This window comes from Triturus cristatus, chromosome 6 (genome assembly GCF_964204655.1).
Source record: "Triturus cristatus chromosome 6, aTriCri1.1, whole genome shotgun sequence".
Taxonomy (NCBI): Eukaryota; Metazoa; Chordata; class Amphibia; order Caudata; family Salamandridae; genus Triturus; species Triturus cristatus.
Genome location: NC_140589.1, coordinates 1,864,951,874 through 1,865,023,962, shown reverse-complemented (window position 1 = coordinate 1,865,023,962; position 72,089 = coordinate 1,864,951,874).

The window sequence follows — 72,089 nt, the reverse complement described above, 5'->3', positions numbered from 1 at the left end:
TGTTGGATGGTGTAGGGGTGCAATTTACTATTCTAACTCCAGGAAGGTGCATCAGTAGGGAATGTGTTGGATGGTGTAGGGGTGCAATTTACTATTCTAACTCCAGGAAGGTGCATCAGTAGGGAATGTGTTGGATGGTGTAGGGGTGCAATTTACTATTCTAACTCCAGCAAGGTGCAGCAGTAGGGAATGTGTTGGATGGTGTTGGGGTGCAATTTACTATTTTAACTCCAGGAAGGTGCAGCAGTAGGGAAAGTGTTGGATGGTGTAGGGGTGCAATTTACTATTCTAACTCCAGGAAGGTGCATCAGTAGGGAATGTGTTGGATGGTGTAGGGGTAACAATTTACTATTCTAACTCCGGTAAGGTGCAGCAGTAGGGAATGTGTTGGATGGTGTAGGGGTGCAATTTACTATTCTAACTCCAGGAAGGTGCAGCAGTTGGGAAAGTGTCGGATGGTGTAGGGGTAACAATTTACTATTCTAACTCCAGAAGGTGCATCAGTAGGGAATGTGTTGGATGGTGTAGGGGTGCAATTTACTATTCTAACTCCAGGAAGGTGCAGCAGTAGGGAAAGTGTTGGATGGTGTAGGGGTGCAATTTACTATTCTAACTCCAGGAAGGTGCATCAGTAGGGAATGTGTTTGATGGTGTTGGGGTTCAATTTACTATTCTAACTCCAGGAAGGTGCATCAGTAGGGAAAGTGTCGGATGGTGTAGGGGTAACAATTTACTATTCTAACTCCAGGAAGGTGCAGCAGTAGGGAAAGTGTTGGATGGTGTAGGGGTGCAATTTACTATTCTAACTCCAGGAAGGTGCATCAGTAGGGAATGTGTTTGATGGTGTTGGGGTGCAATTTACTATTCTAACTCCAGGAAGGTGCAGCAGTAGGGAAAGTGTTGGATGGTGTAGGGGTGCAATTTACTATTCTAACTCCAGGAAGGTGCATCAGTAGGGAATGTGTTGGATGGTGTAAATGTTATGTTTTAGCTAATTAATAAATTTATTCAGGCTAATTTTTTTGTGTTTTCTCCTCTTTTCAGATAATGTCTAGCCTGGGAGCTGCCAACTTTATTAAATCCAGGAAGGGCAAAAATTTATTAAACCATGGTGGATACATATATAGTAAGGAAAGAATAAGTTTAACTAGAAATCATTGGAGGTGTGTGCAATACTACACTACCCATTGCAGTGGCAGAGCGGTTACTGTTGATAATTTGGTTGTGAAAACCACAGAACATAACCACTCTGCCTCTGCAATGGATGTAGAAATTAGAGAAACAATAAACGAGATGAAAGCTATTGCAAGCACCTCCAATGATTCTACAGGATCAATTTTAAGAGAGGTTGCACAGCATGTCCCCAGTCATGTTGCTAGTAACATGCCTATAATACCTAATTTGAGAAGAATTATTCAGAGACAAAAGCAGGCAAGTAACATTCAATTATCTACACCACATACTTTCTCTGACATTAGAATTCCTCATGATCTTTCTATTTCTTTTTCTGATGAACCTTTCCTTCTGCATGACAACGAAAACCCTCAGAAACGTATTCTAATTTTTAGTACCCCACGTAACCTTGCTAAGTTAGAAAGTAGTGAAATTTGGATGATGGATGGGACGTTTAAAAGTACACCCCATCCTTTCACTCAAATTTACACTATACATGCTAAAATTAACAATAGTGTAATTCCCTTAGTTTATAGTTTGCTACCTGATAAGACTTCTGCAACATACACTGAACTTTTATCAGTGATTAAAAGTAAAACATCTTCAAGTCCTCGAAAAATAATTATTGATTTTGAATTGAGCATGATCAATGTGATCACTAAAACGTACACGGATACCCAAATTCAGGGATGTTTTTTCCATTTTTCGCAGGCATTTTGGCGTAAATTACAGAAAACATCCCTAGTTGCAGAATATTCTCGGGATAGCAAACTACAATTTGAACTAAAAAAATTAACTGCACTTTGTTTTGTTCCTCCCGATAGTGTGGACGAGTACTACACTGCAATTATAGAATCTGTTTATTATACGAGTAACGAAGAAAAATTGGCACCCATTCTAAATTATTTTGAGGACACATGGATTGGACACCTAAGCAGATCGGGTCGCAGGAGGAAGCCACGATTCCATGTGGAGTGGTGGAACTTCTACACGAGTTGTTTAGAGGGAGAAGCAAAAACAAACAATGCCATTGAGGGATGGCATAACTCCTTCAACCATACAATTGGTAAACCACATCCTAACTTCTACTCATTTTTGGAAACTTTGAAGAAGGAGCAAAGTTTCCAAGAAATGAGAATAGCACAAACACTCGCAGGTAGTCTAAACCCACGAGTAACAGTCAAAACAAGGGAAATGTCTGAGAGACTATTGGCAATTCTACAACAATTTTCGTTGTGTGTGGCTATAGACTACCTTGAAAATCTTTCTAACATTCTTTCTTTTTGAAATAATGTAATTACTTACTTTCCTGCTTTGCTTTAAATTTTACTAATTTTCAAATTACAATTGGCATACCAAGGTATTTTCTAAAAATGTTTTCCAACAAACAAGTCGGGTTCTTTTTTTTTAAAACAAATCTTCATTTCAAGCAAAAACTACCAATGTCTACAAATTTACTGTCCCATAGTATTTGAACTATTGTTCGACATCGGAACTCCATTAATTAAATTACCGAAAAATTCCAATTTAATTTCCGTCAAAACAAATCACCAAAACTCAAACATATGTAAATTCTACAATTCAAACCATATTCCGAAATGCACTTTGCAGCTTAATCATCATTTTTATAACAATCGTTATTTTTCAAAATTTCAAAGTACGCAACTTTTTTGCACTTAGAAATGAAGATCGACATTACTTTTTTTACTTCCTAAATAAACAAATCAACTTTCTGAACAGTAACTTTTAATTTTTTAACAGTTACATACTTTTTTTAACTAAATAAATAACTTTTAGCGACCCGACATAGGCATACATTAATGACATTAATGTGGACATGTTTAAAAACAATTAAGTAATCAATTAGTTTTCCCGCAACCTCCCCTTATTCTTTCCTCACTATATATGTATCCCTTTTAAAGGTTTATTCTACAATTACAAATGAAAATATTTCCTACCTGGCCGCAGATCAGCTTCCTGCTGCTTCCTCCTCCGATGCTCTGCAAAATGGCGTATTACGTCGACGCTCACGTCATTACGTCATCGCGTGCATCTAAATTTATAGCGGACTACTTTTTTTAACTAATCTGTAAATAAATGTTTATAAATGTTAATAAAATATTTATATTTTGTTTTAAAAATGTTACTTACATTGCAAAATTCATTAAAAATATGGTTTATTTTTTCATGATTTTTCTATAAATAAAAAATGTGAAAACAAAAATTGTTTGCTGTCATTATTTTTTAAATAGTTATTTAAACTTCAAAATTGTAACTAATTAAATGTTAATTTACTAAATATGTTCCTTACCTCGACTCTATTGTCTTTTCCCTTCAAAACTTTCTCTTTCTTCACTTTCTGATCCTTCTTTTCTTGTTCCGCGGGTTGTATATTCTGATGCTGCCAAAATAAATAAAGGACAAAGACGCTCATCGACTTCAATGGAAAAGCGTGGGAATTTTTTTTTAAAAGTAAGTAATTATTTTCTTTTTTTTTTTTATAAACTATTATTGTTTTTAAAATGCATTTTTTATTACTCTTTTAATATTTCAACTATTATTATATATATTTTTTTTTTTATACATTTTTCTAATTTTTATAATAAATAATCCAAAAGTACTCTTCCTTTTTTTAAAAAAAATGTTCTCTATTTTTGGAACTTATAAATACTCTAGTATTTACATATCTGATTACTTAAATTTTTGATAGATACTGTAGTATTAATATTTTTAAAAAGTACTCACAAACTTTAAATAAATTAAATTAAAAATATGCTGTTTCTTAATTTGAAAAAACCAATGAACTGAATTAATTTAAGAAATACACTTTAATATTTTAAAAATACTCAAGTAATAAAATTTAGTTACTCACTCTTATTTATTTTAAATAAAATATTAAATACTCTTTCAATTTAGATTAATTCTCAATTATTTATTTAACTGTAAAAATACTCACTATTCAATGTAATATGTATAAAATTAAATATTAAAAAACTCATTCTATTTTGAAAAATACTCAAGTACTGAACAGATTGACACCATATATGCAAAAGGCACATGCCTGACCTGAGGACTACCACTTTGCCAAATTTCAAGTAATTCTGTTCAGCCGTTCGGGCTGTACCTTCGACTAAAGGTCCTATGGGAAAATGCATGGGGAAAACGCGTTTTGGGACCCCCCTTTTTTCTCAGCCCCCACTTGACGAATCACCCCGAGACTTTCAGGGTAGGAGCTGAGTGGAGCGCCCCATTAGTTTTGAAAATTTCACGAAGATAAGTCAACCGGCGCCAAAGTTATTCAAAATAGAATTTTCAGATTTCCTATGGGAACTCGGTCCTAACTATAACTATCTACTGGCGACCGCCAGTAGATAATGTTTATATTTGGGCAACATTTATTATCTACTGGCGGTTGCATCTGGACAACACAAATTAGTTGAAGAACCTCATGTTGGAAAAAAGAAAAAGTCTTCTGGTAAGCAGACTAAGGATTTTTTTAAAAATATTCTCAAACAAAGAAAAAATGTAAAAAATATATCCACTGCAAATAGTGCTTCAAGTAGAAAACAACAAGACCATAGAAAGAAAATAGTAAATGGTAATGTACAATCAGAAGCAATAAAGAATGACTTAAAAAGAAAAACAGAATTTCAAAACATTCGTAGAAAAATGTTTCAGAGAAGAGTGATGTTCAATTTGCTAAAGGATGTGAAAAAATATAGGAAGAAAGCAACATTTTATAAATAAAAGAAACATATTGAATCAATTGTTGCAAAGGCTTTGGAATTAAAAAGAAAACTATTCATTTTAATTTTGAACAGGATCCGTACATTAGATAAAATAGTCAATGTAATGAAGTCAAAAAGCAAAAGGAAAAGAGTAGTGAAAAAAAATAACTTTTGTAAAGTGTTCTTAGGAGAATGGAAGCATAGTTCAAGTACTGAACCATTTTTTAATGAAGAGAGTTATCTTCAAAGTAATAGTTTGCTGCATGCAGTTGACACCAGAGGTCGTGCTTATGAAGTTAAAGATGGTTGTGTAATGGAAATCAGAAAATGGTTCCAAGAAATGTGGAAGAAGTGTTAGCTGATGAGGTTATGGGGAAACGTCCTAAAGCCCCAGTGTACACTTGGAATTGTAGCAGTATTTGTACTGTACGACAAGAATCTATTGATAAATTACGTGACTTTCTAAGAAAATATAGTAAAAAAAGTGTTGAACAGAAGATTAAGGTGCTTCACAGACTAGATCCATGCAGAGTGAGAAAGAATACTGGTTTGCAAGGACATTCTCTGGCTTGTCTTTCTAGGAATGTTTGTCAAAGTGTTTTTCACCATTTTAGGATGCTGGCAGTACATCATACTGAAATGAAAAAGTTTGTGAGAAGATTGTATTTTGCTAAAAGTCCAGCACTAAAGTTAAATGAGTTGAATAGTGCTCTGTTCCGTGGATCTGTATCAGATGTAGAGAAGGTTATTGATGATATTCAGTTTTGTTACTTTGGCCCAGAGCAAGAAAGTGCAGGAAATGACACAGTTATTGGGGAAAATTTGGAAGAGAATGTAGAACTCACTGTTAGTAAAAATTTAAAAGATAAAATGACAAAATTGACTATCATCAGATAGTTTGGAAACTGAACCATTAGTTATTCTGGTTAATGGTGTACCTACAAAGAATAAGAAAATTTGGCAGGAGCTAGTAGATGTACGAAAAGTACAAAGAGCAAATTTATATTTGAAAAGAAATAATAAGTACTATGAATCAATTTATATGAATGAAGATGAAGAAGTTTTACTAGGAGACACAGGAATACCAACTGGGCAAATTGAAAAAGTGTACAAGCCAAAAGAAGAAGAAATTTAAGAACATTTCAGCATAGATCCTCTTCATTCTAAAGAAGTTATGGCAAACACTATTGATCTGTTTCAGATGAAAAAAGCAAAAGGAACTCCCGTGAGTGTATGTTTTCCCCAGCTGTTTCCTACAGGAAAAGGTGGACGATATGATGAACGTCCAGTACAGATTCCTGCTTCTGAGTATAGGACTACAAGATTATATGCAGAAGATCCAAGATTTCGTCAAAGTATTCCTTATTTGTTCCATCTTTTATTTGAAAGTGACTTGTCTGCACTATCTTATGCAGTAAATCACATTTTAAAATGTGGAGTACATCTACATAATGTGTCTGCAAAGGATTTTATGAACAAAGTGCAACAGCGAGATGATCATTTGGAATCTCAATTGATTAATCTGATGGCTTGTCAGCGTGGAACTAATGAATATTGGTACCGACGCCATGGAGAATTGAAATGTATGTTACGGAATTTAGGAACTCCTACATGGTTCCTTACCCTAAGCTGTGCTGAGTACGCTTGGGATGATTTACTGGATTTTCTTCGAGAGGCAAATTCAAATATTGAAAACGTCCAATACAAGACAGCAGGAGAATTGTGCTCATTGGATCCGGTTAATGTTTGCAGATATTTCAATCATAAATTTGAGGCTATGATGTCCTTCATCTGCAATAAAAAAAATCCACCTCTTGGAGAAGTTGTGGATTTCTTTTGGAAAAAAGTGTGCCAAGCAAGAGGTGCTCCTCATATTAATATGCTGTTGTGGATCAAGGATGCCCCAAAATTTGGAACAGATTCTGATGGTGCAGTTTTAACTTTCATTGAAGAATATGCAACATGTACTATATCTAAAAGCACAGAACAGAAAAACTTAAAAGAGCAAGTTTTACATTTCCAAAGTCATCGGTGTGGAAAATACTGTCGACGAAAGTACAAGATTAAAGATAAATTCTACACAAAATGTCGATTTGGATTTCCACGACCTGTTCTTTCAAAAGGAAGACTAAACAGTTTTATGTCAGCTGTGCGACATACCATTACAAGAAAATCTCCGAAAAATACTTACAACCTAAGAAGAAAAGAAGAGTCAAAATTTATAAATGACTACAACCCAGTCATTTCATCCATGTGGAATGCTAACGTGGATATTCAGTATGTAGCAGACAATTCTATTGCTGTTGCTCGGTATGTCACATCGTACATCACTAAATCTTAGAAAACGGAATTGAAAGAAATGTGGGAAGAGATTTCTCACGAGAAGACTGTCAGTAAAAAACTATACAGTTTCAGTTTAAAGATGTTATCGCATCGAGAAATTGGGTCATACGAATGCTCAGATAGATTATCATCTGCAAGTCTGTACTCCAAATCCAGAAGAATAATTTGGGTAAGTTTAGGCCTTGCAGGAATGCGAAATAGGGTACTGAAATCTGTTCGAGAAATTGAATATTTAGCAGAGAACGAACCAGAAAGTACAGACATTTTGAAAACAAATATGTTGGACACATATTACCCAAGCAGAAGTCATCATCTTGAGAACATGTGTCTCTATGAAGTGCTGCCGAACTACATTCGTACACGGAATGCCACAGAAGACATCAACAATGGAAAATATAAAGTCATTGGTGAGGAAGGATGTTTGGTGGAACAAACAAAAGGAAGTTTGATTAATCACAGGAAGCTGAGTTGTGACACTACTGACATAAAGGAATTTTACTACTTAGCTCTTTTACAGCTGTTTAAACCATGGCGTTCAGAGGATGAATTACTTGGAGATTTTCACAGCTATGAAGATTCCTTTAATGCATGTAAAGATAGCATAGAATGCAGTACTTTCACAAATTATGTACAAATGTTAAATGAAGAAATTGAACAAGAAGCTACAATTGCAGCTGAAGTAGCTAGAGACAGTTCTCAAGACAGTCAAAGTTCTGGTACGCTCAGTCAAGATCCCCTAGGACAACCAATCGTAGAAAATGAAGCTGCAATAGCCATGACTGAAGTGGAAACAGCTATGAATCGAGCTCAGGAGGATTTTATAGACTTACCAAATTTGGAACAACAACTGAATGATGAACAACAACAAATTTATGAAGAAGTCACAAAACAAATTGATCATGGATTACTACATGAAAATAAAGAGTGCTCATGCATATCATTTGAACCAATCAGAATGTATGTGAGTGGACAAGCTGGAACTGGAAAAAGTTTCTTAATTAAAGTAATTAGAAGCTACCTACAGAAAAAAACTGATTTAACTTTGTCTTGTGTTGTTACTGCTCCAACTGGGTTAGCAGCATATAACATAAAAGGAATTACCTTACATCGTTTGCTAATGTTACCAGTAGAGCATGAGAACACAATAGAATACCACAAGCTAACTGGAGAAGCATGTTTTGAAGTTTCAAGAGTGTTGAAGAAAATGAAACTTCTCATTATTGATGAGGTAAGCATGGTATCAAACTTAATGCTTGCCTTTGTGCATTTAAGAATGCAGCAAATTCTAAAGAGAGACTATGACGTGTTATTTGGAGGAAAACATGTTATAGTTTTTGGGGATCTACTGCAGCTCACTCCAGTTAAAGGACAACCAGTATTTAATACTGTTACACATGAAGACACGAAAAAGTCATTAGGAAGTATAGGTAATGGGAATATTTGGTCATACTTTGAGTACAAAGAACTCATTACCAATATGCGGCAAGCAAATGATGATGATTATGCAAGTATTCTCAAAGATATCAGAATTGGACTACTCACAGAACATGGCAGAAAAGCTTTACAGAGTCGATTGCTATGTAATTTGTTTCCAACAGAACAAATAGTTCCAGAGAAAATATACAAGAAAATTGCAGAAAAAAATACTGTAATCTGCTTAATGCCAACACTACATGAATGCTCTATGTTCAATGAAGAACTTTTGAAATTGGAAAATGAAGAGATTATGAAAATGGAAGCAGTGAACAAAATACAGCATGAAGGAATAACTATTACATTGACAGGCAAATTGAAAACTAAATTGGATTCTCTAGAGAAAAACATATCCAAAACAGCTGGTTTAGAAAAGAATCTTTATGTATGTATGAACCGTCGAGTAATTTTAAGACGTAATTTGAATGTAGAAAAAGGTTTAGTGAATGGAGCTATGGGTAAAGTTGTGGGTTTTGTTAATTACCAGAAAAAAGATGGAATTGAATTTTTAAAAATAAAATTTGATCAGATTGAAGAGGTTAAAGACATTAGTCGTTGTTCAGTTCGTTTTTTGCTTGTGAAAGACTTATATGTACGTAGGAAGCAGTTTCCGTTTTCTCTAGCATATGCTGTAACTATTCACAAATCTCAAGGATTAACTGTAGATAGTGCTTTTGTAAACATTGGATCTAGTGTGTTTAAAGAAGGCATATGTTGCTTTGTCACGAGTGAAAACATTATCTGGTTTATTCATGATAGACTTTGATGACTCAAAAGTTAGTGCTGATGCAAATTGTGTAAAGGGGTATAATAGATTAAGAAGAAGCTATGCTCCTCATTTAGGTCAGTATCCTGTGTTTGAAAAACGTGTTGTTTGTCGGAAAAGGAGAATTGCGAATATCTGTAATGAGGATGTACAGAAGAGAAAACAAAAGGAGAGTGATGTGATTGCAAGCAAAAACAAAAAGGACAATGTTGAAGAGGTTGTTGGTTCTCATTTAGAAAATAGCTCTGGTGTCAACTGCTACGCTAATGTAGTGCTGAATGTTGTATTTTATCTTGAAAGTTTGCAAGAGCAGATAATACTAAATCATGAAAAAAGATGTTGTTCTCTGCTGAGTTTCCTGTGCAGGACACCTCGGTTTTCACTACCTGGGACGCCTTCAAGGCGTCCGTGAGGGGTAGCTGCTTTGCCTTTAACGCAGCTCTCAATAGATTGAGGAGGACGGAACGGGAGGCGTTGGAGTTGGAACTCTCTGCGCTGGAGCAAGCACATAAGGCCAAACCTTCCAGACAAACGCCGCTGACTGCCCTTAGGACAAACTCCGGGCTCACTACAACAACAGGGCGGAGTTCACTCTCCTGAAGCTCCGCCATCTCTCCTACTCTCAGGGGAACAAGGTAGGGAGGCATTTGGCCCGCCAACTTCGCTATAAACGGGAGAAGGATTAAATAGGGGGCGTTCGAGATGCAACCGGCTCGTTGCGGCATTGTGATGCTGCCAAGGCTGAACTCTTCGGGGAGTTCTATGCGACGTTGTACTCGGGAGATACCCTGGACTCCGTCGCCCAAAAGGACTATATGAGCGCGCTCCCGCTCCCTCGTGTCTCTAACGAATGGAATGACCTGCTTTCCGCCCCCATCTCTAGGGAGGAGGTGCTGGGTGCCATCAGGTCCTTGAAACCCCATAAGGCACCTGGTGCGGACGGGTTCACGACCCTCTTCTACCAATCCTTTGCCGCTGACATTAGTGGCTTCTTGGTTCGACTGTTCAATGCTATGGCCGACTCGGGGGTTTCCTCGGTCTCCATGGCGGAAGCGGTCATCTCGGTTATCCCCAAGCCTGGTAAGGACCCCTCTGCGTGTTCGTCGTATAGGCCGATAGCCCTGCTTAATATCGACGCCAAACTTTAGTCTTCCATTCTTGCGACTCGCTTGCAGGACCTGATGCCGGCTCTTATTCACCCTGATCAATCGGGTTTTATCAAGGTGCGTCAAACCCATGATAACACTAGGAGGGTGATCCACCTCATCGAGAAGGCCAACCGCTTTAACATCCCGGCGGTATTGATTGGCCTGGACGCCGAGAAGGCATTTGACCGGGTGGATTGGCAGTTTCTATTCCGAACCTTGGAAGCATTTGGATTCTCGGACAGATTCTTGACCATGCTCAAGGCCAATTATAGCGACCCCCGTTCTAGAGTCACGGTCAACGGATATTTATCGTCTTTCTTTTCGCACTCGCGGGGCACACGGCAGGGGTGTCCCCTCTCCCCCTTGTTATTTGCTCTGAATATTGAACCCCTGGCGTTGGCGATACGGGAGCACCCGGACATACGAGGATTGCCCTTCATGGGCGAACAACACAAGATCTCCCTGTTTGCGGACGACGTCTTGCTCTCTCTTGCAGACCCTGCGCACTCCCTCCCCGATGTGCAGACGGCTCTGGCGTGTTTCGAGGCGGTAGCAGCTTTCAAGGTGAACTACGACAAATCTTATATTCTTAACCTCACGCTTTCCTCGGCAGAGGTGGACCGCCTCCGACCGCTTTCGCCCCTGTCGTGGAGCCATTCCTCTTTACTGTATTTAGGGGTCCACTTGACCCCCCACGGTGGGGAAACTGTATTCGGGCAATTTCCCCCCTCTACTGGCTACAATCCAGGCTGATTTGAATCGCTGGAAGCCGACATTATCTCCTGGTTGGGTAGCATCCATGCGATTAAAATGACGCTCCTCCCGAAGCTTTTATATTTATTCCAGGCTCTCCCTATTGTCTTGGACAGTGATTTATTTCGACGCATAAAGACTCTTATGCTCCGTTTCGTTTGGCAAGGGGGACGGGCTAGATTTTCCTTTGCCGCTCTCCGGCGCCCTCGGGGGGAGGGTGGAGTGGACCTTCCGGACCTGCACCTCTATTACAAGGCAGCGCAACTGAGGATATTGGTAGAATGGACCCAACCCCTCTCGGAGAAACACTGGCTGCACATGGATAGAAGTGTGGCGGGGCGAACGATATGGGACTTGGTGTGGAAGGGATGTATGACGTTACAACGCATGCTATTACAACGCCGACCTTTACAACGCATTTTTTACAACGCAAACACTATTACAACGCAATATTTTACAACGAATAGTGTTACAACGCAAAACTAAGTAAAATAATTAAAACAGCTTTTACAACGAAAACCATTACAACGCATACCATTACAACGCCAAAAAATATATATTTTTTATTAAAAAGTTAAATAAAATCTGGCACGGGATGCAGGGAAATTAGGGGTTTTAGGGTGGGGAAGTGTATTAAAATGTGGAGCAAAACTGAACGTAAATCTACTGAAATGCATTACCAAATAAATGCGCGAGTATTAAAATTAATACTCCTATTTCCCAAAAAATCCATTTTAACACATTTAAAAGTTTTACACAAATAACGAATAATTAAACAACAGTTCATATACATTTAAATCATGATATCAGAAAATAAGTAAACGGATTAAAACAGAAGACACATACACATAGTCGCCATTTTATCCATCTCACTTCTAAAACTTGTCCTACAACACTTTCTATGAAAACAATAGCAAAAGACATGTTCCAAAATGGATGCCAAAACGGAGCAAATAAATGAAAACAATACATCTTTTAATGATTTTTTAAATTATCATTTTCCACAGCAAAATGAAATATACTAAAAAAACGCAACGAACGCTGTTTTTAAAAAAAATAATAGTGACACTGACTAAAACTTATAAATACCAGCAAGACACCATTTTGCAATCAGTTGATTATCAACTACCAGAGAGACCAGTCGCAAAAACCTGACCCTCTGACACCTAGACTGTGACCTCGACTGAGAGAACACTGCAATCCTTTGGAGAAGCATTCTTACTTTCCAACTACTAGTAAGTCACTATTATATTTTAACACCTTGTTTTGTCCTAAATCAAGTTTTATTTCCATACAAACAGTGCTTTAAAAATAATTTTAATATTTTATAAAATATACTCTAACCAATTTTTTTTCTCTGAAGTAACTTTAATATATACCAACTTAAAACATCTTTTTTTTGTTCCTAAAACAGAAATTTGTTTTTCTATCAAAAGCAACATATCGTTTGCCTAATTTATCTTCACCTCAACCTACTCGACTCACCTTTGCTATTGTGAAGGTAAATGATTTAATATTTCTTTTTTTTAATTTTTTAATTTAAAAATATATTTTTAGCATTAGCAAAAGTGTTGTATGGTGTAGGGGTAAATAATATATTTTTTTTAAACATTGAAGGTGCATCATAAAAGAAATTGTGCGATGGCGCAGGGGTAACAATTACTAATATTACTGCACTTAGGTGCAGCAGTAGAGAAAGTGTTTGATGGTGCAGGGGTAACAATTACTATTCTAAGTCCAGGAAGGTGCAGCAGTAGGGAAAGTGAGGGATGGTGTAGGGGTATCCATTACTACTCTAAGTTCATAATGGTGCAGCATTATTGAAAGTGTAGTATGTTTAGGGGTACCAATTTTTTTTGTAACTGAAGTGTGGTACAGCACCATGGAAAATATGATATGTTATGTAGTTACACTGAAATAAAATGTCAGAATTACAAACAATTTTTCACATTTTGCTTTATTCACCAACGTTGTCAAAGTTGTTTTAATTTTTTTTTTTATTTTCACAGACAATTGGTTGCAACTTTGAGGAAAAAATCTGTTAAACAAATAACTCAAACCTCCAGCCAGCAGGCCAAAACCACAACAGCAGCCAAACCAAGATAAGAAACACCAAAAACAAAAGGTATTTTAAATTAACACTGTTATAAATCCAACAATGTAATAATAAAACCTATTAGTATTCTAACTCCAGGAAGGTGCAGCAGTAGGGAAAGTGTTGGATGGTGTAGGGGTATAATTTACTATTCTAACTCCAGGAAGGTGCAGCAGTAGGGAAAGTGTTGGATGCTGTAGGGGTATAATTTACTATTCAAACTCCAGGAAGGTGCAGCAGTAGGGAAAGTGTTGGATGGTGTAGGGGTAAAATTTACTAGTCTAACTCCAGGAAGGTGCAGCAGTAGGGAAAGTGTAGGATTTTCCCAGACAATTGTTTGCAACTTTGAGGAAAAAATCTGTTAAACACATAACTCAAAACTCCAGCCAGCAGGCCAATACCACAACAGAAGCCTCACCAAGGAAAAAAACCCAAAAACAAAAGGTATTTTAAATCAACACTGTTATAAATCCATCAATATATTAGTCAAACCTTTTATTTATTAATTGAAATAAGATCCCAAAATGCATAAAATATGGGTTGTATTTTGAATAACTATTACTATTTTCACTCCAGGAAGGTGCAGCAGTAGGTAAAGTGTAGGATGGTGTAGGGGTATAATTTACTACTCTAACTCCAGGACGGTGCAGCAGTAGGGAAAGTGTTGGATGGTGTAGGGGTAAAATTTACTATTCTAACTCCAGGAAGGTGCAGCAGTAGGGAAAGTTTTGGATGGTGTAGGGGTATCATTTACTATTCTAACTCCAGGAAGGTGCACCAGTAGGGAAAGTGTTGGATGGTGTACGGGTATAATTTACTACTCTAACTCCAGGAAGGTGCAGCAGTAGGGAAAGTGTTGGATGGTGTAGGGGTAAAATTTACTATTCTAACTCCAGGAAGGTGCAGCAGTAGGGAAAGTGTTGGATGGTGTTTGGGTATAATTTACTATTCTAACTCCAGGAAGGTGCAGCAGTAGGGAAAGTGTAGGATGGTGTAGGGGTATAATTTACTATTCTAACTCCAGGAAGGTGCAGCAGTAGGGAAAGTGTTAGATGGTGTAGGGGTAACATTAGAGCTAGTGTATTTATTTTTTAATCCTTATTTGTTTTTCTTCTCTTCTCTTCACAGATAATGTCTACTCTTGAAGCAGCTAAATACATAAAATCGAGGAAAGGGAAAAATTTATTAAACCATGCAGGATCCATATATAGTAAGGAAAGAATAAGTTTTCCTAGAAATCATTGGAGGTGTGTGCAATACTACACTACCCATTGCAGTGGCAGAGCGGTTACACTTGATAATTTAGTTGTAAAAACAACAGAACATAACCACTCTGCCTCTGCAATGGAGGTAGAAATAAGAGAAACTGTTAATGAAATGAAAGCTATTGCAAGCACCTCCAATGATTCTACAGGATCAATTTTACGAGAGGTTGCACAGCATGTCCCCAGTCATGTTGCTAGTAACATGCCTATAATTCCTAATTTGAGACGAATTATTCAAAGACAAAAGCAGGCAAGTAACATCCAATTATCTACACCACATACTTTTTCTGATATTAGAATTCCACATGATCTTTCTATTTCTTTTTCTGATGAACCTTTCCTTCTGCATGATAACCAAAACCCTCAGAAACGAATTCTTATTTTTAGTACCCGACGTAACCTCGCAAAGTTAGAAAATAGTGAAATTTGGATGATGGATGGGACGTTTAAAAGTACACCCCATCCTTTCACTCAAATTTACACTATACATGCCAAAATTAACAATAATGTAATCCCCTTAGTATATAGTTTGCTACCTGATAAGACTTCTGCAACATACTCTGAACTTTTATCAGTTATTAAAAGTAAAACTTCTCAAAGTCCTAGGAAAATAATAATAGATTTTGAATTGAGCATGATCAATGTGATCAATAAAACGTACACGGATACACAAATTCAGGGATGTTTTTTCCATTTTTCCCAGGCTTTTACGCGTAAATTACAAAAAACATCCCTAGTTGCAGAATATTCTCGTGATAGCAAACTACAGTTTGAACTAAAAAAATTAACAGCACTTTGTTTTGTTCCTCCCGATAGTGTGGACGAGTACTACACTGCTATTATAGAATCTGTTTTTTATACAAGTAATGAAGAGAAATTGGCACCCATCCTAAATTATTTCGAGGACACATGGATTGGGCACCTAAGCAGATCGGGTCGCAGGAGGAAGCCACGATTCCATGTGGAGTGGTGGAACTGCTACACGAGCTGTTTAGAGGGAGAAGCAAAAACAAATAATGCCATTGAGGGATGGCATAACTCCTCCAACCATACTATTGGCAAACCTCATCCAAATTTCTACTCTTTCTTGGAAACTTTGAAGAAGGAGCAAAGTTTTCAAGAAATGAGACTTGCCCAAACACTTGCAGGTAGTCTAAACCCACGAGTAACTGTCAAAACTAAGGAAATGTCTGAGAGACTATTGGCTATATTACAACAATTTAGGTTGTGTGTGGCTCTAGACTACCTGGAAAATCTTGCTAACATTCTTTCTTTCTAAAAATAGTTATGTACTTACTTTCCTGCTTTGCTTCAAATTTAAATATCCTTTAATTACAATTGGCATACAATTATTTTTTAAACATTTTTTCAAAATTACAAGTCGGGTCTCCTAATTTTTGTATTTTCTTTCCCAATCTTCATTTTTTTCCAAACAACCAATGTATCTAAAGCAACTTTTCCATAATATTCGACCAACTTTCCATAAATCAATTGCAAGTAAATAATTATTTGAAAACTTCCTAAGTAACTACCACCCATAAAATCCAAAAAAACTCTACCTATTTAAATTTTCAAAAGTCAATCCATTTTCCGAAATGCACATTGCTGCATAAACACCAAATTAATAACAATCTTTTTTTTCATAAATTATGAATACGCAATTTTTTTTTTAAATGAAGATATAAATCATTTGTAATCGTTCCGAAGTTTTGAAATAAACATTTTTAATAGTAACTTTAATTACAGTTATAGTTACTTACATTTTTTTATGAACAAATACATTTTTGCGACCCGACATAGGCATACACTAATGACCTTAACGTGAACATGCTTTTTTACATTTTCAACATCAATTAGTTATTCCGCAACCTCTCCTTATTCCTTTATTACTATATATGTATCTTGTTTTAACGTTATATCTATAAATAAATGTGAAAATGTTTCCTACCTGGACGCAGATCAGCTTCCTGCTGCTTCCTCCTCCGATGCTCTTCAAAATGGCGTCTTACGTTTACGTTCACGTTAAAAAAGGACTATTTTATTTACTATTTCAATAAATAAATGTTTAAAAATAGTAATAAATTATGTATATGTTTTCTAAAATATGTACATTATGTTATAAAAAACAAAAAATCAAAAATGTTTTTTCTATGTTTTTTCTAATAAAGAAATATTTAATAAACCTTATTTGTTTACTGTTATTTTTTTTTTTTGTTATTTAAACATGTAAAATGTAAATTTTAAATTGTAAATTTACTAAATATGTTCGACTCTATTTTCTTTTTCCTTTCAAACATGCTTTTTCTTCTCTTTTCGCTCATTCTTTTTTTGTTCTTAAGCTGCCAAAATAAATGAAGGACAATTTAGCACATAGACCTCAATGCAAAAGCGTGGGAATTTTTTTAAAGTAAGTTCTATTTTCTTAGTTCTATTTTCTTTTGATATAATTTCATGTTAAATTAATTTTTAATAACTCTATTAATATTTTAAATATAATATTTTTTTTATATATTTTTTTTAACATTATTCATATTTCATATTTTAATACTCCAAAAGTACTCTTTCTTTTTTAAAATATTTTTTTTCATTAATTACATTTTAAATTTGAAGGTTAAAAATACTCAAGTATTAATCATTCATAATACTACTCATTTATTAATCTTTTTTTTTTTAATTTTTAAAATACTCTTTCATATTTAAAAAATACTCAAGTAATAATCTTTCATAATACTACTCATATTTTAATTTTTCAAAATTAATTAATTAATTTATACACAATAATTACTCTTTCATATTTTTAAAATATAGTATTTAATATAAATAATAAAATATTAATTAATTATTTTTTAAATACTCCAAAAGTACTCTTTCTTTTTAAAATATTTTTTTGTTATTAATTAAATTTTTAATATGAAAGATAAAAATACTCAAGTATTAATCTCTCCGAATACTACTCATTTTTTATACGTTTTTAATTTATTTAATTATACTTAAAAAATACTCTTTCATATTTTATAAATACTCAAGTATTAATCTTTTATTATACTACTCATATTTTTAAATTTTTCTTAATTATTAAAATACTTTCATTTTTTTTAAAATATAGTTTTTTATCTATATAATAAAATATTAATTAATTATTTTTTAAATACCCCAAAAGTACTCTTTCTTTTTTCATATTTTTAAATTTTTCTTAATTATTAAAATACTCTTTCATTTTTTTAAAATATAGTTTTTTATCTATATAATAAAATATTAATTAATTTTTTTTTAAATACTCCAAAAGTACTCTTTCTTTTTTTTAAATATTTTATATTATTAATTACATTTTTAATAAGAAAGATAAAAATACTCAAGTATTAATCCCTCATAATACTACTCATTTTTTATACTTTTTAATTTTTTTTAATTAAACTTAAAAAATAGTCTTTCATATTTTAAAAATACTCTAGTATTAATCTTTTATTATACTACTCATATTTTTAAATTTTTCTTAAATAATAAATAATTTATACTCAATAATTACTCTTTCATATTTTTCAAATATAGTTTTTAATATTAATAATAAGAAATTAATTAATTATATTTCAAACATCATTTTACTAAAAAATAAAAAAATTAAAAAAATGCGTTGTAATGGTATATGCGTTGTAAAAGTACTTACCATATAAAAGCATGCGTTGTAAATGCATGCGTTGTAAAAGCTTTTGCGTTGTAAAAAATGCGTTGTAATAGCATTGCATTGTAAAAGTTGCGTTGTAAAGGTTGTTTCCCGTGTGGAAGCCCAAGGGGGATAGGCCCAGGAATGCGTGCATCAGCACACCTACCGGTACCACCCTTAAGGTCTGGGATTCGGTTTCTGGAGATGAGCAGTGGACTACGTTCCCGTTGCCCTTTACTCCCCTACACTTCAACCCGGCCTTCCCGCCTGCACTGCGAGGGGCCTTTTGATGCCTGGAGAGAAGGGGGCTGCCTCGCTCTCACGCATCTCTTTCATGGCTATGCCCCGCTAACGTTTGCCAATTGTGGGCGGGATTATGGGGTCCCCCAGTCGGAAAAGTTCCGCCACACTCAAATGCTGCACTGGGCATTGTCCTTGTCAGTTCGAGAAGCGGCGACTAGGCCGCTCATCCCCTTTGAGGCCTTTCTTTCCCGCACCTCGACCATGCGCGGTGCCATTTCCTTTATTTACAGCCACCTCTTAGCCGCTGCTATCTCCCCAAGACCGCACTACATGGGCCTATGGGAGGACATCCTTGGTCGCGCCATCATGGATGAAGAGTGGTCCCATTTGTGAAGGGACATGGCCAAGCATAATCACTCGGTGGAACTGCAGGAGGCGCATCTCAAGACCATGATGGACTGGTACTTCTCCCCCGCTAAGTTACACCGCATCTTCCCTAACTCTTCGGACAGGTGTTGGAGGGGCTGTGGTCTACTGGGGGACTTTCGCCATATCTGGTGGGACTGCCCAATCATCCGCCCCTACTGGGAAGAGATCTTGTCCCATATTAAGGAGATCCTGGGGTACCAGATTGTGGACTCCTTGACTCACGTGTTGTTGGGCCTTCGGGATCCACTCCTCAAACATCAGACGCAAGCGGACAAAAAGATCCTCTGGCTTTGTGTGGGGGCGGCCAAGATAACCCTAAGTCAAGATAAGTCAACCGGCGCCAAAGTTATTCAAAATAGATTTTTCAGATTTCCTATGGGAACTCGGTCCTAACTATAACTATCTACTGGCGACCGCCAGTAGATAATGTTTATATTTGGGCAACATTTATTATCTACTGGCGGTCGCATCTGGACAACACAAATTAGTTGAAGAACCTCATGTTGGAAAAAAGAAAAAGTCTTCTGGTAAGCAGACTAAGGATTTTTTTTAAAATATTCTCAAACAAAGAAAAAATGTAAAAAATATATCCACTGCAAATAGTGTTTCAAGTAGAAAACAACAAGACCATAGAAAGAAAATAGTAAATGGTAATGTACAATCAGAAGCAATAAAGAATGACTTAAAAAGAAAAACAGAATTTCAAAACATTCGTAGAAAAATGTTTCAGAGAAGAGTGATGTTCAATTTGCTAAAGGATGTGAAAAAATATAGGAAGAAAGCAACATTTTATAAATAAAAGAAACATATTGAATCAATTGTTGCAAAGGCTTTGGAATTAAAAAGAAAACTGTTCATTTTAATTTTGAACAGGATCCGTACATTAGATAAAATAGTCAATGCAATCAAGTCAAAAAGCAAAAGGAAAAGAGTAGTGAAAAAAAATAACTTTTGTAAAGTGTTCTTAGGAGAATGGAAGCATAGTTCAAGTACTGAACCATTTTTTAATGAAGAGAGTTATCTTCAAAGTAATAGTTTGCTGCATGCAGTTGACACCAGAGGTCGTGCTTATGAAGTTAAAGATGGTTGTGTAATGGAAAAGGAGAAAATGGTTCCAAGAAATGTGGAAGAAGTGTTAGCTGATGAGGTTATGGGGAAACGTCCTAAAGCCCCAGTGTACACTTGGAATTGTAGCAGTATTTGTACTGTACGACAAGAATCTATTGATAAACTACGTGACTTTCTAAGAGAATATAGTAAAAAAAAGTGTTAAACAGAAGATTAAGGTGCTTCAAAGACTAGATCCATGCAGAGTGAGAAATACTGGTTTGCAAGGACATTCTCTGGCTTGTCTTTCTAGGAAAGTTTGTCAATGTGTTTTTCACCATTTTAGGATGCTGGCAGTACATCATACTGAAATGAGAAAGTTTGTGAGAAGATTGTATTTTGCTAAAAGTCCAGCACTAAAGTTAAATGAGTTGAATAGTGCTCTGTTCCGTGGATCTGTATCAGATGTAGAGAAGGTTATTGATGATATTCAGTTTTGTTACTTTGGTCCAGAGCAAGAAAGTGCAGGAAATGACACAGTTATTGAGGAAAATGTGGAAGAGAATGTAGAACTCACTGTTAGTAAAAATTTTGAAGATAAAATGACAAAATTTACTATCATCAGATAGTTTGGAAACTGAACCATTAGTTATTCTGGTTAATGGTGTACCTACAAGGAATAAGAAAATTTGGCAGGAGCTAGTAGATGTACGAAAAGTACAAAGAGCAAATTTATATTTGAAAAGAAATAATAAGTACTATGAATCAATTTATATGGATGAAGATGAAGAAGTTTTACTAGGAGACACAGGAATACCAACTGGGCAAATTGAAAAAGTGTACAAGTCAAAAGAAGAAGAAATTTAAGAACATTTCAGCATACATCCTCTTCATTCTAAAGAAGTTATGGCAAACACTATTGATCTGTTTCAGATGAAAAAAGCAAAAGGAACTCCCGTGAGTGTATGTTTTCCCCAGCTGTTTCCTACAGGAAAAGGTGGACGATATGATGAACGTCCAGTACAGATTCCGGCTTCTGAGTATCGGACTACAAGATTATATGCAGAAGATCCAAGATTTCGTCAAAGTATTCCTTATTTGTTCCATCTTTTATTTGAAAGTGACTTGTCTGCACTATCTTATGCAGTAAATCACATTTTAAAAAGTGGAGTACATCTACATAATGTGTCTGCAAAGGATTTTATGAACAAAGTGCAACAGCGAGATGATCATTTGGAATCTCAATTGATTAATCTGATGGCTTGTCAGCGTGGAACTAATGAATATTGGTACCGACGCCATGGAGAATTGAAATGTATGTTACGGAATTTAGGAACTCCTACATGGTTCCTTACCCTAAGCTGTGCTGAGTACGCTTGGGATGATTTATTGGATTTTCTTCGAGAGGCAAATTCAAAAATTGAAAACATCCAATACAAGACAGCAGGAGAATTGTGCTCATTGGATCCGGTTAATGTTTGCAGATATTTCAATCATAAATTTGAGGCTATGATGTCCTTCATCTGCAATAAAAAAAAATCCACCTCTTGGAGAAGTTGTGGATTTCTTTTGGAGAGTACCAAGCAAGAGGTGCTCCTCATATTAATATGCTGTTGTGGATCAAGGATGCCCCAAAATTTGGAACAGATTCTGATGATGCAGTTTTAACTTTCATTGAAGAATATGCAACATGTGCTATACCTAAAAGCACAGAAGAAAAAAACTTAAAAGAGCAAGTTTTCCAAAGTCATCGGTGTGGAAAATACTGTCGACGAAAGTACAAGATTAAAAATAAATTCTACACAAAATGTCGATTTGGATTTCCACGACCTGTTCTTTCAAAAGGAACAGTAAACAGTTTTATGTCAGCTTTGCGACATACCATTATAAGAAAATCTCCGAAAAATACTTACAACCTAAGAAGAAAAGAAGAGTCAAAATTTATAAATGACTACAACCCAGTCATTTTATCCATGTGGAATGCTAACATGGATATTCAGTATGTAGCTGACAATTCTATTGCTGTTGCTCGGTATGTCACATCTTACATCACTAAATCTTAGAAAACGGAATTGAAAGAAATGTGGGAAGAGATTTCTCACGAGAAGACTGTCAGTAAAAAGCTATACAGTTTCAGTTTAAAGATGTTATCGCATCGAGAAATTGGGTCATACGAATGCTCAGATAGATTATCATCTGCAAGTCTGTACTCCAAACCCAGAAGAATAATTTAGGTAAGTTTAGGCCTTGCAGGAATGCGAAATAGGGTACTGAAATCTGTTCGAGAAATTGAATATTTAGCAGAGAACGAACCAGAAAGTACACACATTTTGAAAACAAATATGTTGGACACATATTACCCAAACAGAAGTCATCATCTTGGGAACATGTGTCTCTATGAAGTGCTGCAGAACTACATTTGTACACGGAATGCCACAGAAGACATCAACAATGGAAAATATAAAGTCATTGGTGAGGAAGGATGTTTGGTGAAACAAACAAAAGGAAGTTTGATTAATCACAGGAAGCTGAGTTGCGACACTACTGACAAAAAGGAATTTTACTACTTAGCACTTTTACAGCTGTTTAAACCATGGCGTTCAGAGGATGAATTACTTGGAGAGTTTCAGCTATGAAGATTCCTTTAATGCATGTAAAGATAGCATAGAATGCAGTACTTTCACAAATTATGTACAAATGTTCAATGAAGAAATTGAACAAGAAGCTACAATTGCAGCTGAAGTAGCTAGAGACAGTTTTCAAGACAGTCAAAGTTCTTGTACGCTCAGTCAAGATCCCCTAGGACAACCAATCGTAGAAAATGAAGCTGCAATAGCCATGACTGAAGTGGAAACAGCTATGAATCAAGCTCAGGAGGATTTTATAGACTTCCAAAATTTGGAACAACAACTGAATGATGAACAACAACAAATTTATGAAGAAGTCACAAAACAAATTGATCATGGATTACTACATGAAAATAAAGAGTGCTCATGCACATCATTTGAACCAATCAGAATGTATGTGAGTGGACAAGCTGGAACTGGAAAACGTTTCTTAATTAAAGTAATTAGAAGCTACCTACAGAAAAAAACTGATTTAACTTTGTCTTGTGTTGTTACTGCTCCAACTGGGTTAGCAGCATATAACATAAAAGGAATTACCTTACATCGTTTCCTAATGTTACCAGTAGAGCATGAGAACAAAATAGAATACCACAAGCTAACTGGAGAAGCATGTTTTGAAGTTTCAAGAGTGTTGAAGAAAATGAAACTTCTCATTATTGATGAGGTAAGCATGGTATCAAACTTAATGCTTGCCTTTGTGCATTTAAGAATGCAGCAAATTCTAAAGAGAGACTATGACGTGTTATTTGGAGGAAAACATGTTATAGTTTTTGGGGATCTACTGCAGCTCACTCCAGTTAAAGGACAACCAGTATTTAATACTGTTACACATGAAGACACGAAAAAGTCATTAGAAAGTATAGGTAATGTGAATATTTGGTCATACTTTGAGTACAAAGAACTCATTACCAATATGCGGCAAGCAAATGATGATGATTATGCAAGTATTCTCAAAGATATCAGAATTGGACTACTCACAGAACATGGCAGAAAAGCTTCACAGAGTCGATTGCTATGTAATTTGTTTCCAACAGAACAAATAGTTCCAGAGAAAATATACAAGAAAATATCAGAAAAAAAATACTGTAATCTGCTTAATGCCAACACTACATGAATGCTCTATGTTCAATGAAGAACTTTTGAAATTGGAAAATGAAGAGATTATGAAAATGGAAGCAGTGAACAAAATACAGCATGAAGGAATAACTATTACATTGACAGGTACATTGAAAACTAAATTGGATTCTCTAGAGAAAAACATATCGAAAACAGCTGGTTTAGAAAAGAATCTTTATGTATGTATTAACTGTTGAGTAATTTTAAGACGTAATTTGAATGTAGAAAAAGGTTTAGTGAATGGAGCTATGGGTAAAGTTGTGGGTTTTGTTAATTACCAGAAAAAAGATGGAATTGAATTTTTAAAAATAAAATTTGATCAGATTGAAGAGGTTAAAGACATTAGTCGTTGTTCAGTTCGTTTTTTGCTTGTGAAAGACTTATATGTACGTAGGAAGCAGTTTCAGTTTTCTCTAGCATATGCTGTAACTATTCACAAATCTCAAGGATTAACTGTAGATAGTGCTTTTGGAAACATTGGATCTAGTGTGTTTAAAGAAGGCATATGTTGCTTTGTCACGAGTGAAAACATTATCTGGTTTATTCATGATAGACTTTGATGACTCAAAAGTTAGTGCTGATGCAAATTGTGTAAAGGAGTATAATAGATTAAGAAGAAGCTATGCTCCTCATTTAGGTCAGTATCCTGTGTTTGAAAAACGTGTTGTTTGTCGGAAAAGGAGAATTGAGAATATCTGTAATGAGGATGTACAGAAGAGAAAACAAAAGGAGAGTGATGTGATTGCAAGCAAAAAGAAAAAGGACAATGTTAAAGAGGTTGTTGGTTGTCATTTTGAAAATAGCTCTGGTGTCAACTGCTACGCTAATGTAGTGTTGGATGTTGTATTTTATCTTGAAAGTTTGCAAGAGCAGATAATACTAAATCATGAAAAAAGATTTTGTTCTCTGCTGAGTTTCCTTTATGAGAAGTTGAGTAATGATAAAACTAAAATAGAAAGTGCTTCTGATGTTAGAAATCTTTTAGATGTATGTTCCGGATGGACACAGTTTACACAAAATGTCCAGCAAGATGCACAGGAATTCTTAATGTATATGCTTATGGTACTGGAAGATGAAGGGGTAGAAATAGAAAATATGTTTGGTCTCTCTTATAAATGGGAACATTGTTGTGAAAACTGTTTGAACACATGCAGCAGTAATGTTGATTCTGAAAGGAACATATATTTAACATTACCAGAGAGTAAATCAGTGACTTTTAGTAAATTAGTTAAAGATGCAAATCACCCCCCGTTTCATCACTTGGTGGGGTAGGGTGGAAACCATCAAGATGATGATTTCACCTCTAGTTAATTACCTCATATCTATGCTCCCACTAACCCTCACACCAGACTTCTATCACAAACTAGACATGGCCATCTCTAGTTTCCTATGGAAAGGGAAAAGGGCAAAAATCAGCATAATAAAGCTTCGCTTAGACAAATCCGCGGGAGGGGTCAATTTACCAGACTTTAAGAGATATGAGACCGCTTTCCTAGCCAAACAAGGAGCCCACTGGCTCGCTCCCTCACCTGAATACACCCCAGTATGGCTAGAAATTGAGGAGGAAATTCTTAACGGTATCTCCCCTAGCGCGGCCCTCTCATCCAACCTGAACAAACTGACCCATTCTAAATCGATATTTCATAACACAAAATCTGCTCTCCTAAAGTTTGATAGAATCCTAGAAATCAACATCTGGGGCTCACGATGGGAATCCCTTTGGGACAACCGTAACATTCTGTACAAGGGTAAGCCCATGCACAACGAGACATGGATCAAAAAAGGCATACTGTTCCCACACCAGCTGTACGCGGGGGAATACCCTATTCCCTTCAGCGACCTACAAATCAAATACGATCTTGCACCAATTGAATTCTATAACTTCCTAAACGTAAAAACGGCTTTGTCCAAACTCAAACTCTCCCCGACACCGCCCTCACTCCCACCATACCTTGCCAGACTAAACAGACTAGGACACCAGGTTTCCTTTCTCTATAAACTCAGCCGTCCCCAACAATCTGGCCTTACTGCCCCAATCATACAATTCTGGAATAACCTTTCATCTAGGCCAATCACAGACTCAGATTGGACCAACGCATGGATATCCTGCACGAGACACAAAATCAGCCCTACACTATCACAGACAAAATACTGGCTCTTACACAAAGCCTTCTGGACCCCTGCACGATTATTTGCACACAACCTCTCCCCAGATGCCTTTTGCTGGAATTGCAAACGCGCGAGGGGGGGACTTATCACACATCATCCTAGAATGCGACTGCGTGGCGCAATTCTGGGAGAATATATTCGACTTGATCTCAAAGCTATTCCACATCTCACCGGTGAAAGAGCTCCCTTACCTAGTTTTCGGGTTCACCCAGAACCCATCCCTTGATGCAGATGATAGGGCATTACTTGACCTCCTCCTCTCGGCTGCAGTTAAGACAGTCCTCAGCAACTGGAAAGATACCAGCAAGGCCAACTACGCAGGGTGGTTAAATTGGATAATTAGCTTACGTGGAGCAGACAATATTACACTCCTTCAGACACCGTGGCGTCCTGCCACGAGAAAACTATGGTCGACTCTTGATAACTACTTCACGACACGTAAGCCACCTTAGATGGGCCCACACACCGTCCACGACTCACCAACATATATATGCTGCCCGACTGCCTTCATTGCACTCCTAGCCACCGTAAATAATTGTCCTTAATGAATGAGTAAAATGCTGTTGAAATACAATGTCTGTTACTGAATTGTTGTGAGTATGTGATACGTGCTCTACTGTTGTACTTTTGTACTGACATTTACTATGATGTACTGTAGCGTACAGTAATTTTGATTCGTAAATTTATGACTCATATTACACTAATGGACTTGCTTTATATATGTCTATGCTGTAACAACCAATAAAAAACTTTTGAAATAAAAAAAAAAAAGATGCAAATCACAACATGGAATGTTCTCAATGTAAATCAGAAATGTTATCAACGTTATTTTTAAAGAAATATGGACAGTATATAATTTTAATGATGCAACGTTTTAGATCTGATGGAACAAAATTGGACACATTAATAAAGAAGTTTGTAGTAAATCAATTATCAATATCAGGAAAGACTTTTGTTGCAGTTGCAATAATTTTCCATGATGGACCTTCTATAACTTCTGGTCATTACACAGTTTATCTAAAATGAGAAAAAGGCTGGACACTGTGTAATGATTCTCAATTGATTTTCAAGCAACGTTTGCCTGCAGAATTACCAAATTCCTACTTAATTTTTCTAAAACCAACATTTTAGATACAAATTGCAGCATCTGAAGAAACCATTATTTCGATTATATAGGATTAACATTGGATATTTCACCAAAAAAGAATTTAAAAATTCCCATTTAGCCTCATGGAAAGGTAACTGTTTCTAATGTGGACTTCTTTGACAGATATTATTTTGGTGTATGTGCTTAAGCAACAAGATTTACAGACGTTATGTATTGTAAATAGTTATTGTTCTTAGAAGATATTTTGAATATATATATTACATTTCTATCAAGGTATGTTTTACTGAGGATAGATTCAGGGCTTTTTAAAACTTTTGCCTGCTGTTAAGTGATGAATGCAATTGATATCACTATTTTCAGTGAAATTCAATATATTCTGAAAACAGCAAAAAAAGGGGAAAAAATTACTTTGTTAAATATGAAAATATGTGTACTGTATTCTAAAATGTATTGATAAATATTAGTACTTTTTTTCTTTTTTTCAGATCGAGAAAGAAAATTTAGGAAATTGAATCCATTTTTCTTGTAATTAAAAAACCCCATTTATTTCCAAATAAGTTATTTTGTTGGTCAGGTAAGTTTAAAATATCTGTATTTGTCTAAGGGTAGAGGATACAGGTAAGAAGAGTAAATGAGTAAGGGAATGGCAGTGAGTAATGGAGAGAGGAGGGGGGAGTGAGAAAAGGAGAGTAAGGGACGGAGATAGGAAAAGGGAGTAACAGACGAAGCGGATGAAGTACAGCAGGGTAAAGGGATTGAAAGTAAGAGAAGTGGAGTGATGGTGAGATAACAGGTATGAGGATTAAAAAAGGGGGTAAGAGAAAGTGAGAGATGGGGAGTGAGGGGATGGAGGGATTTAGGAAACTGGAGTGAGAGAAAGGGAGTCAGGATTTCAATGAGCAAAGCAGAGTGAGGGAGAGTGAAGGAAAGAATGCGAAAAGGTGAAGGGGTGTGAGATAGACAGGAGGAAGTGAAGTAGGAGAATAGGAGTGACTATGAGTAAAGGATAGTGACAGTTAGGGAAGGTGAGGGAAGGAGAATGACGGAGAAGGTTAAAAAATTAACATAGATGGAAAATGAGCGATGGAGAGAGGAGGAGTGGTAGAAACAGAGGGGCAGATTTATAACAAACTAACGCAGCACGGTGCAGCGAGTAATTTTGCTACGCCGTGCTGCGTTAGTTTCGAAGCACAGAGATGCGACATAGTTACAAGAATATGTCGCATCTCTATGCTTCCCCTGCGCTGGCGCACAAACTGCAGCCATGCGCCGGCGCAGGCTCCCGTGCACCATGCTGCAAGGATGCCTGCGTGGTGGGGAGATTGTTCTTCTGCAGGAAGGGACACCTTCCTGCACAAAAACAATCACAAGTATCAACGTCACCAATTGTTTATTTATTTATTTATTTGTGACACATTTTCCTTATAGTTTAGAGAGGCAGAAAAGAGCACATGTCCTAACAGCTACTTGAGACCATGGGAACCTGAGTGAGTGATTAGACTAGAGTAAAGGAAATGAGCCTTGGTGATGTTGAATGTGTTAGCGTTACACACTGCTATCTGAAATACCACAGTGCTGAATAGTAAGCATGGGAGTGCAGGAGAAGCAGCTGGCTGTGTGCTAAGAGTGTGTTTCTGGAGACTGTATTGTCAGGTGCAAGAGAGATCTGCATGGACGCTTGCACAACTGCATGAAGACTGCAGAGATGTATGTAAGAGTTTGTGTGGTAAGGGTTAATTGGAGTTTTGAACATGTAGGAACTACCTCACCCATTGCAGGAGTGGAAGGAAAATCTACCATGTTGATTTCAAATGTGTTAGCATTTGCCTCTCATTTGTGAGATAGTGATTTGTGCTGAATGCTAACCATCACAGTTCAAGAAAACAAGATGCCCCTTTCCTGCGAGTGCAAGTCTTACAGAACAAGAGCAACACAAATTAAATCTCTGACAACAATTCCTGTGTGCAGACAGACTCATGGTGTGATTCTAGGCAGAAAACGATATTTGATTGGCAATTTCAAAGCACATTTACTACTGTGGTAGAGCAAGTGATAATTAATGTAACAGCCTGACACATTTTCCTTAAAGTTTAGAGAGGCAGAAAAGAGCACATGTCCTAACAGCTACTTGAGACCATGAGCATGTGGAAACTGGGTGAGTGATTAGACTAGGGCAAAGGAAATGAGCCTTGGTGACGTTGAATGTGTTAGCGTTACACACTGCTACCTGAAATAACACACAGTGCTGAATAGTAAGCATGGGAGTGCAGGAGAAGCAGCTGGCTGTGTGCTAAGAGTGTGTTTCTGGAGACTGTGTATTGTCAGGTGCAAGAGAGATCTGCATGGACACTTGCACAACTGCATGAAGACTGCAGAGATATATGTAAGAGTACATGTGTGGTAAGGGTTATTTGGAGTTTTGAACATGTAGGGACTACCTCACCCATTGCAGGAGTGGAAGGAAAATCTACCCTGTTGATTTCAAATGTGTTAGAATTTGCCTCTCATCTGAGATAGATTTGTGCTGAATGCTAACCATCAGAGTTCAAGAAAACAAGCTGCCCCTTTCCTGCGAGTGCAAGTCTTACAGAATAAGAGCAACACAAATTAAATCTCTGACAACAATTCCTTTGTGCACACAGACTCATGATGTGATTCTAGGCACAAAACAGTATTCCTGAGTGATACCAGTACACCTTAACTTATGGTGAAGACATACTCCATAATATCTTACAAGTTCAAGGCAGTTAAAAATCTTCCAAAACATAAAATGTAAAACACAACTTTAAAAGAAAAAACACATTTCTATTATTTATATCAAAATGCACCACAGGGGGCGTGTCTAAGATGGCGACGGAGTAGGACGTGCTTTCTGTCCCTCTGCCGCAGTGATTGCTCAGCCTTGTCCAGCGCCTTCCCTAGACCCTGCCGGCTGATCCAGATTTAGCGCTTTTCCTCCGGATGCACTAGAGGAGGTCCGGTGTCGTTTGCGGACCTGGTGGCGGAGAGGTGGACCCCCGGCAGCCTTGAGGCCTGCGGCGTGGCCGGACGGCAGGAGCCGGGAGCCTTGCGTGGAGACACGGCTGGGGGCGGTACCATCTGCCGCGCCGCGGTAACGGAGCCGCTGTCTGCAGAGCGGGGAACGACCCCTGCGGAGCGAGACCCGGCACCCCCGCGGGTGGAGTGTGCCTTGCTGGACCCGCTGAAGTGCAAGAAGCGTGGGAGGAGCCCTGGGGTGGAAGGCGGACGGACCGCTGAGCCGCACTAGAGGCCGGAGGCTTGGGCCTAGGTCCGGACCACGACCTTCACAGAGTGCCCTCCCGAGAGGCTGCTAGCCGGGACCGCGGCGCAGATATGGTGGTGGGCCTGCCTCTGCCCCAGCAGCGGACGGTGTGGGGACTGTATTGAGCCTTCCCCCCGTTCTAGAGGAGAGTGCCCCGAAGGCCTGAGGCGGACGGGCTGAGCAGAGGCCCCGCCCACGAAGAGTTGCGGAGTTGCGTCGAGCGGGCCGGAGGCCGGGACCTGAGGTGCAGCGCTGGTCCATAGGGACCTTGGACTAACCGGGCCCGAGGTGAGCTGTCGCTGGGGGGTGCCGCCTGCCCTGGGGTGCTGGTGGCCTGTTGGAGGCTCCCCGTGCTACTGTGTGCTGCGCTGGGGACCCGCAGGGGTGAGGTGTGATCCCCCGAGTTGAACACATGCCTGGGTAACCCCCGCTGAGGTAAGTTCTGATCTGCCTCCCTGATTGTCGCTGGCCCCCCGGAGACCTCCCCCCCACCCCGTTGGATTATATCTGGACCAGGAGGCCCATGGGGTTGAGTGATGAGCACTCCTAGCGCTGCTGACTGCCCAGACAAAGCGGCCTGGTGACTGAGCGGATGTGGGCCTGAGCGCAGAAGGGGGGACAGTCGCTCCCTGCCTCCATCGCGACTACGAGCGTTGTCTGGTCGGCTGGATTGGGGCCTGGCGATGCTTGAGCCACGGACTCTGGTGCGACGCATAGGGAAAGTGCAGGCGCTGACTTGGCCTGAGGTTTGCGGTGGTGCCGCTCTGCCCCTGTGCTCACTATTCACGTCCTGGCTGCTGGTGACGTGAGGGGCATCCTTGGAGCAGACGGCCTGTTCTGGTCCCGAGCTCCGTAGCCGAAAGGAGGTGGGGTCTGGTGATGAGCGGAGGGGGTGAAGGAGCCCTGGAAAGTGGATGCACGTGCCTGGGGCCACCCGTGGAGTGCGCCAACATACTTGTGGAGCACCGGACTGCACGGTGGTGGAACCCGGGGGATGGTGCCCGGTGGCGGGACCTGCGGGCGATCTCCACACCCGGTCTGGGACAGTGCAGCCTAGTGGAGAAGCCTTGGAGCTGGTGGCGGCCAGGAGTGGCGAACCGGCGGGCGCTGCAACAGGCGGATGCCTGAGTGGACGCTCCCGTCCCTGGTTCGGTGGCGGAAGTGCGCACCTGAGGAGGAAGATCTGAGGTGCGGTGCGGAGTGGGGCCACTGACCCGGGGCTCTAGACTCGCAACTGCGCCAGAGGAGGAGTAGAGGAGGGCCTACCCAGCGCGAGGGCGTCAAGCCGGGAGTGGTGAAGTCTGCCTACAGTCTTGCACGGCATATATCCACCGTACCGGACACGATGTCTAACAGGCCCCGCAAGGAAAAGCCGGGCAGGGAGGGGCCTCCGAGGGGTGCGCAGCCGACGACGCCCCCGGGTACCAGAACTTCCCCCCGGCAGAAGGACGATGAGGCGCCGGCCACCAAGGCCTTTATGTTGGAGCTCTTCTCTGCCATCAAAGAGGACATCTCGGAGCTCCGCTCGCAACTTGCCTCGGTTCTCAGAGAGGTGAGGAGGGAGGTGGATGGCATCGGCGAGCGGGTGGCAACCCTGGAGGAGCATGATCTGGGTCTAGCGGGCGACGTGCATCAGCTCCAACAGGATGTGCTTAGACTGACGGAGCAGAACCTAGATCTCCAGGCCCATGCGGAGGACCTAAAAAACCAGTCTCGCCGGAACATCATCCGCATTCGCGCGGTGTCCTGGGATGGAGAGGCGGAAGACCTGCGTGGCTATGTGGAAGCTCTCTTTCTGCAGATCCTTGGCGAAGACGATCTCCACGAGGTCAGGATGGACAGGGTCCATAGAGTGGGACTGCCGAGAGGTACGGGGGCTCTGCCTCCGGACATCCTGGTCTGCGTACATGATTTTCAGCTCAAGGAGCGTATTCTTCCGAAGGCGAGGGGTATTACCGATTTGCTATTCAGAGATCATCATCCCCAACTTTTCCAGGATCTGGCGGCGTCGACGCTACAGAAGAGGCGCCCCTTTAAGCCAGTGACGACCTTCCTGAGCGACCGTAACGTGGCGTACTCCTGGGGCCATCCCTTTCGCCTCATATTCAGATGGCAGAATAGACTGGTCTAACTTAGATCCCTGCAGGCTGCTACGGACCTCCTTGGGTTGGACGACGCTGCCCCTTCTCCGAGGCATGGACGTGCACCATCGCGGCGACGACGGCGCTCTTCCTCCTGGCAAAGAGTGGGGCGACCTCCGGCGCAGAATAGGCCGGATCCCACGGCCAGCCAGCAAGAAAGAAATGGTGCAGTGGCCTCCGTGGTGTGTGTGACGGTGGCGCTATCACAGGACAGCTCGTCGGCGGCTTGAGCATAGAGGGAAGGCTGATTGGCGTCGGAGGGACACCCCCCCTCCATTCAGGTACCGTGGGTAATTATGTACTTTTGGGGAAGACGCCCCGGGCCGGAGAGCAAATGGGACACTGACTGTTACCAGCCCTCTCTGTGGAACTATTTGTTCTATTGTTTCTCCCTCTTTGGGGTTTGCTTGTTCTCTTATCTTTTGCATTTTGTCTTTCTGTGGGTCCTTGTTGGGGTGGTCTTGAGAGAGGGAAGGGGGGGGGTTGGGTGGGGAGGGGTCAGTGGTGGTAGCCAGATGTTGCCTGGGGGTGTTGTATGTGAGGCTCGACTTGCGGGGGGGACTGAGGGGAGGGCTGGGGAGGGTGGATGTGGGATGTCTAGCGGCGCGGGCTGGGACTTGTGATCTGCTCGGAGGGGGCTTCTGTTCTGGGCGATGTGGCGGGATGAGGGGCTGCTGTTGTGTGGCGAGACGACTAGGCTGTGAGACGACTGGGGGCATTGTCCGAGGTCCCTGTGCTGGATGGTCCGGGGGTTACAGTCCTGGGGTGCGCTACTGGCCTGCGTTGGAGGAGGCATTTGTGGATGCGGTAGGGATCGGGAGAAGGGGATGTACTTTGTATGGGGGGGCCTGGAGGAGCTGGGGGACGTGATGTGTGCATAATGCCTGTTACCCTAGGAACTTGGAATGTGAAGGGGCTGAAATCTCCCCAGAAACGCCAAAAGGTCTGGAAGTACATCCTGGATCACCACCTTGATGTGGTTGGCCTTTAGGAGACCCACCCGGCCTGGAAGGATGAGTCCCGATTGAAACATAAGCAATTCCCCCTTATTTATAGGTCCTCTGCGGCTTCAAAGCATAGAGGAGTGGCTCTATTGTTCCGCTCGACGCTTCACTTTCAGCCTCTGGGGGTCCGGGGCGACAGGGAGGGTAGGTGGCTTATTGTCAAGTTGGTGCTACTCAGTAAGACTTGCTCGTTCCTTGTGATATATGCCCCCAATGTGGGGCAAAATAGGTTCCTCCTGGATCTGCTGCGAACCGTGGAGGACTTTGTGGAGGGGCACTCTTCGTGATGGGAGATATCAATTTGGTATGGGATAAGGACTTAGACAGCTCTCACCAGCAGAGAGCAGAGGCCGGTCTCTTCTCCGACGAGACGCGCCGGAGGTTTGAAGAACTGGGCTTGTTAGATGGATGGCGCTCTCTGCACCCCCCCTCAGGACTACACTTTCTTCTCTCATGTGCACCACTCTTATTCCCGCTTAGATCATATTTTTTATAGTCAATCCCTCCGGGGGTCCCTGAGAGAGGCCAAGATCTTTCGCCGGAGGGGAATGCCCCGCGCAGGTGGTACTTTCCGGCTTCCCTGGTGAGGGACGAGTCCTCATGCAAGGAGCTCCGTAAGGCGATTCAGGAATTCTTCGAGCTCAACCCTGTGCAGGACACCTCGGTTTTCACTATCTGGGGCGCCTTCAAGGCGTCCGTGAGGGGTAGCTGCTTGGCCCTTAACGTGGCTCTCAATAGATTGAGGAGGACGGAACAGGAGGCGTTGGAGTTGGAAATCTCTGCGCTGGAGCAAGCACATAAGGCCAAACCTTCCAGACAAAAGTTGCGGCCGCTGACTGCCCTTAGGGACAATCTCCGGGCTCACTACAACAACAGGGCGGAGTTCACTCTCCTGAAGCTCCGCCATCTCTCCTACTCTCAGGGAAACAAGGTAGGGAGGCATTTGGCCCGCCAACTTCGCTATAAACTGGAGAAGGATTACATAGGGGGCGTTCGAGATGCAACCGGCTCGTTGCAGCATTGTGATGCTGCCAAGGCTGAACTCTTCGGGGAGTTCTATGCGACATTGTACTCAGGAGATACCCTGGACTCGGTCGCCCAAAAGGACTATCTGAGCGCGCTCCCGCTCCCTCGTGTCTCTGACGAATGGAATGACCTGCTTTCCGCCCCCATCTCTAGGGAGGAGGTGCTGGGTGCCATCAGGTCCTTGAAACCCCATAAGGCGCCTGGTGCGGACGGGTTCACGGCCCTCTTCTACCAATCCTTTGCCGCTGACATTAGTGGCTTCTTGGTTCGACTGTTCAATGCTATGGCCGACTCGGGGGTTTCCTCGGTCTCCATGGCGGAAGCGGTCATCTCGGTTATCCCCAAGCCTGGTAAGGACCCCTCTGCATGTTCGTCGTATAGGCCGATAGCCCTGCTTAATATCGACGCCAAACTTTACTCTTCCATTCTTGCGACTTGCTTGCAGGACCTGATGCCGGCTCTTATTCACCCTGATCAATCAGGTTTTATCAAGGGGCGTCAAACCCATGATAACACTAGGAGGGTGATCCCCCTCATCGAGAAGGCCAACCGCTTTAACATCCCGGCGGTATTGATTGGCCTGGACGCCGAGAAGGCATTTGACCGGGTGGATTGGCAGTTTCTATTCCGAACCTTGGAAGCATTTGGATTCTCGGACAGATTCTTGACCATGCTCAAGGCCAATTATAGCGACCCCCGTTCTAGAGTCACGGTCAACGGATATTTATCGTCTTTCTTTTCGCACTCGCGGGGCACACGGCAGGGGTGTCCCCTCTCCCCCTTGTTATTTGCTCTGAGTATTGAACCCCTGGCGTTGGCGATACGGGAGCACCCGGACATACGAGGATTGCCCTTCACGGGCAAACAACACAAGATCTCCCTGTTTGCGGACGACGTCTCGCTCTCTCTTGCAGACCCTGCGCACTCCCTCCCCCATGTGCAGACGGCTCTGGCGTGTTTCGAGGCGGTAGCAGGTTTCAAGGTGAACTACGACAAATCTTATATTCTTAACCTCACGCTTTCCTCGGCAGAGGTGGACCGCCTCCGACCGCTTTCGCCCCTGCCGTGTACCCATTCCTCTTTACTGTATTTAGGGGTCCACTTGACCCCCACGGTGGGGAAACTGTATTCGGCCAATTTCCCCCCTCTACTGGCTACAATCCAGGCTGATTTGAATCGCTGGAAGCAGTTATTTATCTCCTGGTTGGGTAGGATCCATGCGAATAAAATGACGCTCCTCTCGAAGCTTATATATTTATTCCAGGCTCTCCCTATTGTCTTGGACAGTGATTTCTTTCGACGCATAAAGACTCTTATGCTCCATTTCGTTTGGCAAGGGGGACGGGCTAGATTTTCCTTTGCCGCTCTCCGGCGTCCTCGGGGGGAGGGTGGAGTGGGCCTTCCGGACCTGCACCTCTATTACAAGGCAGCGCAACTGAGGATATTGGTAGAATGGACCCAACCCCTCTCGGAGAAACACTGGCTGCACATGGATAGAAGTGTGGCGGGGCGAACGATATGGGACTTGGTGTGGAAGCCCAAGGGGGATAGGCCCAGGAATGCGTACATCAGCACACCTACCGGTACCACCCTTAAGGTCTGGGATTCGGTTTCTGGAGATGAGCGGTGGACTACGTTCCCGTCGCCCTTTACTCCCCTACACTTCAACCCGGCCTTCCCGCCTGCACTGCGAGAGGGGCCTTTTGGTGCCTGGAGAGAAGGGGGCTGCCTCGCTCTCACGCATCTGTTTCATGGCTATGCCCCGCTAACGTTTGCCAATTGTGGGCGGGATTATGGGGTCCCCCAGTTGGAACAGTTCCGCCACACTCAAATGCTGCACTGGGCATTGTCCTCGTCAGTTCGAGAAGCGGCGACTAGGCCGCTCACCCCTTTGAGGCCTTTCTTTCCCGCACCTCGACCATGCGCAGTGCCATTTCCTTTATTTACAGCCACCTCTTAGCCACTGCTATCTCCCCAAAACCGCGCTACATGGGCCTATGGGAGGACATCCTTGGTCACGCCATCACAGATGAAGAGTGGTCCCATTTGTGGAGGGACATGGCCAAGCATAATCACTCGGTGGAACTGCGGGAGGCGCATCTCAAGACCATGATGGACTGGTACCTCTCCCCCGCCAAGTTACACCGCATCTTCCCTAACTCTTCGGACAGGTGTTGGAGGGGCTGTGGTCTACTGGGGGACTTTCGCCATATCTGGTGGGACTGCCCGATCATCCGCCCCTACTGGGAAGAGATCTTGTCCCATATTAAGGAGATCCTGGGGTACCCGATTGTGGACTCCTTGACTCACGTGTTGTTGGGCCTTCGGGAGCCACTCCTCGAACATCAGACGCGAGCGGACAAAAAGATCCTCTGGCTTTGTGTGGGGGCAGCCAAGATAACCCTGGCGGCGGCCTGGAAGAAAAGGGAGGCCCTGGCGATCTCTTTGTGGCATGCGCGATTGTGGAAGTTGTTGAGCATGGAACGGATGGCGGACATCTTTGTGGGAAACTTTAAGAATTTTGTTTTCCGTTAGGGAACATTGGTTCGCTTTCTTTCCAAGGGATTACCGGCAGCGGTGTGTCCACCCTCGGTTTGAGCCCTCCATCTGTTTCAGGTGTGAGTGTTGGCAGAGGATCGTAGTAAGTATGACTGAGAGCTACCACCACTGGGGGGAGGGTGGGGTGGTTGGGGGTAGTTGGGGGTAGGGGGTTTCTTTTTTGGTTTTGGTTCATTGTGGCACCCCTGGACGACGGAGGGGGGAGCCTGATCGTGCTAGGTTTGGAGTGACCGGCCCCAGTAGCTTGAACTCTGCTGAGCCTTAACAATGAGCGGGAGCTGGGCTCCTCTACTAGCTTTGTATTTATGGCTTAGATTTGGACCCTCTGTATTTTTGTGGCTTGTTGCTTGGCAGGGCCGGAGGACTGGACACTCTTTACTCTCTACGGCCTCCCCTCATATTTGGCGTACCCCCTGCGAGGGAAGTTGTGCGGGACTGTCGCATGTTTTTTCCTCCTCTGTTTGACTATCAATAAAAAACACCTTTGACAAAATGCACCACATACATCTCCTCTCAAATTCATAACTCACCTTTAAAAGTAGTTAGTTGAGAAAGAAATGTGGCACTCACACAGCAGATTATCAGAGCCAGAATCTCTGAGCTGTACACCTCTCACCAGAACCAGTAAACGGCAAACTTTCCCTCTCTTTTTTCACACATATACATGTTAACTTCAAATCACATTGCTTGCCACATTTTTTAAAATGGAAACACATTTCTATTGGTTGCAAATTTCAACCCTTTCCAAATGATTCCTACCCCCAACATGACTTCTGCCTGCTAGCATAGCAACAGGTCATGGAACACTGGTGTGAGCAGAGAGGTCAGAAGTTCAGCACACAATGTTTCTAATCCAAAGAGCAAGAGTGCTTGACTTTTCAAACCTAAAAGCAAATCCAAAGTAATGTTCTGTGGGAACACATTTTTCTGAACCAATACAAAACATGCTTGTAAAAATGTAAACATACAGCCTAGTTTTTAGTGTAGAATGGCGTGAAACAGCCAATGAGTTCTTTTTATTAAAAAAAAAGTATGTAAGCCTCCATTTTACAACTATCTTTCTTTTCATATTGCCATTCTACTGAAAGACGCCTTTTGAGTGCATCCAGATCTCCTTGAAAGACGTTCACAGGGTGGATTGTAGGTCATAGCTATGTCTTCTGGAGTGAAAAGTATGCAGAAAAAAGAGGTATTGTGAAAGACCTTTCTTTGCCAAATGTAGACATTAAATGGATTGGTCAGAGAGGGTAAAGTGGCACCAATTAATGCCTTTGGTGAAATCCTTTCTACATCTCCCACAGCCTAACCTTATAATTGTGCACTGTGGTGGAAATGACCTAGGCACTTTAACTGGGGTACGTCTGGAAATGCTTGTTAAGGACACCTTTGTGCAATTGATGTCACTTTTTCCACAAACTACTTTTGTATATTCTAATATATGCCAAAGGCAAAAGTGGAACTGTTCCAATCAATATTGTCCGCAGATTGAGAAAGCAAGAAAGCACGTCAATAAGTCTGTTTCTGCTTTCCTCAGAGACTATGGTATGGGTTCTATATACCACAACAACTTGCATTACAACATGCAAGGCATTTATAGAGGAGACGGTGTACATTTCACAGATGAAGGGAACAGTCTTCCTCTTGAACTTTAGACTCTGCATCGGTACTTACTTGTAGGTACAAAAAAACACTCAATGAACAAAACGGCTCTTTTTAGAGCCAACCAACATCTAAACACTTAAACTTGATTTTTGATTCTATTTTTTTAATGAATTTTTTGCCGCCGTGCGCACCCCGTGAATTTTTGAAAAAAAATAAAATGTTTTTTTCACTCTTCGGGATCCTTCAGGGACCCCCTGACAAAGGCTAGGGGGTCAGGAACTCTCTACCCTGCCCCCTTTTTACGTTCTCCACCTTTCTTTTTCACTGCCACACACAAAATGGCGTCCGACACTTCCTGATTTCGACCGATTCGAATGTTGACTGACATCTAACCACCAATCAGAATTACGCTCGCGCACGTTAGGGTGCGCGCACAGTGCGTGCTCGGTGCGCGCACTGTGCGCGCCTATAGATATTTATGTACTTTTAACTGCAATTTTCTCAGGAACTACTGAACAGATTGACACCATATATGCAAAAGGCACATGCCTGACCTGAGGACTACCTCTTTGCCAAATTTCAAGTAATTCTGTTCATCCATTCGGGCTGTACCTTCGACTAAGCGTCCTATGGGAAAATGCATGGGGAAAATGCGTTTTGGGACCCCCCTTTTTTCACAGCCCCCGCTTGACGAATCACCCCGAGACTTTCAGGGTAGGAGCTGAGCGGAGCACCCCATTAGTTTTGAAAATTTCGCGAGGATTCGTCAACCGGCGCCAAAGTTATTCAAAATAGAATTTTCAGATTTCCTATTGGAACTCGGTCCTAACTATAACTATCTACTGGCGACTGCCAGTAGATGATATAGACAGATATATAGATAGATGTTAGAAATTGAGGTTTCTGGTTGGCAGAGTATGCACCCTGTCCAAGCAGGAGCCACAATCCTAGTCAGGGTAAGTCAGATACATACCCTAAAGTAACCCGTGCCCACCCTCTGGTAGGTTGGCACAGAGCAGTCAGGCTTAATTTAAAAGGCAATGTGTCACGTATTTGTGCAGCACTTACATTACAGTAACCCAATGAAAACACCACAAAAAGACTTTTAGGAAAACTGAATATTTATCAGAGTAAAACAAGACCAAAGGACAAAAATCGAATCAACAGAAGGCAAGATATGAATTTATAAAGATCAAATCCCAAAACAGTGCTTAGAAGTCATTCCATTCGCATTAATGAACAAAATCAAAAGTTTCCCTTTCAAGCTGCATATGCTGATGACGTCCTAATTTATTCCACCCTGGCAGAGTGTCATTCCTGATATTTTAAACATAATCTGCCGCTGCGCCTTCGGCTTTTGCCTGTGAGGGGAAGACAGGACTTTATTGCCCAGGAAGCTGTGTGCTGCTCAATCTCCCTCACCTGTGCAGCTCGTCTGGGGCTACAAAACATCTTGCCGATCCCGCTTCGCGGGAGCCGCTGCGCCTTCGGCTTTTGCCTGTGAGGGGAAGACAAGACTTCATTGCCCAAGATGCTGTGTGCTGCTCAATCTCCCTCACCTGTGCAGATCGTCTGGGACTACAAAACATCTTGCCGCTCCCGCTTCGCGGGAGCCGCTGCGCCTTCGGCTTTTGCCTGTGAGGGGAAGACAGGACTTCATTGCCCAGGAGGTTGTGTGCTGCTCAATCTCCCTCACCTGTGCAGCTCGTCTGGGGCTACAAAACATCTTGCCGCTCACGCTTCGCGGGAGCCGCTGCGCCTTCGACTTTTGCCTGTGAGGGGAAGACAGGACTTCATTGCCCAGGAGGCTGTGTGCTGCTCAATCTCCCTAACCTGTGCAGCTCGTCTGGGGCTAACTCCAGATCAATTTATCACGCGAGCCTCTAGTGTTCTAGCGCGTGAAATAGCGGATACAGAACGACGGCTGTCCACTGAGCCAATATTTGCAAAACGTTCCTCCCTGGGCCCATTATGAACACACGTACGCCAATCCCTTGTTTTGACGAGGAAAGGACCGCTGGTACATCTGATACGGATTTCTGTGTGGTAGTATCACCAACAGCAACAACTTTGGGGGACGGTCCCAATAGCCATGCCCAAGATGAAGGTGGGCTGGATGGGATAACTCAAGAAAAAGCGATGAACACCGCAACTAGGTCGAAGTCGATTCCGATATCTACTACCCCCACGAGAAGTAAGAAAATATCAAAAAATGTGGTTGCTGCCAAGAAGAAAAACTGTAAAGGTGGCCAGCTTAAGAAAAACAACTCTAAAAACTCTAAAACACCAAGGTGTGATGGGGGAGGAATGACATCTCGGGAATTGACTATGGAGACCGCAGGGTTTGTGGAGAGTGTGGGGACCCAGACTGAGCCTATTGCAGTATGTCCGGTGAATCTCATGGAGCCAGAGGCCCCAGTTCCAACATTTAATGATGCACTCTTAAAAAACTAGGGGGCTTAATTACTGGCTGCTTGTCAACACTTATTAAGAGATTGGCAAATATTGAAGAACAATTGGAAATTATTGCTAATACTGCTGCTCAAACCTGTGGGGGTGTGGGAAGCAAGAGTCATTCCAATGCTGAATCAACGCCCCAAATACCATCTCCTCCAACTGTTGATTGTCCTTCTACTTCAAATGATGCAATCAATTCGGAGAGGTTGCGGCCATCGGCTATGATCCAAACTAATTATCCAGCCGGGGGGGTACCATTAAAGTATGCAGGCTCAGCTACGATAAACACTAGCGGTGGCAGTGACCAGCACTGCCAACTTACACCTCGCTGAAACTACCCGTCACCCTGCTGTATCACCCTGCAGCAATAATAAAATACTGCTTGCAAGAGTTGATTTACCCCCTGAATCTAATCCGTGTGTAGTTGTTTTGACTGGTGTACCACATTTGGGGAATGATACTCAGGAGTCATACCCATCACTTAAGAACAAGGTTACGTTCTGGCTTAACAAGTATAGACCATTGCCACCACACGTAACCAGTGAAGTATTGTTTGTCACGAGGGTAGCATGGGTGGGCCATAAGATAAAGGAGGGATTGTATTTTGATTAATTTTAGGAATACTTGGCTGGTGAATTATGTTTGTGGATGGGGCCAGTCTAGGTCTGTGGAAGGCATTGAGTCCCACCCATTGTCCTATTTCTATCCCACCACTCAATCGCAACCTAATCCGGGCTCTGATCGGGCTATTGATGCTGTAGGGACAGTGATAAGTGGTATATATAGCAGAGGGAGACACTGCGAACCACCCCCTAATACAGCTTTTAGTCAGAACAATAGATACAGTCCTCTGGATTTGGTTGACTGACTGTATTTTGGGAGCTTGCAACTACCAATTGCAGCTGAAAATATAGTCGGGTATGAAAAGAAGGGTGGCTTAGGGAGTATTGGTATTTGCAACCAGAATCTTGTAGGGAGTGGTAGAATTACCACTAGGGGTAGCCTAGCCAGTGGGACTTTGACTACTACTACCAGTGGCCGACCTCTGATTGTTAAATTGAGAAAAGGGGCAACTGATGTAACTCTGCCACCGCTTTTTCTGGTGCCACAAACAAATAGCGAGCCCAAAAGTGGGGAGATAGCCGGTGGGGCAACTTTGAGTCCACACCACGCGTGTAGTATTAGTCAGGAACCAGGCACCAGGGCCTCAGATCACAGTGAAGGGACAAGAAACGTTGCGGAGTGTTTGGAACGCGTCCACCAAGAGGTTCTTAGTGTTCTAGCCACCAGCCCTAATAACAACAGTAATACCCACACTACCATCCATGCCGCAGATACTAGTTTCCATACCAATGAGTCGGTAACATCCTGCCCAGTGGATGGGGCACATAGTAAACCGCACTGCAGTAGGCTTGCCTCAGCGCAGGTGTTGCGAAGGCGTGTGGGTGGAAACGTGGAAAAACTTAGAATTCTCTCATGGAATGTTGCGGGCTTAACCAGTAAGTTGGGGTTCCTTTGTGGATGACTGTGATGTTTGTTTGTTCCAAGAGACCTGGGCCCGTACGGAGCAGCATCGGGTGGGTTTCGCTTCATTTTCTGTACCAGCAGTGTGGGGTGGGCGAGGTCGCCCCTCGGGGGGTTTAACCATCTGGATTGGTTCCCACTTGGGATGTACGTGCAAAATACTAAATCCAGCCTCTGTGGATATCCAGTGTGTTGTTCTTGTCTTCCCAGATGATTACAGGATAGCACTAATTAATGTATACTCTTGTCCTGTTGGTGTAGCTTAAGAGTCCAAACCTATAGAGGACCTGACTACTTTTATTTCAAATGTATCAAGTAACATCCATGTATTGCTGGGAGGTGACCTGAACTGCCAATATGAGCCCTTGGTAGGCTTTAATGATACTGACCATATGGAAGAAGATCTTTATGGGGTCATACCTATGGCGCAGGCAAACCCGGTGAAAGTCTGGACACCTTTAGCAATACAGATAATGGCCTTGACTTTAACCCACTCTCTACGAGCGTGCAATGGTCGCTTTTCCTCTGATATCCCTGCTAAATTGACGTACAATAAATTTGGGCAAATGTCTCTCCTTGATTATATCATGGTAGAAGTTAGGTCATGGTCGAGAATTCTAGATTTTGCGGTTGTTCCTAGAATTGATAGTGACCACAATGCCCTGATTCTGGACATGGCATTACCTAATGTCAGCAAGATTGGTGTATTCCCTTCTGAATATAATTCAGGCGATTTAACTCTAGCAAATGATAGGCGCAGAGTTAAATGGCAGCTATTGCTGGAAAACCCTGGTAAAATTGAAAAACTCTACAGCTTGGCTATTCTAATTTTAGAAGATCTTGCACTTCTTGTTGATTCATCTTTGCCTGCAGATTTTTATGGTCAGCTGGAGGTTTTCCACAAGCGATTAGTTACCAATATGGCTGAAATAGTCAATCCCTTGGTTTCCAAGAAGGGGAAGAGGGCCCTTCCTAGTTTGTGGTATAACACTGCATGTAAGAAGGCTAAAAAGGAACTACTGTCGGCTGTAAGAGCAAACAACCGGGATGAAATTAAAGCTAGAAGGACAGACTATAAAGTATTAACTAAGGCTGCGAGGGAAGAATGGGAGCACGAAAAGTGGTCTTCGTTAGCAGTGGCGCTAGACACTAAAGACTTTCGCAAATTTTGTTCCATAATTAACACAGGCAGTAGTGAACCAAACCCGGCTAATGACTCTAACTTAGCGGCAGATGTCTGGGAAAATCACTTCCAGGCTTTGTATTCTCTTGAGGTTTTGCCAGGTCACCCGGAATTATTTATGATCCCATCTATTGCAAAAATGCGGTGCGAGGTGACCGAGTTTACGGTTGAGGAGGTTTGCAATGTTATTGCTAAACTCCCCTCGGGAAAGGCTCCTGGTCTCGATAAATTACTGGGCGATCTTTTTAAGCATGAACCCAAAGTCTGGAGTCCTTACCTTCAGATTTTGTTTAACGCGGTCCTAGGTGGTATATATAAAAAGGGTTCCTCTCCTACTAATTATAGACCTATAAGTCTAATTGATGTCTCCCAGAAATTATTTGCAAGACTCATCTTGGATCGTTTTCAATTGTGGATGGAGGAGTTTGCAATTTTAAGTCCTTACCAGGCCAGGTTTCGGGCGAACACCTCCACCGTGGACCAGATTTTCCGATTACTACTATTATATTGGAAAACGGTGAAAATAGAGGGTGGCAGCCTCTATATGGTGTTCGTGGATCTCCGAGCAGCCTTTGATCGTGTGCCACGGGGTAAGCTCTGGTCTGTACTCCTCGAGATGGGCATCCCCATTGACTTATTAGAGGTCCTGACGAGATTACATGAGGCAAATTATGCCCAGGTTAGATGCGGGAAGAATGGTTCTCTGTCGTCAGGGTTCCCAGTTGGCAGGGGGGTAAGACAGGGATGTGTGCTTGCACCGACCCTGTTCTGCCTCTTTGTCAACGGGGTTATTGCACATCTTAATGCAGTGCAGGACAATGACGCTCCCAAGTTGGCTGGCAATAGAGTGCCTGTTATCATGTTCCCTGATGATACCCTTTTACTATCTAAGACACCAATGGGTATCCAGCGAACACTCGATAGCTTTGAAGAATTCTGCACTCTCCGGGGTCTTGAGTTAATATTCTCAAGACTAAATATATGATTTTTAATCCGCCCCGTTCTATACGCCCGAACCCTAAACTGGGGGACACAAGAATTGAAAGGGTAGTTGTTTTTGATTATCTGGGAGTCACTGTTAATGAAAATTTGACGTGGGGACACCAGATAACTAAGACACAACTTAAACTGGCTCAACTTTCTGGGGGAATCATCAAATTGTTAAGCAAGTCTTCTAGTAAACTAATTGGTCCTCCGTTGGAAGTCTGCAAGGCACAAGCCAGAGGGTCTTGTATGTATGGGGCTGAGCTTTGGAGACATTCTAATAGGCTTGCTATTACAAAGGTTGAGAATAAATTTCTGCGGCAGCTGATCGGACTTCCATCGAGCACCCCGCTTTTACCGTTGAGGCTTGACCTAGGGATTAGGTCAATCGACGACGAGCTTGCATTAAAACCCCTTAGGTTTTGGCGCAGGCTCTCAGTGACCAGAGAGCTGACCAGCTACAGACAGGAACTAAAAGAAATATTGTCCTTCTCTGGAGCTCAGAAAATCCCTTGGCTCATTTACATTAAGAATGAACTGACGAGTATTGGTGTTCCTGCCTTGTGGGCTGATCCAGAAAGCCAATGTACATTAATTTCACGCCAAATGCTAGTAGCTATTTTTTGCTCTAAAAAAAAAAATGGCTGCTTAATCTAATCCCTCCTCTGGTTCGGCCATTTGTTCTTTTTTATCTGTGAAGGATTGTTATCTTTTTGAGCCTTTTCTGGACGTTATATACCCCATCCTAGCCAGAAAATTGTATGTTCAGTATAGGCATGGTGTTCTCCCTCTCCGGGCCTCTACTTGTAAGTGGGCACTTATAGCCCCAATGAATTGCCCAGCCTGTGAGTATGAGAAAGAAACGGAGACTCACGTCTTTTTTTTCTGTCCGGCATATGTTAAATCTAGGAGATATTGGCTGCTGCCCCTATGCAAAAATATGGGGTTTCGTTATTGTTTGCAAGCGCTAAGAATATTGAAGTCTGACACATCCGAATGTATTGTATTTGCTGTCTACCAATTTTTAACAGCTACGTGGCACAAGCGTAGAAATTTTGTTTAATTAACAATATTGCTGGTTATTAATATTGATTGGACTATTACTTTGTATTAATATTGGTGGTAACTCAATGCTAGTTTTTAATCTTTTTTACTTTTTTATTTACTGTTTTAACTTTTCTTGATTTTATGATCCTTTTTTTAAAGTTTTGTCTCCCTGTGCTACCTAGGTATTCTATGTATGAATTCCAGAACGCACTGATTGAATTAATTAAGTTGATTGTGATTTACCACGTGTGTTCTTTCTGCTATGTGCACACTTTTTATGGTCATTGTGTACCGAAATAAAAGTTTTTTTGATGAAGATGTATAACTGTATAGGTGAGTAAATGGCAGTGTGATTAAATATTTGCATGACTGAGTAGGTGTGTGAATATCTCTATGGATGAGTGGCGGTGTATGAGTGTCTATATAGGTGTATGAGTGCATATGATAGTCCTGTACTGAGTGACCATAAGTATGAGTGACTGTACAGGGGAGTGAGTGGATGGGTGTGTAGACCTAAGAATCAGTGAGTGGGTATGTACTTACTGGTCTTGGAGTGTCTATGGTTTTGAGATTGGCAGTATGTAATTTAGAGTGGGTGTATCAAAGGTTATATTAGGTTGTGAGAAGATGCATCAAATTATCACATGGATGATGTCATCAGTGATGTCACTGACCATGTCATGAGTGATGTAATATGTGACATCATCAGCAGTGCATTGCGGGGGCGCGAGTTATAGTTAGCTGAACTTACTATAACAGGGGAATTTCAATGATTTTGTACGAAGGAAATGTCCAGCTAACTATAACGCCCCTGAAACCTATGGTTTTTTCAGTGAATTTCTAAGGTTTTTTAAATGCTAATTCCTAACTATAACGTGCCTGAAACCTATTTTTTTCAGTGAATATATATATATATATATATATGTTTATATTTGGCCAACATTTATAAATATATATATATATATATATATATATATATATTACCTACTGGCGGTCGCCAGTAGGTAGTTATAGTTAGGACCCTGTTTCCATAGGAAATCCGCAACATTCTATTTTGAATAACTTTGGCGCCGGTCGACGAATCCTCGCGAATTTCTCAAAATAGGTGGGGCGCTCCGCTCCGCTCCTACCCTGAAAGTTTCGGGAGGATTCGTCAAGCGGGGGCTGAGATAAAAGGGGGGTCCCAAAATGCGTTTTTCCCATGCATTTTTCCATAGGACCTTTAGACAGGGCTACAGCCCGAACGGCTGAACAGAATTACTAGAAATTTGGCAGAGAGGTAGTCCTCAGGTCAAGGAAGTGCCTTTTGTAGGTTTGGTGTAAATCTGTTCAGTAGATTCTGAGAAAATAGCCTTTAAATCAATATATATATCTGAGCCAGCTTACGGTACGCTTACCGTAAGCTTACGCGTACGGTGGCGTGCGCGAGCGCGATTCTGATTGGCTCTTAGATCTTAGTAAACATTCGAATCGGCCGAAACCAGGAAGCGGCGGCCGCCATTTTGTGTGTTTCACTCAGAAAAAAAAGAGTGATAACAAGAAAAGGGGGCAAGGAGGAGTTACAGACCCCCTTACATTTGTGAGGGGGTCAAAGAAGGACAGAAAAGTACAAAGAAAACATTTATTGATTTTAAAAAAAATCACGGGGTACGCGTACGGTAAGCGTACGGTAACAAAAAAATAAATAAAAGAAATGAAATTCAGATTTAAGTATTTTAGTTATTAGGGGGCTCTAAAAAGAGCCGTTGTGTTTATAAAGTTATTTTTAGTGGTACCTACAAGTAAGTACCGATGCAGAGTCTAAGGTTCAAGAGGAAGACTCTGTTCCCTTCATCATTGAAGTGCACACCATCTCCTCTATAAATGTCTTGCATGTCGTAACGCAAGTTGTTGTGGTAAATGGAACCCATACCATAGTCACGGAGGAAAGCAGAAACAGATTTGTTGACGTGCTTTCTTGCTTTGTCAATCTGCGGACAGAAATGATTGGACCAGTTCCATTTTTGCCTTTGGCATATGTTGGAAAACAAAAAGGCAGTTTTAGGGAAAAGAGAAAACAGTTGTGCAAAGGTGTCCTTCATAAGCATTTCCAGACCTACCCCAGTCAAAGTGCCTAGGTCATTGCCACCACAGTGCACTATTATGAGGTCAGGGTGTTGGATTTGCATGAAGGATTTCACCAATGGCATCAATTGGTGCCACTTTAACCCTCTCTGACCAATCCATTTAATGTCTACATTTGGCAAAGCAAGGTCTCTCACCATATCTGTTTTCTCTGCAAACTTTTCACTCCAGAAGACATAGCTGTGCCCTACAATCCACACTGTGAACATCTTCAAAGGAGATCTGGATGCACTCAGGAGGTGTAATTCAGTAGAATGGTAAAAAGAAATGAAAGACAGTTTGGAAATGGAGGCATACATATTTTTTTATAAAAAAAAAGAACTGATTGGCTGTTTCATACCATTCTACACTAAAAACTAGGCTGTATGTGTAAATTTATAGAAGCATGTTTTGTATTGGTACAGAAAAATGTGTTACCAACGAACAGTACTATGGATTTGCTGTAAGGTTTGAAAAGTCAAGCACTCTTGCTCTGTGGAATTGAAACATTGTTTGGCGAACTTCTGACCTAACTCCACACAGCAGTGTTCCATGAGCTGTTGCTATGGTAGCAGGCAGAAGTCAAGTTGGGGGAAGGGTACTAGGCAGAAGTCAAGTTGGGGGAAGGGTACTTTTGGAAAATGGTTGGTTTTCAACCAATAGAAATGTGTGATTACATTTGAAAAAAAGGGGGAAGCACTGAGATTTGAAACTTACATGTATATGTGTGGAAAAATAGAGGGAAACTTTGCCATTATCTGGTTCTGCTGAGAGGAGAGAGGTGTAGAGAACAGAGATCCTGGCTCTGATAATCTGCTGTTTGAGTGCCACATTTCTTTCACAACTAACTAATTTTAAAGGTGAGGTTAGAGTTTGAGAGGAGATGTATATGGTAAATTAAGAAATGAATAATAGAAATGTAATTCTTTTTGTTGAAGTTGCGTTTATTATTTTCTGTTTTGGGAGAAATTTAAATGTGAGGAACATGTAAAATAATATGGACTATGTTTTCACGATAAATGAAGGTGTATTGGTATAAAAAAAGAATAGTTTAAGGGTTTGAGGTTGGACTCAGTAATGCAAATAAATTCAGCATCACTAAGGCTGGTTGCCCTTGGTGGAATGTAGGCAGTCACCCAGGTTACACATGTTGGGAAATATAGGCAGAGATTTATTGTGTACAACTCTGGTAATTTAATATTTGCATTAGTAGGAAAAAGGGGGAGCGATTTTTTGGTGCAGAAGCAGACTCTTAGCACACACCCAGCTCCTTTCCATGTATAATCATGCACAGTATTTACAAGCGAGTGGGGTTTGAGGTTTCAGTCTGTAATGCAAATACATTCAGCATCACTAAGGCTGGTTGCCCTTGCTGGAGTGTAGGCAGTCACCCAGGATACACATGGTGGTGGTCTGAAAAAGCAGTTTGGACATGGGCTTTTTTAAAAATCTGAAAAGTGGATTCATAATGTGTCAGTCTGTAAAAGTGATTATCACTTGCCAAAAAAAAAGAGCAGTAAGTGTGCTTTCAAATTGGCAAAGAAATTTCGTTTTGTGACTAATGTGAAAACATGACTCTGTGTGCAAATAGGAATTACAGGCAGAGATTTATTGCGTTTTGCTCTGGTGATTTCACAGTTGCATTAGTAGGAAAAAGGGGGAGCGATTTTTTGGTGCAGAAGCAGACTCTTAGCACACACCCAGCTCCTTTCCATGTATAATCATGCACAGTATTTACAAGCGAGTGGGGTTTGAGGTTTCAGTCTGTAATGCAAATACATTCAGCATCACTAAGGCTGGTTGCCCTTGCTGGAGTGTAGGCAGTCACCCAGGATACGCATGGTGGTGGTCTGAAAAAGCAGTTTGGACATGGGCTTTTTTAAAAATCTGAAAAGTGGATTCATAATGTGTCAGTCTGTAAAAGTGATTATCACTTGCCAAAAAAAAAGAGCAGTAAGTGTGCATTCAAATTGGCAAAGAAATTTCGTTTTGTGACTAATGTGAAAACATGACTCTGTGTGCAAATAGGAATTACAGGCAGAGATTTATTGCGTTTTGCTCTGGTGATTTCACAGTTGCATTAGAAGGAAAAAGGGGGAGCGATTTTTTGGTGCAGAAGCAGACTCTTAGCACACACCCAGCTCCTTTCCATGTATAATCATGCACAGTATTTACAAGCGAGTGGGGTTTGAGGTTTCAGTCTGTAATGCAAATACATTCAGCATCACTAAGGCTGGTTGCCCTTGCTGGAGTGTAGGCAGTCACCCAGGATACACATGGTGGTGGTCTGAAAAAGCAGTCTGGACATGGGCTTTTAAAAAAATCTGAAAAGTGGATTCATAATGTGTCAGTCTGTAAAAGTGATTTTCACTTGCCAAAAAAAAAGAGCAGTAAGTGTGCATTCAAATTGGCAAAGAAATTTCGTTTTGTGACTAATGTGAAAACATGACTCTGTGTGCAAATAGGAATTACAGGCAGAGATTTATTGCGTTTTGCTCTGGTGATTTCACAGTTGCATTAGTAGGAAAAAGGGGGAGCGATTTTTTGGTGCAGAAGCAGACTCTTAGCACACACCCAGCTCCTTTCCATGTATAATCATGCACAGTATTTACAAGCGAGTGGGGTTTGAGGTTTCAGTCTGTAATGCAAATACATTCAGCATCACTAAGGCTGGTTGCCCTTGCTGGAGTGTACTCAGTCACCCAGGTTACACATGTTGCTGGTCTGAAAAAGCAGTTTGGACATGTGCATTTAAAAAAATCTGAAAAGTGGATTCATAATGTGTCAGTCTGTAAAAGTGATTATCACTTGCCAAAAAAAAAGAGCAGTAAGTGTGCTTTCAAATTGGCAAAGAAATTTCGTTTTGTGACTAATGTGAAAACATGACTCTGTGTGCAAATAGGAATTACAGGCAGAGATTTATTGCGTTTTGCTCTGGTGATTTCACAGTTGCATTAGTAGGAAAAAGGGGGAGCGATTTTTTGGTGCAGAAGCAGACTCTTAGCACACACCCAGCTCCTTTCCATGTATAATCATGCACAGTATTTACAAGCGAGTGGGGTTTGAGGTTTCAGTCTGTAATGCAAATACATTCAGCATCACTAAGGCTGGTTGCCCTTGCTGGAGTGTAGACAGTCACCCAGGATACGCATGGTGGTGGTCTGAAAAAGCAGTCTGGACATGTGCTTTTAAAAAAATCTGAAAACTGGATTTATAATGTGTCAGTCTGTAAAAGTGATTATCACTTGCCAAAAAAAAGAGTAATAAGTGTGTTTTCAAATTGGCAAAGAAATTACGTTTTGTGACTATTGTGAAAAGAAATGTAGTAATATATTTAAATAAAATAAAGGATTTTTTTTTTAGTTTTTTTCAGGTATTGCTGAAGAGCAGTGAACAAAATTTAAGATGCCTACAAAATCCAGAGTTCAAAAAACGCACAAAAAAAACCTATATTTGAAGACAACTGGAGGACCAAAGTTAGTAGAAGATGCTCATGTTGGGAAAAAGAAAAAATCTTCTGGTAAGCAGAAAAAACAATTTCTAAAAAATATATTCAAAAGAATGAAAAATGTACAAAATGTCTGTACTGGAAAGAATGTTTTGAAAAGAAAAGGAGAGGAAAAAATTGAGAATTTAGTTAATGCAAATATACCTTCTGCAACTGAAAAGATTTACATAAATAGAAAAACAGCGTTTAAAGAGATACGTAGAAAAATGTTTCAGAGAAGAGTTATGTCCAATTTGATAAAGGATGTGAAGAAATATAAGCAAAAGACAAAGTTTTATAAAAGAAAAAAAGAAATTGAAGCCATTGCAGCAAAGGCATTAGAATTAAAAAGAAAACTATTCATTTTAATTTTGAATAGGATGCGTACATTAGACAAAATGGTTAATGTACTGAAATTACATAGCAAAAGGAAAAGAGTAGTGAACAGAACAAACTTTTGTAAAGTGTTTTTAGGAAAGTGGATGCATAGTTCAAGTAGTGAACCTTTTTTTAATGAAGAGAGCTATTTTCAAAGTAATAGTTTGCTGCATGCAGTTGACACCAGAGGTCGTGCTTACGAAGTAAAAAATGGTTGCATAATGGAGAAGGAGATAATGGTTCCAAGAGATGAGGTACAAGTGATGGCAGATGAGGCTATGGGGAGACGTCCTAAAGCCCCAGTGTACACTTGGAATTGTAGTAGTATTTGCACTGTGCGTCAGGAATCTATTGACAAATTTCGTGAGTTTCTAAGAGAATATAGTAAAAAAAGTATAAAACAGAAGATTAAGGTGCTTCAAAGTCTGGATCCATGCAGAGTGAGAGAGAATACTGGTTTGCAGGGTCATTCTCTGGCTTGTCTATCTAGAAAAGTGTGTAATAGTGTTTTCCATCATTTTAGGATGCTGGCTGTTCATCATACTGAAATGAGAAAGTTTGTGAGACGGTTGTATTTTGCCAAAAGTCCAGCAATAAAGTTAAATGAATTGAATAGGGCTCTGTTCCGAGGAACGGTATCAGATGTAGAGAAGGTTGTTGATGAAATTCAGTTTTGTTACTTTGGTCCTGAACAAAACAGTGCAGAGAAGGACACAGTAAATGAGGAAGAAGTGGAAGAGAATGTAGAACCCTCTGTAAGTAACACATTTAATGATCACATAACAAAATTTGCAATAATCTCTAATGAAAGACCAAATTTTACTTGTATTTGTTGCCGCAGAACTCATTATAGAAAACAAACTAGGAATGTTGATCTCTACAGAAAGAGTGAAAATGAAGATAATTATAAGTGGAAGGATTTTGCCACATATATATTTCTTGAAAATTGTTTTGATTTGGGTGAAGATCAGCGTATTTGTAAATACTGTTACAACAAGTTAGAGGAAAATAGAATGCCGACCAGAGCTGTACATAATAATTTAGAATTGGATGCTATTCCTGCTGAACTTTCTGAATTAAATACATATGAGTCTATACTCATTCAATGTGTTCATCCGTTCCAGACCATAGTACGTATGGAGCCCAAAACTGGTAAATTACCTCCTTCAGATTTACTGAGAGGTTTAAAAGGTAGAGTGGTGTATTTGCCCTTGGATTTGAAAACAAATATGGAAACTATTGATGCGGATACTTTGGAAACTGAACCATTAATTATTCTGGTTAATGGTGTACCTACAAAGAATAAGAAGATTTGGCAGGAGCTGGTAGATGTGCGGAAAGTACAAAGAGCAAATTTGTATTTGAAAAGGAATAACAAATGTTATGAATCAATTTATATAGAAGAAGAAGAAGAAGAAGATTTACAAGAAGACACAGAAACACCAACTGGACAAATTGAAAAAGTGGACAAGTCAAAGGAAGAAGAAATTTATGAACATTTTAGCATACATCCTCTTCATTCAAAAGAAGTTATGGGAGACAATATTGATCTCTTTCAGATGAAGAAAGCAAAAGGAACTCCCGTGAGTGTATGGGAGGAGAGCTTGGAAGCTCGATGTTTTCCCCAGCTGTTTCCTAAAGGAAAAGGAGGACGATACGATGAACGTCCGGAACAGATTCCAGCTTCTGAGTATCGGACTACAAGACTATATGCTGAAGATCCCAGATTTCGACAAAGTATTCCTTATTTGTTCCATCTTTTATTTGAAAGCGACTTGTCTGCACTGTCTTATGCAGTAAATCACATTTTAAAAAGTGGAGTACATTTACAAAATGTGTCTGCTAAGGATTTTATGGAGAAAGTGCAGCACCGAGATGATCATTTGGAAACACAACTGATCAATCTGATGGCTTGTCAGCGTGGGACAAATGAATATTGGTACCGACGCCATGGTGAATTAAAATGCATGTTACGGAATTTAGGAACACCAACATGGTTCGTTACACTAAGCTGTGCCGAGTACGCTTGGGATGATTTACTGGATTTTCTACGAGAGGCAAATTCAAACATTAAAAACATCGAATACAAGACAGCAGGAGAACTGTGCTCATTGGATCCGGTTAATGTTTGCAGATATTTCAATCATAGATTTGAGGCTATGATGTCCTTCATCTGCAATAAAAAAAATCCACCTCTTGGAGAAGTAGTAGATTTCTTTTGGAGAAAAGAGTACCAGGCAAGAGGTGCTCCTCATATTCATATGCTGTTGTGGATCAAGGATGCCCCAAAGTTTGGAACAGATACTGATGAAGCAGTGTTATCTTACATTGAAGAATATGCAACATGTGCTATACCAAAAAGCACAGAAGAGAAAAAGTTAAAGGAGCAAGTTTTACGTTTCCAAAGTCATCGGTGTGTCGACGGAAATACAAGAGCAAAGATAAATACTACACTAAATGTCGATTTGGATTTCCTAGACCTGTTCTTTCAAATGGAAGAGTCAACAGTTTTATGTCAGCTGTGAGACATACTATCACAAGAAAATCACCTAAGAATACCTACAACCTTAAAAGAAAAGAAGAATCAAAAAATATAAATGACTACAACCCAGTCATTTTATCCATGTGGAACGCTAACATGGATATACAGTATGTAGCTGACAATTCCATTGCTGTTGCTCGATATGTAACGTCTTACATTACGAAATCAGAAAAAACAGAATTGAAGGAAATGTGGGAAGAGATTTCTCACGAGAAGACTGTCAGTAAGAAGCTGTACAGTTTCAGTTTGAAGATGTTATCGCATCGAGAAATTGGATCCTACGAATGTTCAGATAGGTTATCTTCTGCAAGTCTCTACTCGAAGTCAAGAAGAATAATTTGGGCAAGTTTAGGCCTTGCAGCAATGAGAAATCGGGTACTAAAATCTGTTGGAGAAATTGAATATTTGGCCGAGAATGACCCAGAAAGTACAGATATTTTGAAATCAAACATGTTGGACACATATTATCCCAAGAGAAGTCAACATCTGGAGAACATGTGTCTCTATGAAGTGCTGCAGAACTACATTTATTCACGGAAAGCCGCAGAAGACATCAACAATGGAAAATATAAAGTCGTTGGTGAGGAAGGATGTTTGGTGAAGCAAACAAAAGGAAGTTTGATAAATCACAGGAAGCTGAGTTGCGACACTACTGACAAGAAGGAATTTTACTACTTGGCTCTTTTACAGTTGTTTAAACCATGGCGTACAGAGGATGAACTACTGGGAGAATTTCAAAGCTATGAAGATTCTTTTAATGCTTGCAAAGACAGCATACAATGCAGTACATTCTCAAGTTATCTGCAAATGTTAAATGAAGAAATTGAACAGGAAACTACAATTGCAGCAGAAATAGCTAGAGACAGTTCTCAGGACAGCCAAAGTTCAGAAACACTCAGTCAAGATCCCCTAGGACAACCAATCGTTGAAAATGAAGCATCAATAGCCATGAATGAAGTGGAAACGGCTATGAATCAAGCTCAAGAAGAATTTATAGACTTACAAAATTTGGAAAGACAACTGAACGAAGAGCAGCAACAAATTTATGAAGAGATCAGAAACAAAATTGATCACGGATTTCTACATGAAAAAAAAGAGTGCTCATGCACATCATTTCATCCAATCAGGATGTATGTAAGCGGACAAGCTGGAACTGGAAAAAGTTTCCTTATAAAAGTCATCAGAAGCTACCTACAGCAAAAAACGGATTCTACTTTGTCTTGTGTGGTTACTGCTCCAACTGGGTTAGCAGCATATAACATAAAAGGAATCACTTTACATCGTTTGCTAATGTTACCAGTGGAGCATGAGAACAAAATACAATACAACAAGCTAACTGGAGAAGCATCCTTGGAAGTTTCAAGAGTATTGAAGAAGATGCAAGTTCTCATTATTGATGAGGTGAGCATGGTATCAAACTTAATGCTTGCCTTTGTGCATTTAAGAATGCAGCAAATTTTGAAGACAGACTATGACATGTTATTTGGTGGAAAACACGTCATAGTTTTTGGAGATCTTTTGCAACTTACTCCAGTTAAAGGACAACCAGTGTTTAATACTGTCACACATGAAGACACGAAGAAGTCATTGGGAAGCATCGGAAATACAAATATTTGGTCCTTCTTTGAGTACAAGGAACTTACTACTAATATGAGGCAAGCAAGCGATGAAGAATATGGAAGTATTCTGAAAGATATCAGAATTGGACTACTCACAGAAGTTGGCAAAAAAGCATTACAGAGTCGGCTGCTACATAATTTATTTCCAAAGGAAGAAATAGTTGCAGAGAAGATATACAAGAACATTGCAGAAAACAAAAGTGTCATCTGCTTAATGCCAACTCTACGTGAATGCTCAATATTCAATGAGGAGCTTTTGAAATTGGAAAAGGAAGAGATCAGGAAATTGCAAGCAGTGGACAAAATTGAGGATGGAAGAATTACTGTCACAGTAACAGGCACACTGAAAAATAAATTGGATTCACTAGAGAAGAACATTTCCAAAACAGCTGGATTAGAAAAAAATCTATACGTTTGCATGAACTGTAGAGTATTTTTAAGGAGAAATTTGGATGTTGAAAAAGGTTTAGTTAATGGAGCTATGGGAAGAGTTGTGGGTTTTATTAATTATCAGAAAAAAGATGGAATTGAATGTTTAAAAATAAAATTTGATCAGATAGAAGAAGTTAAAGACATTTGTCGTTGTACAGTTCGTTTCATGCTTGTGAAAGACTTATATGTACGTAGGAAGCAGTTTCCGTTTTCGCTAGCATATGCTGTAACTATTCACAAGTCTCAAGGATTGACTGTAGATTGTGCATTTGTGAACATTGGTTCAACTGTGTTCAAAGAAGGTATGGCATATGTTGCTTTGTCACGAGTGAAAACATTATCAGGTTTATTCATGATAGACTTTGATGATTCAAAAGTTAGTGCTGATACAAATTGTGTAAAGGAGTATAATAGATTAAGAAGAAGCTATGCTCCTCATTTAGGTCAGTATCCTGTGATTGAAAAACATGTTGTTTGTCGGAAAAGGAGATTTGAGAATATCTGTAATGAAGATGTAGAGAGGAGGAAAAAAAAGAGGAGTGATGTAATTGCAAGCATTAGAAAAAGGAAAATGAAGAACAGGTTGTAGGATGTCATTTTGAAAATAGCTCTGGTGTCAACTGCTACGCAAATGTAGTGCTGAATGTTGCATTTTATCTGGAAAGTGTGCAAGAGCAGATAATAGTAAATCAGGGAAAAAGATTCTGTTCTGAGCTGAGCCTCCTTTTTGAAAAGCTGAGTATTGATAAAACTAAAATAGAAAGTGCTACTGAAATTAGAAAACTTTTAGATGTATGTTCAGGACGAACACAGTTTTCTCAAAATGAACAGCAAGATGCACACGAATTTTTGATGTTTTTTCTTCAGGTACTGGAAGAAGAAGAAGTTGCAATGGTTCTAGCTATAACTATCTACTGGCGACCGCCAGTAGATAATATACACATATATATATATATATATATATATATTCACTGAAAAAACCATAGGTTTCAGGCACGTTATAGTTAGGAATTAGCATTAGAAAAACCTTAGAAATTCACTGAAAAAACCATAGGTTTCAGGGGTGTTATAGTTAGCTGGACATTTCACTCGTACAAAACCATTGAAATTCCCCCGTTATACTTAGTTCAGCTAACTATAACTCGAGCGCCCGCAATGCACTGCTGATGACGTCACATATTACATCACTCATGACATGGTCAGTGACATCACTCATGACATCACTGATGACATCTCAAATGACATCACTGATGACATCACTGATGACATCATCCTTGTTATAGAGTGGCAGACCTCCTCTTCCCCTAATATAACCTTTGATACACACATTCAAAAATAGAAATTAAAATTTTAAAAACAATGGACATACCAATACCAGTTACAACAACCTATACAGTAATTCTAAGATCCAAATACACATCCACTCATTCACCAACAGTCCTATACAGTCACTCATACATGTACTCACTCATCATATGTACTCATACACGTATACATCCTGTTACACAATGCCACTCATCCATAGAGGTACTCACACACAGTCACTCATGCTAATAAAGAATCAAACATACATTTACTTTGTTTCTACGGAAACTTACACATACTTAGTCTTTTAAACAATCACTTATAGAAACACATACTTATTCATTCAGGAACTCTTTCAATCTCTCACTCTCACATATACTCACTTATATACACCAATAGTCACATATACTAGTTTAAAACATATGTAGTTACTCATAGAGACACTATTGAGACAGTCATTCACTCACTAACACACCCATGCACACACTCATGCACCCATAGAGTCCTGCACACATGCTGTCTTCAACACATACAAAGAGTGAGTCATTCATTCATGCACCTATGCACTACGTAATACCCCCCACCGAACCATACAGACATCAGACACTGATACTCAAAAAACCAACTAATAACCTATATAGACACTCATGTAGCTACTCACCAACCCATGCAGCCACTTATACACAAAGTGAGAGACTGATACAGATATTTACATATTTAAACATTACTCACTAAGCCATGTATTCACTAAGATACACTTAATCAGTCAGTTATACAATCAATTTTTCAAAAACAATTCATCCATTTAGACACTTATATACCCATTTATTCTTCCATCGACCTTGAGATATACATATATAAAACATATGTAATTTTCAGAAAAACACACATTCACTGGATGATGTCATCAGTGATGTCATTTGAGATGTCATCAGTGATGTCATGAGTGTGTCACTGACCATGTCATGAGTGATGTAATATGTGACGTCATCAGCAGTGCATTGCGGGCGCGCGAGTTATAGTTAGCTGAACTAAGTATAACGGGGGAATTTCAATGGTTTTGTACAAGTGAAATGTCCAGCTAACTATAACACCCCTGAAACCTATGGTTTTTTCAGTGAATATATATATAGACAGATATATAGATAGGTGTTAGAAATTGAGGTTTCTGGTTGGCAGAGTATGCACCCTGTCCAAGCAGGAGCCACAATCCTAGTCAGGGTAAGTCAGATACACACACCCTAAAGTAACCCGTGCCCACCCTCTGGTAGGTTGGCACAGAGCAGTCAGGCTTAATTTAAAAGGCAATGTGTCACGTATTTGTGCAGCACTTACATTACAGTAACCCAATGAAAACACCACAAAAAGACTTTTAGGAAAACTGAATATTTATCAGAGTAAAACAAGACCAAAGGACAAAAATCGAATCAACAGAAGGCAAGAAATGAATTTTTAAAGATTAAATCCCAAAACAGTGCTTAGAAGTCATTCCATTCGCATTAATGAAAAAAATCAAAAGTTTCCCTTTCAAGCTGCATATGCTGATGACGTCCTAATTTATTTCACCCTGGCAGAGTGTCATTCCTGATATTTTAAACAATCACAGAGTGCGCAAAGGTCGCTGGATACTACTTAAATAAGACGAAAACTGAAGTCTTTCCCCTCAACAATTTGTTTTCCATTTATAGCTTCATCCGCAAACCTTAAATGGCAACCAAATAAATAAATACTTGGGTGTCGAATTTGCAATTCTACTTTGGAAACTAAGAAGCATATAGAAACCTCCCTCCTTGCAAAAATTAAAAAGGTTACTGAGGACTTGTCTCCGAAATTCATTATTTGGTGGAGGAGGGCTGAAACAGTTAAGAGGCAACTTTTATCTTACTATGTTACCTCTGCACTGCTCCAACTCCTTCACATCTCTCAATGCACAAACCATAACATTCATTTAGAAAGGGAAAAAGGCAAGAATTCCTAGAGTAAATCACAATCAAGCACACAACAGGGCGGTATTAACATCCCCAATTTCTTCTTTTACCAAACTCCAATCGTTTGGTGGCAACACACCTCGGCTCCTCTTCTCCCTACTTTGGTGGACAGAGTTGGATTTAACTGTCCCTCACTTACCCATAAGCATTCTAACAACAAAATACATTAAGGTTGCACATTCTTACCAAATCATAAAGATTCAGTTTCTGCTCTTAAAAGGTTAGGTAAATGATTTCCACACAGAATCAGACTCAGAACTTGCCTGCCTATGGTTCAAGCCATCAATAAAACTTGATCCTAACCCGTCTTTCTGGGAACAATGGGACTCTATAGATTTACTATATGTCAAGGACATTATTTCCTCAGAAGACCCATAAACGTTTGCTGCATTAACAACTGAATTCCCTCTCCAACCAATTGATTTTTCTAATCTACTGTTTCTCGAATTTGTTCTTAGGGATTTTAAGAAACCACATAAAGCTGACGATTTCAACTTGCTCCATACCTTAGCAACCAAATGCCATAATGTCTCCGTAATCTATAAAACACTCAAGAAAACCTCTTTCACAGCCGAAATCCCAAAAACATGGGATGCATCATGCATTAAGCATATTATAGATCCGATACCACCATTGCAATGACCAGATAAATGGAAGTCTATGCTAAGGCATAAAGTTTCTCCACTCATCTTACAATGCAAATTATGGACAACATATAGGGCATTCTGGTCTTCAGAACAACTGTATAAACGTGGTCTCCTTTTTTCAGCTTCTTGTTGGCATTGCTGACACCCCTCAGGTGATTTAGAAGATCTGTTATTCTACTGCAAACGCATTACTCCCTTCTGGCAGTCTATTCAAGAGGCACTTACATATTCAGCATACAAATTTCACTATCACATTCTATTATCTCCCTGGGTATACATGAAACATCAGACTCCTATACACTAAACCTATTGTCATCTTGGGACTTATTCCTCATTGACATTTTGCTTGCAATGGGTATCCAAACGATTCTTGCAAACTGGAAAAAATATACCAACATATCATACAACACGTGGTATGCACGGGTATGTTTTTCCAGGAGTGCTGATAACCTGATACACAACAATTAACAAAAAGTATTGTCTCTTATGGTCCAAACTTGATCAATGTTTATAGAAGATTAACCCGCTCCAAAGTATTGACAGACTTCTTGTACAAGTTTTATACAATGCTGTTGTATCTACGTGTATTGCTGCTTAGCCAGTCTGCTTGGGTGTGTGAGTGGAATGCCTGATGAACATTGGAATGTTGGTGTGCCTGGCTGACTGGGAGGTATGACAGTTGGAAAGAATGGGCTGTGCAGCAGAGATGCAGTTCCTGGTGGGACCATATATGGACTGTACATCACCATATATCTACCTGAGCTAACTCATCTACTATGTATCTACCATCTTATCATCAACCAATAAACAACTACTTGGATCTACCTCATTGATAACTTCGTTTGATTGCAACATTGGCGACGATCTGGATAAAAAACCCTGCGTGTACTGTTCCTGCCTACCTGAAGTGAAGATTTTGAATATACAAGCAAAGGATAATTATACAGAAATTTTGAAGGAACTTAAACTTGAAAACGAGAAGAACACCACCCAATTTTGTCCCACCAGTGTCCTCCATCAACCGGACAGCCTACTTTGGGTGCTTCACTCTCCTGAATAAAATTCACGAAAGCAGTTAAGAAATTGTTATTTGATTTATGCTGGAGGGACACACCATTAACAACAAGTAAACTACAAGCATCCTGTGGTGTGTAAACCATCGTTAATTTTACATAATAGATATTTATGACTTCCAAGGAATTTACTCGTGTGGAAAATGGATTTTCTAAGCATTTGAAAGTTTTTACTACGCAACAAAGGCTAAAAGTGGAAGCTTACACTCGTTCTCTAGGACTGTCAGTAGTGCTTACTTGGAAGATATTTTGCGTGTTTTTGCTGAAGGTTGCAGCCAACCACGAGTTTCATTCATCTGTGAGTTTTGCGGCGATATTTATGTGGGAATGTATTTAAGGAGTAACTCTGAAAATAATTAAATTTGCAGTAATTCGTGCGCAACGCCAACCATTTAAAACATTTTGCTGTTCAACGTTTTAGAGCGCGCCTGCAATTTTTAAATCCATCGCGAGGCTTCCATGCGCCACTTACTTGTAGGTCGTGGTGTCGCGAGGAAACATAATGGATCACGCTCTGTTTTGCATTTTACCCTGCTCACGGAAGGCTGAGGAGCACGTCCTCGCCGTGAGCCACCCGACGCTGCAGAAAAAACGTGCCGCCATTTTAAGAGATGAACTTTTTGCCAACCACGTATTTGTCATTGGTGACGCAAGCCATTTTCTGCCAACCACGTAATATTTTGGTTAACTGTAATTTTGCCAACCAAGTTTTTTTCCCATGAGTGCTTCATTTTCAATAAAGTTTTATGAAGCAGGAAGATCAGCAAGTTGGTCGTTGCAATGGTGTGAGCGAGCCCTTTGGATTACTTTTCAGTGGACAGAGATTGTCGTTTACACATCGGCGGTGAGTGGAAGTTTGGATAAAGTATCTGGATGCAGAGTCTTGTTCCCGCTTCACGTGAACTTGGAAAAAAATTTAATGAGTTTGTTTCTGTTTCGAGACATTTGGACTGAATATTACTGTGTGGAGAGTTGGAGACTTTACAACATTAACGGCGTAAATGTGTTCGGGTGAGAGATCGCTCACCGGTGTGACATACAGTTTTGAAATGTTTTGCATTTTAAGTATTAGCAAAATGTATGTGATGTTATTTGGAATGTGATATTATACAGTATTTGTGTTACAGGTAATCACAGGTTTATCTTTAGTTTCAGGGATGTGGTTCAGTTTACGCTCATTGCACGGTTACAGTACCCTTAGTCTAGGGATGCCCTTTTAGTGTTAATATAGGGCAGAGGCTACATGTGTGCCAAGCTTGATTAGTGAGTGAGTTATCTATCAGTGATTATGCCAATGGGCAGTGTACTCACATTTTATTTATTATATGTAATGGGCAGTGTACCCATACTTTATATTGAAATGGTTAATGGGCAGTGATCCCAATATTTAAGTTGAAGTTGTCAAAATATTGAATGCACAAGGTGTGGAGTTGAAGTTGTCAAAATATTGAATGCACAATGTGCGGAGTTGAAGTTGTCAAAATATTGAATGCACAATGTGCGGAGTTGAAATTGTCAAAATATTGAATGCACAATGTGCGGAGTTGAAATTGTCAAAATATTGAATGCACAATGTGCGGAGTTGAAGTTGTCAAAATATTGAATGCACAATGTGCGGAGTTGAAGTTGTCAAAATATTGAATGCACAATGTGCGGAGTTGAAATTGTCAAAATATTGAATGCACAATGTGCGGAGTTGAAATTGTCAAGAATTGAATACACAATATAATTTAATTTAATTTAATATGTTAATTTGGAGGATAGTTTTCGTCCTATTCTCATTTTCAAGATGTAATCTTCTTTCCATGTGAATCTCTTTCTTTTCCTGAATTCTTGGTATCATATTTTTCCATTCTTGTTTTTTCCAATTCTCTGTATTTGCATGGTTTTTTTTTTAGATTATTTTTCCAAGGAAAGGGGATGGGTGCTTCTTATATTCTCTTTTGCACTTACTTATTTTCTTTTTATCTTCATTCGTTTCGTATTCTTACTATCTCTTGTCTTTGCTTTAATTCTTTTCTATTTTTCCTTCTTTCGTTTCTCATTCTCATTATCTTTTGAGATGATACATCATTGCTTCACTTGAGATATATTTTCTGAATGCAATGTTTCTACAAGTCTTCTGCATAGTTGTGATTATCTCATTAGGCTTGTTTCTACTGGTGTTTTGATTTTGTAAAGAAAGGGGATGTGTTGTATCTACGTGTATTGCTGCTTAGCCAGTCTGCTTGGGTGTGTAAGTGGAATGCCTGATGACCATTGGAATGTTGGTGTGCTGACTGGGAGGTATGACAGTTGGAGAGAGTGGGCTGTGCAGCAGAGATGCAGTTCCTGGTGGGACCATATATGGACTGTACATCACCATATATCTACCTGAGCTAACTCATCTACTATGTATCTACCATCTTATCATCAACCAATAAACAACTACTTGGATCTACCTCATTGATAACTTCGTTTGATTGCAACAAATGCCTATTGACAACACTCAGATTCCCAGGATCTTTTTCTTCTTCTCTTCTTTTATTATTCCCCATCGCTCTTTTCCCCTTCTCTTGTACATGTGCCATGTTGTATGAGATATACATATAATCATAATCCTACAAATAATATGCAGTTATACGTCTGACTGTTTTATTCAATTTTATGGTAACCTCTTGGTATATAAGATCACATGATGTATTTTGCTCTTTGGGAAACAACAACAAAAAATTTAAATCAAAAAATATAATTCAGAAAGAAGCTGTACGAATCGGCTCTGAAAGACTCGGGCTGTCCAAATGCCTTTTGTAACCGATTCGGACTGCTTGAACGGTTTCCGGGCACCGTAACCGGTCGTTGGGAAATGTGTACAATTTGTTCGGAAACGAGGGTTCCAAATCAGATTCTGTAAAACCGAATCCCATTCGGAGCCTTTCTGAACGAAATCGTAATCGGACCCTTAGTAGAAAATGCAGCAGGGACAGGGAGCAGGGGCCAGAAAAACTTGCATACTTACTAGTTATTGGGAGCGTTTTAGGAAAGAGTAAGAATGGGTTTAGGGATGGTTAAGGGAGGGCATGCACCAGTGGTTCCCAATCTGTGTGCCCTCCAAACTAGCCAGGGGCGCCGCGCTCCAAAGGTTTAAGATTTTCAAATTCAAGTCATAAATTGCTGGTAACATCTTAGAAATGTGACTGGGGACGCGCTACCAGTAATTGCCACGCCTGACACTGATCCGACACCGCCGTGAGGGGAACGGCCAGCTTCAGGTCCTTACCTGCAACGTTGCCAGTGCTTTACACCGCCGTGAGGGGAACGGCCCGGTAAACTACCACCTCCAGCATCCCCAGCGCCCGACGCCTGCCGCTGCTGTCATCAGGCAGCGGCGGGCACTATTTGAGGCAGGGAGCTGCCTCGCTGCGCGGGACGCGCTACCAGTAATTGCCACGCCTGACACTGATCCGACACCGCCGTGAGGGGAACGGCCAGCTTCAGGTCCTTACCTGCAACGTTGCCAGTGCTTTACACCGCCGTGAGGGGAACGGCCCGGTAAACTACCACCCCCAGCATCCCCAGCGCCCGACGCCTGCCGCTGCTGTCATCAGGCAGCGCCGGGCACTATTTGAGGCAGGGAGCTGCCTCGCTGCGCGGGACGCGCTACCAGTAATTGCCACGCCTGACACTGATCCGACACCGCCGTGAGGGGAACGGCCAGCTTCAGGTCCTTACCTGCAACGTTGCCAGTGCTTTACACCGCCGTGAGGGGAACGGCCCGGTAAACTACCACCCCCAGCATCCCCAGCGCCCGACGCCTGCCGCTGCTGTCATCAGGCAGCGCCGGGCACTATTTGAGGCAGGGAGCTGCCTCGCTGCGCGGGACGCGCTACCAGTAATTGCCACGCCTGACACTGATCCGACACCGCCGTGAGGGGAACGGCCAGCTTCAGGTCCTTACCTGCAACGTTGCCAGTGCTTTACACCGCCGTGAGGGGAACGGCCCGGTAAACTACCACCCCCAGCATCCCCAGCGCCCGACGCCTGCCGCTGCTGTCATCAGGCAGCGCCGGGCACTATTTGAGGCAGGGAGCTGCCTCGCTGCGCGGGACGCGCGCGGGCCGCGCCCGGGCGAAGCCCGGGCCAAGGGCGGGCCCGTCCTTGCCCGTCACTGCCCGGTGCTGGCCGGGTCGGGGCCACCCCTCTAAACTGTGCCATTTCAACATTGGTATCCCCAAGGTACTGTGGACTTTGCTTTTTAACTTTTATTGTGTCATTATCTCTGGTTATCAACTCTGTTCACTCCTGCTACAGTTCTGCAGAGCACTGCGGCAGTTGGCCCCCCCAAGCTGGTTGGCTCATCTCGTTTTAACCCCGTCAGTGTAGTCACTGTCCATTGTTTATTGTGTAACAGGGTCTATTTTGAGAACTTGTAACTACACCGGGGGTAGCCTGGGCCTGGTCTGTGCCTGCCTGTGTTTGGACAAGGCTGAGTTTGTCTTCATTTTCTGGCCTTTCGCTCACATTCTATTGTGTTCTTTATCACTGCAGGCATTCACTGATTACTATAGTGCGGGGTTTGACAAAGGTATTGATTGTTTTTATTCATTTTTAACATGCCTCTGAGGTCAGGTAAAGACCGTACTGTGCAACTCCAAACTTCCAAGGGAATAGTTTCTGGCCCACTAGATGCCTTCATAACCAGAGCCACCGGGATTCTAGAAAAAGAAATAGCATTGACCGAGAAAAGGCTCTCTCTAGATTTAGTCAGTGGTAAGCGTTCCTCTATAGGAGCCCTGGCTTCAATCCCTAGCCCTGCAGTCCAAGCTCCGTCTAATCATTTAACTCCAATAATGACAGAGGCACTGATACATGTTGTGGGAGATGGGGTGGATTCTCTACATTCGTCATATAATTCTGATTTGAGCCCCGATGTCACCCAATACAATGGGTCAAATATTAGTGTCACGGACAGAGGCGACACAATCAATAAGCCGGTGTCGAAGCAACCTGAAGTGCCTGACCCTGTTATAAAAAAAAAAACCTGTAAAAGGAAAAATATCCAAAGCAATCATAGGGGGAGAGCACATAAGCTGCCTAAATTAATTGCTTCTAATCAAATCAATGCAGCTGCTCTACAGTCCTATAATGTTACACACACCCCCCTGGTACATCCCAATGTATTGTGCCCCTCCTTAACCCCTATTGGTTCATCAGACCCGTGCCCCACTTGCTTCAACAGCGATGAAATCCTTCTGGTAAAAATGGAGGCCTTGTTCAAAACCCTTCTGCGCCCTGTCTTGGAGCAAACAAGGTTGATGTCCATTAAATTAGAAGCCTTGGAATCTGTCGCAAACTCGAACATGCGCCTACTTAATAAACTAACTGCCCCCCCTTAGTGGTGGGGGCCTCCATCTCTCAGCCAAATATAATTAACAACACAGACAATGTGTGCCTGGGTAAAACAATGGGGGCTGTAAAAATATCTCCGGCACAGGTGGTCCTCAAGGATATAGATAGCACCGTTGGTGCTGACTCCCTAGCGCAGGAATATAGTAAAATTGCCTCCATGACAACAGTGCAACAAGCTCAAACCAGGAGGGTGGGCGATAGGGCAACAGTTGCACATAGCACTCCATCCCTGCCCCCTCTAGGAAAGTCAAATACTATTCGTAACCCTACAACTCATAACGGGAGAAATATTGTTAAAGGCGTTCACCCTCGTACTGACCTACCCCCAGAATCCAACCAATATACCATTGTTTTAACTGGGGTAATGCCCGTTAAGGAGGGTGTTAAAGAGACAGATAGGGATTTACGTAACAAAGTAGTATATTGGCTGAATAAAAATCGCCCTCTCCCGCCATCTATTTCAACTGAAATCCTATTAGTGAGGAGAGTTGATTGGGTGGGTTTTGGGACTAAAGATTTAGAGGGTGACTGCATTCTGGTATCGTTTAAGGATCCCTGGGTAGTAGAATCTATTCGAAGGGAAGCAAGGTTTGCAGGAATGGGGGATGTACAAACACTGGATCTTGCTTATTTTTACCCCGATAGACACTCTAAATTTACACCAGGCCCCCGCCATAAGCGATTATTAGACAGGAGGTATCCGATTGTGAGAACACCTTGCCACTCCCAACATCTTCAACTTTCCAATCGATACGGCCCTCTTTCTGATCTTGAGGCTGTCGATTGACTACATCTATCAAGTAAGGAGCACAGCATTGTGGAGAGCCATAGGAATGTAATATCTGTGCTCGGCGGGGTGGAACCTTCTATGGGGCACGTTGTTGGGGGGGCCCTCTGTTAAATCTTATGGAGGGGTCGGTTGAAGCTACTACTGAGGATATCTCAGAAGAAATCATGGGGGCGGTTGGTGCTTGCTTGACCCCAAGACTCGAGTTACGGGCTGAACCTGAGAAGGTGGTGGAATTCTTAGCCCCCACGGCGCCAACGATCCAACCATATATAAATAATGTAACATCTCCCCATGATTTTCTAAAGGTGGCTTCCTGGAATGTGGCTGGGATCAAGGGCCGCCTACTCTCTGAGGAGTGGTTGGAATTTATAGATTCCTTTGATATTATATTACTCCAGGAAACATGGGCCACGGCCCCAATCCACAGGGTTGGGTTCATCAATTTTTTTAAACCTGCAATCGGAGGTAGCAAAGGGCGCGCTCTAGGGGGCCAACTGATCTGGGTGAAGCAATCCTTGGGAGTCCATCTAACAGAAATTTTCCTGGAACACCAAGACCTTATGGGCATTAAGTTGAGCAAAGCCGCCCACCGGGACCTGTTCATTATCAACATTTATGCACGAGGCCTACCTGGAGGCCGCTGCCCTGGCATTGTCGATGTAGTTGATAGGTATCTTGACAGTTCTGGAAGCGATAATTTGTTTATCCTTGCGGGCGATTTGAACTGTACCTTTGAGCCGCTTCAGGCAGTTGGGGACAGTTGGGGGTCCACAGAGGATGCAGTTTGGAATATTCCTGACCTATCAATAGATAAAATCGCCAAAGGGACTGAGGCAGCTTTGAATTGGATGGCCCTATGTTTGACCAGGGGCTTAAGGGCAGTTAATGGCCGCTCCTTATCAGATAAACGTGCCTGTAATACCTATGATAATGGTTTAAGGAAAAGCCGTATAGATTATATCTTGCTAAAGTTGGAACTTTGGCATTATATGATCGATATGGAAGTGGTATCCCGCCCAGAAAGTGACCACAACCCCTTGTCGCTTAGTTTAAGGTTTCTGGGATCTGATAGATTGAAGAACCCAGATAATCTTACCACAGGTGATCTCACCCTGACAAATGACAGAAGACGGCTGAAATGGTCTAGGATAGTGGGTGATGTCGCCCTCCATGAAAGTATTACACATTTGGTCACCCATACGGTGAATGATCTTATGGCCATTGTGCCTGAGGGGGTTGACCCCGATCATGTTACCAAGACCCACGAAGGTTGTTTTGAACAGCTTAAAATTCTTTTATCCAGTCCATACCTGGCAGCCCCGCCAAAAAAACTAGGTTCCCGTCAGAAATGGTATAATGGGAAATGTAGGGAGGCCTACAGCCAATTAGTTTTGGCGGTTAAGTCACGGGTTATGATAGATGTCAAGTTAGCCAGGGCCCAGTATAAAAAAACCCAGTGGGAGGCCAAAAGACAGTGGGAAGATAGGCATTGGTCCGATCTTCTGGATGCATCGACATCCAATAACCAGACGAAATTCTGGGAATTGGTCAAATGGGGTAGGGACCCAGATTCTCAAATACCTTCTAATCATGTTCTTCCCGGAACTTGGGTGGATTTTTATGCAACCCAATTTAGGTCTGAGATTTCGGTACCCTCTACCTTGCTAAGTGATGAGCACACACTGTTGGACCACGGTGGGGTCCTGTTCTTTTCCGAACAGGAAACAGAAGCAGCATTGGGTTTGACTGTGCGGGGGAAGGCCCCTGGGATGGACCTAATCCCCGTTGATTTGTTCAAATCCAACCAGGGACTCTGGATACCGTATATTACTAGGCTAGCAAATGCAATTGCCCAAGGAGCTAGAATCCCAATGAGTTGGAAGGGGGCTGAGATCCTCCCAATATATAAAAAAGGGGATCGGTCAAATCCGGGTAATTACCGCCCGATCAGCCTTATTGACTCTCTCCAAAAGGTCATCGCACGAATGATTTTAGGTAGAGTCCAGGGATGGATGGTTTCAGAATGCATTTTGTCCCCTATGCAAGCAGGCTTTAGAGCTGGTATCAGCACCATCGACCAGGTGTTTAGATTTTGTCTGATATACTGGAAGGTGGTGCTGCTAGGCGGGCGGAAAATTTTCGCCGCTTTCATTGACCTAAAGGCTGCTTTTGACATGGTTCCGAGGGTTAAACTGTGGTGCGTCCTGAGAGACCTAGGTTTACCCTTGGATCTTCTGGATCTAATTGTTAAACTGCATGAGGACAATTTTGCAAGGGTTCGGTGGGGTAGTCAAGGACAAGTGACGGACAGCTTCCCAGTCTTACGCGGGGTTCGTCAGGGTTGCGTCCTGGCGCCCACTCTCTTTCTGCTATTTTTTGACCAGGTAGTAAACTTTTTTAATACTTTTCCAACAGACGCTCCCTCCCTGGCCGGGAAGAAGTTCCCCATGCTCATCTTCGCCGATGACACTCTGCTCCTCTCTAAGACCAGAAGCGGTTTACAACGGGCATTGAACCGCTTCGAGGAGTTTTGTGTCATCAACGATCTGAAGGTAAATGTGAGCAAAACTAAGTTCATGGTATTCACAAGGAACACCTCGGTTCGGAGCTCGGTAACGATGGGTGGTGTTAACTTGGAACAAGTAGATCACATGTCCTACCTAGGGGTTACATTAGACTTTCGCCTGCGATGGAAAGAGCAGGTAGTCGAACAGCAGTTTAAATTGGCCCGCCTAACTGGCTGTCTACTTAGGGAACAAAAGAGAACCATTACCAAACGAGTACACCCCGCGCTAAAAATCTACGACGCAAAGATTAACGCTGCTATTTTATATGGAGCGGATCTTTGGGCGTACGTGGATTTATCTAGCCTGTTTAAAGCACAGTGCAAGTTCTTGCGGAATTTAGTGGGGCTTCCACAATCTACTCCATCTATACCCCTTTGTCTGGACCTAGGGTGCAATCCAATCAATGAGATGGCAAGGTACAGATTGGTTGCCTTCTGGAGACGGATTTGGTCTTCCCCTGATCTTGCCTTATTTGCTAAGGAGCTTGTTGAAGTTAGGTCCCTGGAGGGATCCGGGAGAATTCCATGGCTACGTACGGTCAGAACCATTTTGGTCCAAATGGGTCTGGAACAGCTGTGGTTGTCTCCTGGAACTAACGTGTTTCCCTCCAAACAAGAATTCAAAGCATTGTACTGGGCCTCGGTCCGACAAACCCTAGTAACCGCTTCCAGCTCCACTAGCTTAACAGGCAGGTTCCTGGCTAACAAGCTGGACCCTTCACGCGAAAACTATTGGGACATTATTACCAGGCCGTTGGATAAGAAACTCTACCATCAGTTTCGGGTGGGCTCCTTGCCCCTGAATACATTTGTTAAAAATTGGGGCACAGGAGTAACTGAATTTTGCAAATGGTGCCCTGGCCATAAGGAGTCAGAGGGTCATGTTTTATTTGCCTGCCCCAAGTACTACGACCCTCGTAAAAAATGGTTAAAACCTTTGTTCCAACGCCTTACTTGTGGTAGGTCCGCTGAGGCGATTCGGGCACTAAAGACCAATACTTCAGAGTTGTTTGTGGTGAGCACAGCGAAATTTTTAGGCTGGGTTTGGATTATTAGAGCCCATAAATAGCAAGGAATTGCTTGATCATATGATTCGTCCTTAAAAGTTTTAATCTACAGCTGGATATTGCACAGTATTTTAAGATGGTTTTATTTATTGATTTTATGTTTTAAACAAAAGAAACTGTATACATAATCGGATCGTTTAAATATAAATGGGATGTTTAACTTGGATTATTTTTAATGTATAGTCTTTATTGTGTGTAAATTGGTCAGTATGTGGTGTTTGTAATGTATCATCTTAACTGTTTGCGTAAATTCCGTTGTCTTTTATGATTTTATTATCGAAATAAAGACTTTAAAATCTGAATCTGAGTTATTTAGAAATACCATAAAACCTTTGTCCACCAGATGGCAGCAGAGCATTCTTTATTGAGAGTGCAGAACTGAATGTTACTGATGGAGATGGGTTACTCGTATTTCCTGCTTAAGAAGCCAGCAACCAAGAGCTTCAGCATGGCAAGAGGTCACCTGTGGGCAAACCACAACCTCAGTGACAGTGGCCATGGTACCAGGCGGCTATAGAACACAGGAATGAAAAATGATTTGTAATGCAGCTACCCTAGAACATACAGGGCCCATTTGAAATGTGTGTAGCTGGAGCCCAACTATCAATATACTGGATATAAGCAGCACCCTCCACGCTCATACAGTTCGCAAAATACATTTGGAAGAGGAGGCAAAAGTGTATTCATTTTTCCAGGAGGATTAGGGAATTACTCCAGAACTGACTAAACAGTGCTGTTTTTAAATTAAAA